Here is a 72,089-nt window from a genome sequence, read left to right as displayed (position 1 = left end):
ATTACGTAACAACAGACAACAGCAAAGGTGCCAATTCCCTCTTCCAAGGCACCTGGTATGCTTTTTTCCTGGGACTGGGTGCAGCGCTCAGACATCACAAGCCATGATGCTCCCTCCCTTCTCCCTGCAAAACCTCACTAAGCTTCCGGAGTCCTCCCGGGGGGGCAGCTCACACCCACTCCTTTGGATGGAGAAACAGCTCCTTGCTGGTTAGTGAGGACAGATGATCACCAAACACCTCTGTGGCAGCAAAGGCTTTTTGCAAATACTGGCTCCTTGGTTCCCTTCCCCTCCCTGGCTGCCAGGGAGGGAAACCAGCTGCATCCCGCAAAACAATTCCACTCAACAAACAATGCAGTGCCCCGACTACTCATAATGAGGTCTGGTTCAAATGTTGGCACACACACAACATATTAATTAAAATAACGTGCATGATAAATAATATTGGGATCCAAAGCACGGAACTCCTCTAAAATCGCAGTTGGTAATTATGCGAGCGCCTGCTAACACACACTCAGAATTCCAGTGTTGCTTACGTGACAAAATTAGTCTCAGAGAGGTGACCTTGAGAGGTGTCTTGTGTGAGTATCCTCCCTCTCATAAACTGCACGATGTTTAAATATCCCTGGAAACAGAGTATCCATCCTAATTTTCAAGCCCTAAAGGAAGAAATTCCTTAAGAGACCTCAATAATTCAATTTAATAATAATTATGTGAGTACCAGCTAGCGTAAGTCTTTCTGCTTAGCCCTGGGGATGGGGTGAGCAGAGCATGATTCAGTTTGGGAGTTTTGTTTGGTTTTGAGTCAGGGTCTTACTCTGTTACCCAGGCTAAGTGCAGAGGGCGTGATTGTGGTTCACATCAGCCTTAAACTCCTGGTCTCAAGCCATCCTCCCACCTCAGCTTCCTGAGTCACCGGGGATTACAGGCATGAGCCATCATGCTCAATATCACATTTTCAAGGAGTAGTAACTGGTTATTGGGTAATATCGGTCCCAGACAGGAAGTCCTTCTATATGCCTCACCTAGATCTTTCATGCTGCAATTAAAAACCCCACCGCCACCTGTTTAGTCTAGGATTCCAGTTCTAACACTTCTAGGGTCTTTATTAGGTATCAGGGCTGGGGGCAGCGGTGACAATAGGCAAGTGTCCTAGAACTTCCCCTCACCACCGAGCTCCTGACCTAAAGGTTCTCACCAATTCCAGCACAGCGAGGCAACTGTGGGCCATCTACTTTATAGAGGCCCTTTAAATGATTACCACATTTAACATTTATATGGCCCAGTTAGTTCAGAAATCTAACTGAGAAAGGAAGAGACCGTATTATCTTGATTCCAAAATCATTTTCTATTTGTGCTTCAGTCAACATTCCAGCATCTGCTTAAATGTATTTAATTTCATTCCCTCAACAATAACCCACGTACCACACCAGTGACCACAACTTTGGTGTCCCAGCTCCTAAATTCTATTAGTGTTCAGAAAGCCTCTTGGTTTCAACATAATGTTCAATCAGTGCAAAGAAATTAATTAAATTAAAATTATTTTTATTGTGATTTAATTAGCTTGATTTAATTACTTTGTTCACTGACTGAGCATTCTGTTGTTACAGCCAGACCCCTGCTCTCATTCGTGGCATGAATGTTCCCACAGAATTACACATTTTCTCTGTTCAGCCATTGGAGCGGGCTGGTGGAGTTTGCCAGAAACTCATGATTTATCACAATCAGCATCATCACAAATTATAGGAAGCATCCAGCAAAATGATAACTTCTAAATGAAGTGTCTGAAAGCAGGTCACACCACCAGCCTCGGCTGTTAATCCATCATATTTCACAGTCAGCCTGACATCTCGCCTGATTCGCTGCGCCTCCTGCTTCCCAGGGTGCCCGCGTGAGGGGTCCCGCTCCCGCACAGGCCTCCATTCTCATGAACGCCAAGCCTGGCCATCCTCAGCCTCCCTGCAGACCTGACCCCATACTCCCGCTGGCCGCTGAAGCTGCTGCTCCTCTGTACTTTCTTCCACTCAGAGGTTCGTGAATTGAAATTCAGCATCTCCTCCAATTATGAATATAGAACAAACCACAGAGCATCAGCAGTCCCCAGCTCTTAGACACCAGAGAACACCAGATATTTGCACAATGACCTTGCAGTTACTGTAACTATCCTGGAACACTGTCTACTATCATCATGCCTGCAAAGCAACAGCCAGTATGAGTCCTCTCCGTAGATGACACGTGATCCCCACATGTCTTCCTGCAGGCCACTCCACACAGTTCAATGTGCTGAGTCAAGCTGAGCAGCAGCCTGTTTTGAAACATGCTGATGTCTTTCACAAATAAAATCATCTTTAACTTGCCTATATGTGAAATGCATCGTCTTGATTCATGTGCTCAAAGCTGCACAAATTTATTTTCTTATGTTCTAGCATCTGTATTTCAATATATTTGGCTTGCGGCATACTCCTATGTATTTTATTGTGTGATTTAAATCCATTGTTCTGAGAAGGAATCCATAGGCTTTGCCAGACGGCTGTCATAGTAGAGATCTAAGCTTTTTATCCCTGTGTTAATTTCCTGTGGCTCCTGCAACATATCGCTCCAACCTTGGTGGCTTCAAACGGAAATATATTCTCTTAAATTCAACATCTAATCACTAGGATGAAATCAAGGGCCTCCTCCATTCACGAGAAGCCATCCCCAGCCTCTTCCAGCTGCTGATATTTCCACATCCCTCCCCCTGTGGCTGTGTCACTCCAGACTCTACCTCTGGACCCACATGGCCACCTCCTCTTCTGTGTGTCCTCTCCCTCTCTCCTATGAGAATGCTCTCGATGGCATTTAGGGCCATCAAAAGGAAACTCTCATCTCAAGGTTCTTAACTTAATCCACATCTACAAAGACCCTTTTTCTTTTTTCTTTTTTTTTTTTTTAGATGCTGTCTCGCTCTGTTACCCAGGCTGGAGTGCAGTGGCGTAATCTCGGCTCACTGCAACCTCTGCCTCCAAAGTTCAAGCGATTTCTCCTGCCTCAGCCTCCCCAGTAGTGGGGATTACAGGCATGCGCTACCATATCAGCAAATTTTTGTATTTTAGGTGGAGACAGGGTTTCACCAGTTGGCCAAACTGGTCTCGAAATTATTTTAACGAGCTTTGGCCAAAGCTCGTTAAAATAATTAGTTAAGGATCAAGGTAATGGTTTAAAAAAAAAGGCAAAGCCTTGTAAGTTTTCACCAAGACCTAGAAGAGGACGCAGGCCTGTTTGTTCGCCTCTAGATGAATAAAATACATGCTTTGCAAACCTGGCCATTGGAACTTGTGCAGTTCTTGAGCCCGGAAGATCTCACAGGGCTTGGGTCAGCAGTTCTACTTCTTCCTCCTCAGCCTCTCATCCTGCCCCAAGGGTGTTGTATTTATGTCTTCTACAAAGTGTTGAATGAGGAACTTATGCCACTGACCAGAAGTGAAAAAGGGCAGAGACCATGTCTTTTTCAATTAAATAGAACAAGAGGAAGTGAGTGTTCACTTCGACCTGATACACTCAAGCTACTGATTAGAACAAAATCCCTACAGTAAGGTGCATTGAATCAGAGTTTATTTTCCAAAAGAGCTCTACGATCACCTCTTCTGGACCTTGTGAAAAGGGTGCATGGGTTGAATCCAATCAGGCTGACAGTGTGACAAGCTCTCCCTAGAAATCAGACCTGCCTTTCCACCCCAGCTACAACTCTTCTTGTGTGATTTCATTCACAAAAGCTGCATTTTTCTAAGCACCATGTCCTCACCTGGTGCTGATGGACCATGTGGGCTCCTTAAATGCAGGACTTGCTCTTTTCTGTGTGCAGATTTGAGCACATTGCCTGGCACACACACCAAAAAACCCTCAATACATAGTTGTTTACTTGAGTTGAATGTCTGCCTTACCTGACTCAAGACTCAAAGCAGATTACCGGGAGGGATGCCTCTAGAGATAATTCTGAAATGCTCAATAAGACAAAAGGTATCAGTATTGCTGCAGATATTGTTGCTCTTGTACTAAGTCATTTCTCAAGGTCCCTTCCAGACATATGATATTTTTGTCTCTGTTAAAATTAGCCTCAGAGACTGCACATCTGTGTTGGAAATGAGTAGAAAGAGGTCTTGGTTACACATGCTTTTCAATTCAGAGGGCAGGCCCCAGCGAGGGGAGCTATGTGCAAACCTTGGTGCTCATCTTCAGGCTGGAAGGGACCTTTGAGACTGTCTAGTTCAACAACGTCCCTTTACGGATAAGAAAACAGAGTTGTTCAATGTCACCTGGCTTGCTAGCACAAATAATTCAGGCAACTAAAACCCAGTCCTACTGGATGCTAATCCAATGCTCTCTCCATTCTATTATGCTCGTTCTTTAACACAAGGTCTACACTTGGCTTTGTAAAACTAGCTCAATGTGCTTGCTACCTCACAGCTAAGTTTTCCAAGTTGTCAAAATCTAGAATATGTAGGTGACTCCTCTCGCACAGGCCAGATTGTGAGAATCCACTAATAAAACCATTAGAAGGTACTCTGAAATAGTGTGAAATGGTTTTAGTTTGCTTGATTTCATAGTGTTGTAGTATACCATTTTTATTCCCTTCTTTCCTTCGCTGTATTTTTTTAGTTATTTCTTAGTGGTTACCCTGGGGATTACAATTAACATCTTAAATATATTACAGCCTAGTTTCAACAAACCAACTTAATTTCAATAATATACAAATACTCTGCTCATATGCGATTCCATTCTTCCTTGTTTACATTGTTATTCTCACAGAATACATCTTTATATATTGCATGCCTGTAAACGTACACTTAAAATCATTGTTTTATGCATTTGCCTATTCAATTATCTAGGAAAAGGAAAGAAGATATATACCAAATCAAAAGCATGATGCTGGATTTTATATCTACATATGTAGTTAGTTACCTTAACTGGTACTCTTTCCTTATGGCTTCAATTTACTATTAATATCTACTGACCTTTCTTTTCAGCCTGAAGGATTCCCTTTAACATTTTTGTACCAGGTCTACTGGTAATGAGTTCCCTCAGCTTTTGTTTTATCTGGAAATATTTAGTTTTTCCTTTATTTTTGAAAGATAGTTTTGCTAGATATACAATTCCTGGTTTCCAGTTTTTTCTTCCAGGACTTTACATAAGGAGTTCTGGTCTCCATGATTCCTGAGGAGCAATTGGCTGTTAATCTTAATGAGAATTCCTTGTACAGAATGAGTTGCTTCTTTCTTGTTGCTTTCAAAGTTCTCTCTTTGTCTTTGGGTTTCAACAATTTTACTATTAAGTGTCTTTGTGTAGATTTCTTTGAGATTATGCCTCTTGGAGCTCATTGAACTTGTTAGACGTATGCATTCATGAATTTCCTCAGATTCTGAAAGTTTTCCAGCCGTTATTTATTTATTTAAATATTTCTTTCTTCTCTTTTCTCTCTTCTCCATCTGGAAATCCTAAATTTGTACATTGGTGTGTTTAATGATATCCAACACATCAGTCATATTCAGTCCATTTTGCTTCATTCTTTTTTCTTTTTTCTCCTTAGACTGGATAGTTTCAATTGTCTCAAGTTCGTTTTGCCTGTTCAAATCTACCATTGAGCACCTCTCATGAGTTTTTCATTTCATTTGTTGCATTTTTCAACTTTTCTATTTTTTTATATATAATTTTTATCTCTTTGTTGATATTCTCATTTTGTTCATACATTATTTTTCTGATTTCCTTTAGTTCCTTTGGCAAGACTTTAACTCATTTCACATATTTAAAACTGTCAATTTACTGTCTTTGACTAATCATTCCTTTGTCCCAGATTCCTCAGGGATGATTTCCATCAAATTATTTTTTCCTGTGAATGAACCATATTTTCCTATTTCTTTGTATATTTTATATTTTTTTGTTAACAACTGGATATTTTAAGTGACATGTTATGATAACTCCAGAGATTTAATTCTCCCACACCTCAGGAATTGCCAAATCTTGATTTTTGAGGACTAGAGCCAACCATTTCAAACTTTTCTAAACGAATTTTACAACTATATATTACTTGTTTTTTGTGGTCAGTGAAGTTTCTGCTCCATTGTCTCTGCAGTCAGCCAATGACTGACAGATATTTCCAGACTGTCTACCTCCCAAAAGTTTCTGAGAGGATGGAGGGGTGATACTAGCAGGTAGGGAATAGATTCTATCTCTTTAAATCCCCTCAGGAGCTGCTTTAGCCCATGGGGATTGAAACAATGGCCAACCTCTGTGCCAGGCCCTACACAATCAAAAGCCATGAGCAGCAATCAAAACACACAACTCCAATTTTTAGAAGATAAAATTTCTATTGACTCCCTGGGCTGCAGAAAGCCACATCAGGAACACATCCACTGCCCCTACGACAAGCAGATGCAGGACCAGGAGATAAGAGTGGTAGCCACTGCTAGACAAAAAACTGAAATTCACTGAAAATGGCTAGCCTCTTTATCAAGCTCTCACCTGAATGCTCAACTGTTCTTTTAGACTTCAGAGTTCTAAAATAGTTGCTTCAGACAGTTCCTAGCTGATGCCCAAGTCCTAAATTCCTAGAGCTTCCTACTCCACCATCTTCCCATGACATTACCCAGTAGTGCTTAATTTTGATTTAGAAACAAGATAGACAACAGGGCTCATAGCAAACACCATAGTCCCAGCTACTCAGGAGACTGAGGCAGGAAAATCACTTGAGCCCGAGAGGTGGAGGCTGCAGTAAGCCATGATTATGCCACTGCACTCCAGCCTGGGCAACAGAGTGAGACCTTGTCTCTAAAAAGAAAAAAGAAAGAAAGAAAAGAAACAAGATAGAGAAAGTAATTATTAATTCAAAATACATGTTTTTCCCAAACATGAAAAAGCATTTCTTCAATGTGGGTCTTGACTTTCTCATAGCCTCTCATCAGGGACTAAACCACCCAGTGACTTTTGTCTGCCATCTTTAAGTCACAGATAGTCTAAAAGATCCCTTTAGAATAGGCAGGAAAAGTATAAAACATGCTGATAACTTGACCTGGAAAAAATTTAAAGCTAGAAGGTCAGAATTGAGAGATCAAAGTGATGTCACTCAGTGAGGTACATCTTCTAGGGAATGAAAAAACTAGTTTGCAAAATTAAGGAAAGTTTGGTCAAGAGAAACACTGGGTCCCAGGGCAGAGAAGCCCCGGCCTCCCTGTACTTACTGTATAAACGCTTCACTTAGCACTTGGCTACCGGTGGCTTGCAGCGTCTCCATCTTGTGGTCCTCCTTTGGCCATGTAATTTGCATATCATTTAAGTTCTGCTGGGGCATGGGTTCTTCACTCCAGCACAACTAACTCTTAAGAACAAGAATAATTTCTTAAATATTACAATTAAAGTGAAAGAGGAGAAAGGCAATGGAGGAAAAGGGGATGGGGAAGGATGTCTTAGTTTTTGAGAGCTGTCATAACAAATTAACACAAACTTGGCAGCTAAAAACAAGAAATTATTTTCTCACAGTTTTGGAAACCAGAAGTCCAAAATTAAGGTGTCAGCAGGGCCACAGTCCCTCTGAAGGCTCCAGATACTTCCTCGCCTCTTCAAGCATCTGGGGGCTCCAGGCACTTTTTGTCTTATGGCAGCATAACTCCAACCTCTGCCTCCATCTTCACGTGACCTGCTCCTCTGTGTGTCTGTGTGTCAGTTTGCCAGTTCCAGTCTCTGATTGATAGGGATATCAGTCAGTGGATTTAGACCCACCCTAAAACGAGGATAATCTCATCTCAAGACCTATACTTAGGTGCAACTACAAAACCCCAGTTTTTAAAAATAATAAACATTTGCTTTCTCAGACATGACATGCAATTTCGTCTTGTATCTGTGCCATCAAGTAGATAACATTATTGCTCTTTTACAAAGAGTGAAATGGGGTTCAAAAAAGTAATACAGGGGGTTATGTAGGCATTCAGTTGTGGAGCTGGGAATCACACACGGGTTCTAAATCCTGTGTTTTTTTTTTCTCTCGTCTATGAGGTCTTCCTTTTCACTCCTGCTATTTCCTTTTCCTACGTTTTCCCCATTCCAAGGGCACTCACAGGATTAGGATATGCACCCATTACCCTATGATCCATGGTTCTCAGCAGTACCAGAATGATCCAGGGAGCTTTTCTCAAAACTGATGACTGGGTTCCAGGCCAGGCCAATCAAATCTTCATCAAAGCTCCTCCAGCTGATCCTCATGTGCAGCCAGGATTGAGAGCTACTGCTGTAGCTGTTTGTCTCTCTTTTAAGCCATAAAAAATAAAGTATTCACTCTTTGAAATATCATCAAATCTATGGAGCAATTCTTAATAAACCAGTTGATTAAAACCAAAAACAAAGTGGCCAATGAGACTTAAGCTGACATGTTTAGTGTTCCTCCCTTCCCAAACTCCACTGAAAGGATCGGAGAGTCATACTAAGTGGGGAGAAAACTCTATCACATCCAGGTAAAGTAAGCATGGTATTAATGGGCTAGAAACTTTAAGGAAGTCAATATTTGTGTAATTTGGTGCCTGTGAAGGGATGGATCAAAGTATTGGCAACCCCTGTTCAATACTCACAAAGAAAGACCCTGTGGGAATCAAATAGGTGATTCCTCCAAGATCTGGGAAGTTCTCAAACTTGAACTGGAAAAGGATGGGACTGTGGAGGGTGGCGAATGAGAGCAGTTTGGCAGCTTCACCAGGGCCTCACAAACAGAGCTGCTGGTCTCCGGGAGGGACTGGTGGAGGCAGGGTACCTGCGGGAGTGCCCCCATCTCGCATCCCCACAGAGGCTTAAAAAAAACTATTTGAAAAAGCAGTGAATTCCTCAGGGAAAACTGTCTTCCAACAACTTCTCCCAGCTGAATAGATCCCTACACAAGGAAAATAAAACTGCCAAATAAATAAAAACATAAAATTTCCCCTTTGGGAGTAAGAGAATAGGAACCAACACAATCACTGACAAAACCATCTCAAGTTTTCAAACTGAACAAATATAGATCTTTTCCAAAGGAAAAAGCAAGTCAAAAGAATAGAAATGAAATCACAGAACGTCTTGTTATGGTGGGCAGCTAGTCAGACATGAACAGGGCAGGAGAGGGCCTCCACACCGCCCTCGCCAGGAGGGTCAGGTGACCATCAGGGGATAGGAAACACCTGAAACTGACCATCAGCAGCTTCCCGGTAAGATCTCAGGAGCTGGCAAGTAAACTTGAGCATGAGCATTATGAGGCAAAAGAGTTTAACTCATATATGACCTTCCGGGGGCATTCCACAGGAAAAGGGATGCAAGACACCAGAAATATGCCAACATATAAAACCCCAAGTCAAAAGGTAAACCCCACACTTGACCTCCAAGATGCCCCCTTGGCCCTCTCCCAAGTGTACTTTACTTTCTTTTCATTCTGCTCTAAAGCTTTTTAATAAATGTTACTCCTGCTTTAAAACCTGCTTCGGTCTCTTCTTCTGCCTTATGACCCTCAGTTGAATTGTGTCTTCTGAGGAGGCAAGAATTGAGGTTGCTGCAGACCCATACAGATTCTCCACTGGCAACTTGGATACCCAGCATCAAATACAATATGGAAAGATTTAGTACAAAAAAAAAATATTGAAAACTCAAAGCAAACATTTGTCTCTGAAATACACTTATTTCCAAAAGCAGAAGACAAGTTTAACACAATCTTCAATTTGGTATAAGGAGAAAAACAATTGATAAATATTTGTACCCAACGAAAATCATGCTCACTATACATTTTTTTAAATCAACTTTATCCTGGGCAGTGTGGCAGATTAAATTTTCTAAAGATGGCCAATCTTTCAACCCACATGCTCATTTGCAATGTGTTCTTTCTCTTCCAACCCAAGGAGGAGTCTCTTTCTTCATATCCTTGAATCTGGATAGGCCCCCATGACTTTGCTAAACCATAGAAGCAACATCGTGCCAGCTCTGGGCATAGCCCTCAATCACCCTGGCACTGGTAGCATTTACCTCCTGCCCACTGGAATTGAGAACCCGATGGGTTCATCTTGCCTGCTGCCTGAACACAGCTGATTTATCAAGATGGGAATTCCAATAGAGAGAGTTTAATACACATAACGCCAGCTAAACGAGAAACTAGAGTTTTATTATTACTCAAATCAGCCTCGATGAATTTTTAGAGGCTGGGGTGTTTCAAAGATAGCTTGATGGGCAAGGGGCTAGGGAAGGGGAAATGCTGATTGGTTGGGGATACAATCATAGTGGTGTGGAAAACGGTCCTCCTGCACTGAGTCTGCTTCTGGGTGGAGACCACAGAGGAGTCGCTGGTCCAGGTAGGGCCATCTGGTCATCAGAAATGCAAAAGCCTGAAAAGACATCTCAAAAGGCCAACCTTAGGTTCTACAATAATAATGTTATTTACAGGAATAATTGGGGAAGTTGCTAATCTCATGACCTCCAGAATAATGGCTGGTAATCACTTAACCACACCTGCATCTTAAGGGAATTCAAGCCACTTTCATCCTCCTAACCTGGTGTCTTTTCATTAGCTTGAAAATTAATAAACATTAATTTTAAGATTTTAAGTTTAGTTTGGGGAAGGGCTATAATTATTTAAACTATAAACTAAATTCTTCCCAGAGTTAGTTTGGCCCATACCCAGGAGTGACCATGGGTACTTTGGAGTTTAAAGGCAAGATGGAGTTGGTTAGGTCAGATCTCCTTCACTGTCATAATTTTTCCACTGTTATAATTTTTGCAAAGGCACTTTTATGACCACATTAAGACTACCATGCTGTGAGAAGCCCAAGCCACACAAAGAGGCCCTAATGGGTGAGACAGCATAGAGAGAAAAAAATAAAAACAGATACAAAGACAGAGACAGAGAGGCTGAGGCACACCAGCCATGAGAATGACAAAGCCAGCATAGAAGTGAACTCTCCACCTCAGCTGCACCGGCTCAGGTCATGTGATCAGACCTACCACCCAGCCAGGATTACCAAATTCCTGACCCTAAGAATCATGAGCATATACAACTGCTTCCAAGCCATAATGTTTTGGGGTAGTTTATTACATAAAAATAGAAAACTGACAGAGGCAGTCAATAGAAGACTGGGGTATCTTAAAGAGAAACAGGGAAGGTGGGGTTGGGGGAGTGATGTATACTTCCTGATTGTTGAAATCCCCAACTGTCTTCTCAGTTCAGCTCTCAGAATGCTGGCAGCCAAAATATTATCCTCTGGGCAAGAGACTGGCAAATTCTCCTCTGGGAAATATGACCAGCTCTAGAAGACTTAAAGCAACTCACTCAGAGATTCCTCGCAGTCACCCTGCTGAGAAGCTCATTTTCACAGGACCCCAGCTATAGGCAGGCAGCCCCCATGCCAATAAACATGGGTGAATAACCCAGGTTTACTCTGCACCAGAGGAAGCCTTTATCATGAAAGAGAGAGACCAAATACACAGAAAAAGAGGGGATTTGGAAGAAACAGACACTATGCAGGCAAAAGAAAAGTTAAACCCAAAGTGATCATTACCGTCCTTGGGGACAAAGATGTAGAAAATACTGCACCCACAAAACAAGAGCAGGATGCTATTAAAAAGGAAAAGTAGGCCGGCACAGTGGCTCACACCTGTAATCCCAGCAGTTCAGAAGGCTGAGGCAGGCGGATGGCTTGAGCCCAGGAGTTCAAACCCAGCCTGGGCAACATGGTAAAACCCCATCTCTACAAAGTATACAGAAAAATTTGCTGGGTATGGTGGTGGGCACATGCCATCCCAGATACTTGCAAGGCTGAGGTGGGGGGATCCCCTGAGCTATGGAGGTCGAAGCTGCAGTAAGCTGTGATTGTGCACTCCAGCCTGGGTGACAGACTCTGTCTCAAAAAAAAAAAAAAAAAAAAAGGAAAAGTCGTCAAAGAACAAAAAAAGTTGTTAGAAATTTAAAATATAATAGTAAACATAAATAACTCAGCAAAAGAGTTGGAAGATAAGTTTAGGAAACCTTTTAGAAAGGAGATTCCTGCTCACAAGTGAATTAAAAAAGAAAAAAATAATAAAAATAAAAATGAAAAAGAAAGGAGAGCAAAGGACTGAGATGGAAAATAAAAAAGATAAGAAAATTAGAAGACCACTGCTAACTAACAATTATCTGTTTCATCTAAATAATAGAGTTCCAAAGAGACAGAACTAAAGAAATAGAGGGGATGAAATCACCAATAAAATAATTTAAGGAAATTCCCAGAATTGAATGTCATGACATACGCCAAGTCACATCATTATGAAAGTCCACAGCATTGGTGAGAAAAAAGAAGCTGCAAATGGGAGTGGAGATTTCAAAAGAAAGATCATGTACAGAGGTTAAGAAATCAAATGACTTAAAACTTCTCAACAGCAATACAAGGAGCTAGAAGACAAGGGTGCAATGGCTTCCAAATTCAGGGAAATTATTTCCATCCCGGACTCACCTACCTAGACAAACTATGCATCAAAGGCATGTGATTTTCAGACAAATTTTCAGACATAGAAGGTTGCAAAAAATTAACCTCCCACATACTTTTCTTAGGAAACTGGAGCGTATGTTTCATAAAACAAAGGAATTAACCAAGGAGGAAGAAATGAGATCCAGGAAACGGACTTCAACACCATAGAACAATAAAGGGAATTCCCAAAACATTCATGAAGAGGCATCTCAGGATGACAGTGGCCAGTCCCAAGGAGAGCTCAGCACAGGGCCCAAGGGCAGACCCCTCAGAAGATGAGGAGACAGAATGGCGGATGTCAATCCACATCTCAAGAAGAGATCTAGATCACAGGCATAAAATCAGAGTTGATAAGTGCATGGAAAACCAAATAAATAAACCAAGAACCGCTCTAATCCAGAGCAGCCCGACCCAGCAGAACCAGAATGTGAGCTCCGTGTTTTAAAAGAGCTCAAATTCATTTTAATAATACAGTTGCTCCTTGGTATCTTGAGGGGGAGATTTGTTCAAGGACCCTCTCAAATACCAATCTCCATGGATGCTCAAGCCCCTTATATAAAATGGTGTAATAATTGCATAGAACCTATGCACAACCTGTTGTATATTTTAAATCATCTCTAGATTACTTACAGTATCTAATGCAATGTAAAGGCTCTATAAATAGTTGTTACACTGTATTGCTTTTTTATTTGTTTTATCTTTTACTTTTTTCCCTAATATTTTTGATCCTAGGTTGGTTAAATTCATGGATGCTCAATCCATGGATAGGGAGGGTGACTGTGTGTTATATTTAACCCAATATATCCAAAATATTACGTCAACATAAAATCAACAAGAATTAAAAAATAAAATCCTAACAGCCCCACTCCCGTCAACTGACTGAACTGACCAAGGGGACCCCAGAGAAACCTTACAAACTGAATTCCTGCTGGGCACAGTGGCTCACGCCTATAATCTCAGCACTTTGGGAGGCTGAGGTGGGTGGATCACAAGGCCAGGAGATCAATATCATCCTGGCCAACATGATGAAACCCCATCTCTATTAGAAAACAAAAAATAAGCCAGGCATGGTAGCCCATGCCTGTAGTCCCAGCTACTTGGGAGCCTGAGGCAGGAGAATCGCTTGAACCCAGGAGGCGGAGGTTGCAGTGAGCTGAGATCGTGCCAATGTACTCCAGCCCGGGCAACAGGAGTGAAACTCTGTCTCAAAAAAAAAAACAAACTGAGTTTCTGGCCATGATGGGATAGGACGTCAAACATGTATATTCCCTTTCTTTTACAATTTAGATGCAACCACTGACCAGCATTAATGTTAAAACAGAGAACATAAGACTGACAGAACGGACTCTTTGTGGCAATAAGATACTGAATTCTAAACAGAATCTAAGGCCATGCTACGCAAGGGTTAAGTCATGCTCCCCTACTCCTCAAGAATATACTATGTCCTAAGGGCTATAGGGTTTTGCTCTTTGTCCAGCAGCCAAGCAGTGGTCCTGAGATAAGCAATACTGAAACAACAGCAGCTTGCCCGCCACCAGACACCGCCTAACTAACCCCCGTGTGCTGTTCCACAGCCATAACTACAGCTTTGATTAGACAAGAGCTTTATTTCAGTAACTTTCTCCTGATAAGAGACCACTGACCATGGACTGGTTCTGGCTGGTTTACAGAGGGTGTTCACTGAATGCCTTGGTGTCCCGAACTTTTGATGTATACAGCCTGATGGTAATACACGTCAACGTTGTCTCCAGCACAAGGTGAATATGGCTCGTATGTAACATACATGTTCGTTCAGTACACATGCATTAGGAGTCCCTTTGTGAACATCCATAGCACCATGCCTGGCCTCCTGATTTTATTTACTTATTTATTTATTTTTGTGAAGCAGGGTCTTTCTGTCACCCAGGCTGGAGTACAGTGGCATGATGGCAGGTCACTGCAGCCTTGACCTGCCAGGTCCAAGTGATTCTCCCACCTCAGCTCCCCAAGTAGCTGTGACAACAGGCACATGCCACCACATCCAGCTAATTTTTGTATTTTTTGTAGAGATGGGGTTTCACTATGTTGCCCAGGCTGATCTCGAACCCCTGGCCTCAAGTGATCTGCCCACCTCAGCCTCCCAAAGTGCTGGGATTACAGGTGTGCACCACTATGCCAGCCCTAGTTTTCTTAACAAACTTAACAATATTGGTTATTGTTAATAATACTGATTAAACTCATACATGTTATGATTCTGATTTTTTAATCTTTCAGCTATGCATGGTGGGTCACACCTATAAGCCCAGCAATTTGGGAGGCCAAGTGATAGGTCACTTGAGCCAAGGAGTTTGAGACCAGCCTAAGCAACATAGTGAAACACCATCCCACAAAAAAATATATAAAAATTCACCAGGAGCATGCCTGCGATCCCAGCAACTTGGGGCACTGAGGTGGCAGAATCGCTTGGGCCCAAGAGTTTGAGGCTGCAGTAAGCAGAGATCACACCACTACACTCCAGCATGCGTGACAGAACAAGACCCTGTCTCTAAATAAATAAATAAAGTTAAATTAAATGATCTCTGGAAGATTAGTCCACAGGTGTGTGGGGAATTTTCTAGAAAATATTACCAGTGTAGGATTGTCGCTTTAAAACGTGACCCCTCCTCATTGGTCCATGGACAGAGCAATGAGGCAAAGAGGGAATAGAAAGCAAAAGGGATGCCGGTGGTGGCAGATGTTTCCTCCTGGCCAAATCCCAAATCCCACCTTCAGCACCTGCACACTGAGCAGTGGGCAGGAGAGGTCTGAAAGCGTTCGTACAAATGGCTCTGAGAAGCCCTGGGGATAAAGGAGCTAGAGGAGGCAACACACGGTTCCCAGAAGCTGAATGCGGTGCAGACGATAGGATAAGTGTACGCTGCACCCTGCTTCACCCACACCTCAAGCCAGCCCCTTCTGCTGGGGTCTGACTGCTGCACTCATGTAGCCCCATGATTTCTGTCTCCATGCAGCTTCCGTTTCCCTTCCCTCTGCCAAGCCAATCCCACCATCCTTCACCACCCAGGGCAGAGCTTTTTCTCCAGTGAATTTTCTCTGGCCACTCCTGTCCTCGGCAACCATCTTTGTTTTAAAATCTCATGAACCTCATTGTGTATGTCTTACAGTTTGGGCATTCATTATACGCTATTTTCAATTGCATGCTCTTGTTTCATACGTACGTTCTAATCTGCATGGTAACAAGGACAATACCCTACACTCTTGCATCAGACCCAGCACAGTACTACATCCGCAGTATAGGTTCAGAGTACTTGATCATTGATTATTGGCAGTGAGATTTCATATGCATTTATGCATTTCTGTGATAGTTTTTATGACAGAAACTATGGTACGTTATAGGTATGTAGATAGATGAGAAAGAGAAAATGAGAATTTCCATTTCCATACATACGAATTCAAGTGCAAAACTGAGGTGTTTCTTCAGTTCATGGCATGTTAATTATCATAGTTGGGCAGTTTAAACCCCCTCTATTCTTTAACTTTATTTGAATTTTTTCTGTCTAAACTTGATCCCCATGACACTCCTCCTTCCTCTCTGCCCACCAATGGATACCTATGTCATGTATTAGAAATTTGTGACTAGAGGACAGGCACAGTGGCTCATGCCTGTAATCCCAGCACTTTGAGAGGCGAGGCAGGTGAATCACGAGGTCAGGAGTTCAAGACCAGCCTGGCCCAGATGGTGAAACCCTGTCTCTACTAAAAATACAAAATTAGCTGGGCATGGTGGCACTTGCCTGTAGTTTCAGGTACTTGGGAGGCTGAGGGAGGAGAATTGCTTGAACCTGTGGGGAGGAGGTTGCAATGAATCAAGATCGTGCCACTGCACTCCAGCCTGGGTGACAGATTCTGTTTCAAAAAAATACCAAGAAATTTGTGCCTGGAAATGTAAAAATACAATATTGTTTGTATATGTATGCTTTTGTTGTTTTTGTTTTTGTTTTTTTTGAGACAGAGCTTTGCTCTTGTTGCCCAGGCTGGAGTGCAATGGTACAACCTCGGTTCACTGCAACCTCCACTTCCCAGCTTCAAGTGATTCTCCTGCTTCAGCCTCCTGAGTAGCTGGGATTACAGACCCCTGCCATCAGGCCCAGCTAATTTTTTGTATTTTTAGTAGAGATGGGGTTTCACCATGTTGGCCAGGCTGGTCTCAAACTCCTGACCTCAGGTGATCCACCCACCTTGGCCTCCCAAAGTGCTGGGATTACAGGCCTGAGCCACAACGCCCAGTTGTTATTGTCCTATTTCTTACATGTTCGTTCAATAATCTTGCTTAAGAATTGCGCTCATTCATTACTTCAGCTGCTGCATAGCATTCCAGAATAAGCTCCCACCACATTTTCTCTATTCCCCAAATGATGAGTACCTAAGTTGCCTTCAACTCCCTGGGACCCAAAAAGAGATGTAAGACATCTTTACTACGTTTATTTCCACGTGAATCTGTGCAAGAGTTTCTCTGGCATATACCGGGATGCTGGGTCACAGCATATGCAAATATATAACTTGGCTATAATTTAAATTGTTCTCCAGAAGCACTTTACCCATCCTGCTTCCACCCCCCACGCATGAGAATTCGCTGCAGTGTAATTCCGAAATAGCAGTAACCAAAGCAGCTCTGGGAAGCACAGCTGAGCACCTCAGAAGATAAGTCCTGGGAGAAGACTCCTCAAAAAGGAGAGGACAAGAAGGCAGAGGCTGCTACTTGAGGTTCCCTTCACCTGGGCCGCATGGCTTCACCCATGCTGACCAACCTCCCTCTTTCGAACTTCGGACTCGCAGCCTCACTGGTTAGGGTACAACTTGCTCAGACAGCTCTTTTCATTCACACTCCGAAGGTCCTCTACCACGGAAGAAGAAAGAAAGAAGGAAAGAGAGATAAAAGGAATTAATTAAGGACATCTGGGGCCGGGCATGGTGGCTCACGCCTGTAATCCCAGCACTTTGGGAGGCCGAGGCAGGCGGATCACCTGAGGTCAAGAGTTGGACACCAGCCTGGCCAACAGGGTAAAACCCCATCTCTACTAAATGTACAAAAATTAGTCAGACATGGTGATGGGCACCTGTAATCTCAGCTACCCTGGAAGGCTGAGGCAGGAGAATTACTTGAACCCGGGAAGTGGAGGTTGCAGCAGTGAGCTGAGATTGCGCCATTGCACTGCAGCCCGGGGTACAAGAGCAAGACTCTGTTTCAAAAATAAAAATAAAAAAAACTGAATCTACAGTTTCATACATGGTAAATAAAAATGCCATGCACCATGAATGAGAAATTACGTGGCTCTGAGGTTGGCATCTCCCTCCCACCAACCAGAGAACGGATGCACCCCTTTGCCAGGGGCAGCAAAGGGAGGTGGCTCTGTGTTCCTGCCTCCTCCTGTGTGGCCCAGTGGCCTGGGGCTCTTCTGTTCACCCGCTCCCTGCCCTCCATCAGGGATTGTCTAATGGGGCTCCTGAGTGCTCTTCCGCCATCATCTATCCCCCTCCATTGTGTCCTGAGCACTCCACGCACTCATGTGTGAGCTTGAAGATCAGACACCGCAGACACTCTTTCCCACTCTGCCGCAGCTGCCAAACCTGAAGGAGAAGGAAGGACAAATCAGACACTGAGACAGAAAAGCAGAATACCTGAGAAAGGCAGAGAGTCATCCCCTGCCTCGGTCCCCAGAGGCCCCTGTGCCCCTCGCTTCCCTCCCCTGATTCCCACCATCTGGGGTCCACCTCTGAATTGACAAACTCTTGCTTGGTCACATCTGGTTCAAGAGAAAGAAATAAGAGTTTGGAAACCTAAACTAATAGGCAGCACTTGGCACGCACAATAGAAGCAGCTGCTGTTTATAGCCCTTTTTAAGGGTGGCCTCAGGCCGGACCTCACACTTCCCTCCCTGTGGGGCATTGTTTTACACAGAGCATCTGCAACCTCACAATCTTGTAACTCAAAAAAAAAAAAAAAAAAATCCATGCATCCCATGAATCTATGAAGCTATAACAAACTCTCTTTCCTGGGAAAACTTCCCAGGCCTGCTCCTATTTCCCTCTTATAGTAAGGCAGGTCCATATGGTTCCCAATGCCCCAGTGCCTCAATTTCTCTATCCATCAAGTGGGAACATAAAATCAGTCAGTCAGCTATCCAGTTAAAATGCTATCCCATGAAGGCTTTTTCTAAATAACAGCCTACGAAGTTTGAAACACTTCCAATTTCTAAACTGGGGGATGGGGGGAAGATCAGCATGCATTCAGGTTGTCTGTCTCAGACTAATATCACACTGCAGAAGAGACAAGTAGCAAGGCCCATCCTGCTCGGTATTGTGATCCACGCCTCTTTTCTGACCCCAGGGTTTTTTCCTCCTGGTCTTGTACCCATAGAAACAAGCATGGAGTTGGCAGGCAGGGGGAATCAGACTCCACCAGCGCCCTTCCAATCCCCATCCTTGATTTCAGACACCTGAGCGGGCTCCATTGGGCAAGGTGGCACCTAATTACCTCCCTTCTGTTTTTTCCCTTCTCTCCTCTCTTGTCTTCTTCCCTCCCCACCCCCTCAGAGGACAGCCTTTCCAAGAAATAGCACACACACGCACACCTGGCACGGTGAGATAGGGAAGCTCACCATGGATACCGGGTTACCATTCCCACTCCGGCGGCAGCTCCTGGGAATAAGTAACTATCTCTAGAATGCTACAAACTCCAGATGTGCACCGACTAGTGCCTTGAGACCCAGCATCCCTGTCTCATTATGCCTATTTTTTTCCACAAGTTTCATATATGCATATCAAGCTTTCAGAAGGGGAAGAAATTGGAAATGGTAATCTTCCTTTTAATATGCTACCACATGCCAGCCCCGAACAGCTGTGCACACACCACACATTGGACTGGACATGAAATATAGCCCAGGACCATTTTTTAAGCATTCATTCCCAGGACTTACAAAACACATTTACTTGGAGGGAGGTCACACAGTCTTCCTTCTGCATAAAAAGGTGGCTTTGAAATAGGTACCGCCATCTGGAAACAGCCTCCTCTGCTATTGATATGTAAAATGCACATATTACACCATCTTGCTCAGGAGCATGCAGCAGGAGGCTGAGACACACACACAGGCCGTAATTGTTTAAATATACAGCCTCTGGGTCTCTGCAGTGCTTACCTTGCTCCGAAAAACCATTTGCTAGCAGCGTAGGTGACTCTGAACAGGCTGGAGAGGTAATTTGCTCACAGGGGTATTCATCTGTGTGCAGGACTGTCCTAGAGCCCAGATTTGGGGGAAATCATTTCAACACTTCACTGCTGTTCCAGGCTTGCTAATAAGAAAGAACGTGTCAGGCGCGTGACTCAAAGTAGATAGCAAACACACCATCAAAATAATGAACCCAGCTCTTATGCTCATTATAGCCAAGCATTTTCCTCTCTCCCCAAGAAGACTAAGATCCCACTCTAAGAACTGGTTTTGTTCCACATTTGCAGACCAGGAGAAACGAATGCTATTTGCTCACTGATCTCTACATAGTCATGGGGATGACTGTCAGTTTACTAACATTTACTCCCTAAAATTAGCAACCTCCCCTTCAAGGGTCTTTTCATTGCCAGAGCTTATCCAAATAAATTCTTTTTTTTTTTTTTTTTTTTTTTTTTGAGATGAGTCTCACTCTGTTGACCAGGCTGGAGTGCAGTGGTGTGATCTCGACTCACTGCAAACTCTGCCTCCTAGGTTCAAGCAATTCTCCTGCCTTAGCCTCCTGAGGAGCTGGGATTGCAGGTGCCTGCCATGATGCTGGGCTAATTTTTGTATTTTTAGTAGAGACGGGTTTTTACTGGGTTGGCCAGGCTGGTCTTGAACTCCTGACCTCAGATATTCCACCTGCCTCAGCCTCCCAAAGTGCTGGGATTACAGGCGCGAGCCACCGTGCCCAGACCCAGATAAATTCTTGACCTCTGGAGCTATTTAATCTTTGTGTTGTTTCTTCCATTTTTGTTTTCTAAGCTTGTTTTTTAATCTTTGCTATTTTTTGAAATATAAATATGTAAGGTAGCTAAATTTAAATACATATATTAGCTAAATCAGCTACCTGAAAATTTAAAATGCCTAACCAAAGGGTACCAAGTTTCAGTAAGACAGGATGACTAAGTTCTGGAGGTCTGTTGGGCAGCATGATGACTATAGTTAATCATATCACATCATATACTTAAAAATTGCTAAGAGGGTAGCTCTTTAGTGTTCTCACCACACACACACACACACACAAACACACACACATGCACACAATGATAATGACATGAGGCAATGGTTATGTTCATTCACTTGACTCTGGTCCTCATTTCACAAGGTATACATATGTTATGCACCATAAATATATACAATTTTAATTGTCAATTATACCTTAATAAAGGTAGGAAAATTTTAATTGTATCCCAAAGAAACCTTAGAATAAATACAGAGCTCTGAAGTAACTCAAAAGGTTAAGCTTTTAAATGCACAAATGGAGCTCTTGTTACACAGAGAGGGATGGGGGGTGGGGAGGGGGAGAGGGAGAGAGAGAAAGGAGGGAAGGAGGGGGAGAGGGAGAGCCTACTAGAAGGAGGAGGCCACTGTAGGTCAGCCTGTCCTTTACATTGTGAAGAGTTTGAAAGAGGCTAATAAACCCAGCAGCCTATGGCAAAGGTAATTTATTTTATATTCCTAGTCATCACATGCAATATTTTTTGGAGGGAGAGAGCAAATATAATTCAAAGAAAGTGATAAACAATAAAAACAGTACCTAGTGATGCTTCAACCCCCATTCTGAGACTGTGTGCCTTCCTTGTCCCTTCTGTGGTGCATTTCACAGTCTGTTTGCATGCCACCATCTTGGAGGTGCCTACCTAACAGGCTGAGAGGGACAGCAACTCTGCCATGCTGGGGGTGAGTAGCCCTTCTTGGAGGCAACACAAATCACATGAGATAACTAACTTCCAGGTGTGGGCACACACATTGCACGGGCATTTCCCAGCCCCATGCCCTGGAAAACACTTCCACTTAGCTCCCACTCAGATCCTGGCTGGGAATAATTACTAAGTGGAGAGCTCTCCATCTGGTGGATTCCCTGAGCCCACGTGGAGGACAGCTTCTCCTGGGCTTGAAGTGAGAGACTGAGCCGGCTCTGCTTCCAGCTTGCACTTGCTACATTCTACGTGGATGAGGTCACTGGACTGCAGATGAGGTAACAGTGCAGCCTGCCCAAGAGCTGTAAGAGGTTACTATATGACGAGTCCTGTAAACACAGCAAGGGCCCCGTGGGGCCTGAGGACAGCTGGACTCTGCAGCTGCCTGCAGAGTGATGGGAGCTGTGGGACTCCAGGAGACTGTCGTCTGCACTCTTAAACGAACCGAATTACTGCCTAACCTCATGTCACACCCACCCAGACATCAGTCTACCAGCCTCAGCTGAGAGCAAGGTTCCTGCAGGAGGAGGACTGGCTGGCCCTGTGGAAGGTGTGGGTGAGGGTGTGGATGAATAAATGACACAGCGCCAGAAAAAAAAAAAAAAAAACTTTTCCAGGCCAAAAGACACTGCACTGAGGCCTGTCCAGCACTCTGCAAGTGCAGTGCTCCACGTCTCTTTACTCACCCAGTGGAGATGGGTCAACCCTTCCAACACGTAGACATACCTCCTAATAGTCTCTAAGTTAGAAACATGCCTGCGAAACAAGCATTTTTAAAAATCAATAAAGAAATTACCTATTAAAGATCTTCTAAACAAACTATAGAATGATAGATGCATTTCCAGAGGTGGAGCAGTCCTGCTCAATAATTCCAGGGTCCTATACTTCTCAAGGTCAGAATGTTCTTTCCAGGGTCAAATCAGATTAACTAAATTCTGCATCTATCTCATATATTCCTTATTCTTTTCTTTTATACTGAGCCGTACCATGTACCAAGCACTGTAGAAAACCCTGGGAATGTTGTAGAAAACAGGAGCTCACATGCTAACAGACAGTCTAGGAATGCATACAACAGACGGGTTCATTTGTCATGGAGGGGAAATGTGGGCGCCACAGAAGCAGAGGGCATGGGGAAGCCACCAGAGAACATCATTAAGTTGAGACCAGATCATGAGAGTCACAGTAAGAGTCATCGCAGCAGTGGAGAGGCTAGCTAACATTCACAAGGGGTTAGGGGGTTCTCAGTGCTGGGTGTTATAGGGCACATCACATGCCTGATAACAATTATGTGAGGTGAGGTCACTGTGATCCCCATTTTACAGATGCTCATGGAGCTTACAAGAAGTTAGTAACTTGCCTGAGGAAGTAGTAGAACCAGGATTTGAACCAAGGAGGTGGGACCCCAGACGCTGTACTCTATAATCACTCTACCCCAATCACTATGAAAGGGACACCAAAACAAGCAGACCCTCATAGCCAAACATGGGGCTGGTGCCCTGCCAGCAACAGAGGCAGCTGGGCAGGCAGGCAGGGAGGGGAGACCCTGGCAGAGGAGAGCTAAATGATGGGGAAGGTATCTGTGTGGGCCCAAGAGTGTGTGTGAGTGTGTGTGTGCGTGCATGAGTGTGCACGCACATGTGTGCATAAGACTGAGAGACAGAGAGATTTTGCAAGCATACCAAAGAATTTGAAATTTCTCCTAAGGGTCCTGGGAAATTGTTTGCTATGGATTGAATGTGTCCCCCAAAGCTCATATGTTGGAAACAATCTCCAGTGTGACAGTGTTGGGAGGTGGAGCCTAAAGGGAGGTGTTTAGGTCATGAATAGATTAATGCCATTATACAAAGGGCTTGTGGGAGTGGGTGCACTCTCTTGTGCTCTTGCCTTTCCACCACGGAATGACACAGCAAGAAGGGCCTCACCAGATGCCAGCACCTTGATCTTAGATTTCTCAGCCTCTAGAATTGCAAGCCAATAAATTTCTGCTCACTATAAATTACCCACTCTCAGATATTCAGTTATAGGAGCACAAAACAAATTAAGACATCATTGAAGGCCTTTAGACACATTAACAAGATGTTCAGATTTGTCTGAAACATGGCTCTGTCTGCCATGTGGAAAATGGGTTGGAGAGCAATTAAGGGAGTGTTTGCAAAAATCCATCTGAGGGATGATGGCCAGGATTGAAAAGGAGTGGTGAGTACAATACCAATGCAGGAAGTCAAGTTCTATGCAGGAGGTAGAATCTGCAGGCCTTAGTCATGGCTAGGACCTGAAATGGTGGTGTGAGGGTGAGAGAAGAAGGAAGGTGGAGGAGGGAGAAAGATGTTTTCTGATGGAGCTTCAGGATGCTGGAGGAAGATCAGGTTTGGAGGTGCCCCATTAGGCACTTAGACATGCAGATCTGAAGCTCAAGCCATTCTTGGGTGCTCAGCTCTCCTGTACTAATTTGGACCAAGTGTTTTCTAAGACTGCTGCACAGCTGTCATCCCAGGGCTCCTTTTCATTGTACTCCTGGGCCAGTCCAACTGTTTTGCAGATTCTCATTTTCCTTTGAGACCTTTTTGTTTCAATTTTGCTATGCCATATCTCAGCCGCACTCACATCCCCTCTGACCCTGACCCCTGAAAATACCAAAAATGTTCCCCATCCCCTCCCCTGCCTCAGATATTTCCATAGCTTGTTCCTTTATATCATTCAAGTCAAGTTTAAAGGTCTCCTCATCCAGCCCTCAATCCATCTAAAACAACAATAAAAAACAAAAACAACCTGTGTGTCATTCCCTATTAAAACAACGTCTTTCATCTTCAACATGACACTCTCATTATCTGATATTTTTCTAATTTTATTCATTTACCATTTATTTATTTTTTTTTTGAGATGGAGTTTCACTTTTCTTGCCCAGGCTGGAGTGCAATGGCACAATCTCAGCTCACTGCAACCTCCACCTCTCGAGTTCAAGCGATTCTCCTGCTCAGCCTCCCAAGTAGCTGGGATTGCATGCATGCACCACCATGCCCAGCTGATTTTGTATTTTTATAGAGACAGGGTTTCTCCATGTTGGTCAGGCTGGTCTCAAACTCCTGACCTCAGGTGATCCACCTGCCTCAGCCTCCCAAAGTGCTGGGATTACAGGCATGAGGCACTGTGCCCAGCCTATTTATTTTGTGTCCCTTTCAATTAAAATACCAAGTCCAAGAGAACAGATTTTTTTGTTGTTGTTTCCACCTGTGACCTCTAGGCCATAGGACAGCCAGAGACACATAGAAGAGGTTCAATGAACGCAACTGAAAAGGCTCTCAGAAGACCACATTCACACACAATACCCTCTTCTACGCATCCTCTGACATAACAGAAGGGAGGTCCGAATCTTAGTATCTCTATTCTGAAATCTTGCTACCCTGAGACCATAAGCTCTCAGAGAAAAGAGTAGCTATCAATTGGTGTGACCGGATGCTAAAGGACTAGGGAGGATGCTTAAAGAAAAACAGATGGTTGTCATTTAGCTAATTGTTAGGTTTTGTTTAGCTAAGAGGGTATGCAAGCCGAAAGGAAGAGAGAAATTGTTGGGTTTTGCTACTAGAACTATTTGTTTTTAAAATCCCTCCCTTGCAAAACACTAAAATGCTGGATAAATTGCAATATTACATGAATTGGTTAACTCTCAAGATAATAAGGGAAATTCCCAGAAACATAAAATAAAGTAAAGCAAAACAAGCCAGGAGTAAAAAAGTAAAAAAAAAGAAAAATCACAAGTCAGGGCTGCTTAGGAAAGAACGCCAATATCAGGATTCTAGAGCGGGGTTGGCAAGCTACAGCATACAGGTCAACCACCTGTTTTTGTAAATAAAGTTTTATTGGCACATAGCCATGCCCATTCATCTATGTATGGTCAGTGACTGCTTATGTGCTGCAACAGCAGAGTTAAGTAGTTGCAACAGAGACCATATGGCCTACAGGCCTAAAATATTTACTGTCTTGCCTGTTCAGAAAACCTTTAATAGTTGTTCAGGGAAATTAGGTCTTTTGGGCCTGTACAGAGAAGGAGAAACCTGAGACTCACATATAGTTTAGATCTTCAAAGGGACACATTGTCTAGGGAAAAAGTAGACTAGAAAAAAAAAAAAACTGTTGGCAAAATAATCCAGAGGGAACTCTATCTTCACCACAGTTTCAGGTGAAAAATATTATTAATGGTAGTAATAGTAATAATACAAACAATAATGACGGTGTCCCCTAAAAAGTTTTAACTATTAGACTGCTAGTTATAATGTTCACATAGATCTCAGGTTCAAATTTTTACTGCCCAGTGAATCTTGAAAACTCTAAACAGAGAAAATAAATATCTGGCAGAGGGAGGTGCAAATCTCCAGAACGTAGCATTCGTTACACAGTTACATGAGGATTCCCAACAGTTTAAGTTCAATCAAATATGTTTTAAATAGAGGAAAATTTCACCAAACCTCAAGACAGCCAATGACAAGTGAGAGCCAACAGAAACAGCCAATGTGATTGAAACTCCAATAACTTCAAATATTAGAATTACCAGATATAGAATATAACTATCTATGATGTGAATGTAATTAATGCCACTGAATTATGCACTTAAGGTGGCTAACATGTTAAATTTTACCTTATGTATTATCTTAGTTCTTTCACTGCCAGTCTAACAAAGTATCATGGACTGGGTAATTTGGTTTTTAAAAAGTTATTTGGCTTATGGTTCTGGGGGTTGGGAACTCTAAGAGCATAGTACTGGCGTTTGTCAAGGGTCATCCCATGTAGAAAGGCAGAAGCAAGCAAGCAAGATAGAGACAGGCCAAATTTCCTTTTAACAGAAACCCACTCCTTCCGTAACTAACCTACTCTCACAGTCATGGCATTAATCCTATTCATGGGAGAGAGCCATCATGACCTAATCACCTCTTAAAGGCCCCACCTCTTAATGCTGTTACAATGGCAATTAAATTTAACCCAAGTTTTGGTGGAGACCTTCAAACTGTAGCATACATATCTTACCATAATAAAAGCACAAATATACTTGTGTTTTCTTCTTACCAATTTTTTCTATCACCTTTTATTTCTTTTGACATTTGTAAATATATAAGTATAAATATAAATATTTATTTTACCATAATTAAAACACAAATATATTTTTACACACAAATATGTATATGTATATATATTTGTGTATATATATTTATGTGTATATGTGTCTACATATTTGTATATATATTTGTGTTTTTATTATGGCTTTATATATATGTGTATATATATAGAGAGAGAGATATTGAAAGAAATAAAAGGTGATAGAAAAAGTTAATAAGAAAAAGAGGACTATCAAAAATCATCAGATTTAACAAAGCACCAAATAGAATTTATAGAAGTAAAACTATAATTAAAATCATATGCATTAAACTACATATACATGTATGTACATGTGCAGATGAAAGACACATGGATGAATGAATGCAAAGATAAATAGACCAATAGATAGGCAAAGCAGCAAAACAAACATGAATGACTAAAGAGTTTGTGAAGTGAAAATAGATCTTAAGAAAACACTCAGAATGTAGCAAAAAAAGATGAGAGAATACAAGGAGTAAGAAAAAGGGAGGAAAGAATGAGAAGTTCTAGCATACACCCGAAGTTCCACAAGAGAGAACAGAAAAAACTGGGGAGACATTCCAAAAAGATAATGGCTAAGGAAATTCTAGAAAATAATGAATGATATGAATCCTCAGACTCAGAAAGTATAATGCAGAATGCATTTGCAAAAAATAGGCCGGGCACCTCAGCCCACACCTGTAATCCCAGCACTTTGGGAGGCTGAAGCAGGAGGATTGTTTGAGTTCAGGAGTTTGAGATCAGCCTGGGCAACATAATGAGATCTCATCTCTACAAAAAATTTTAAAATTAGCCAGGTGTGATGGCATGTGCCTGTGGTCCCAGATACTCAGGGGATTGAGGTGGGAGGATCACTAGAACCTAGGAGGTGAAGGCTGCAGTGAGCCTAGATTGTGACACTGCACTCCAGCCTGAGTGACAGAGTGAGACCCTATCTCAAAAAATGGTAACAATAGTAATTATTATCACACACACTAGGCACATCATGTGAAACTGTAAAACACCAAAGCACAAGAGAAAATGGTTTCAGTCACATGAAGTGAAAGGTAGATCATCTACTGCAAAGTGACTATAGTCTGACAGCAGACCTCTGTTAGAAATAATAAAGCCCAAAGACTGTGGAATCATGTCATCAAAGGCTGAAAAAAATGACTGTCAATCTAGAGCAGTGTCCCCAGAAATATTACCTTTCAAGAATGATAGCAAAATGAAAACATTTTGGTGAAACAATAACCAAGACAGTTTACCACTCAGCCTCTTATGAAAAAAACATCTAAAGGATGAATATGTGGAAGAAGGAACATGATCCTTGCAGAATGCTGTTGTTAGAACAAGAAACACTGAGCTAAATTTTTCAGAGAATAGAGAGGATTTTGAACCAAGAAAAGAGAGGGAGATAAGAAAGCTGGAAAAGAAAAATGCTTTTTAGAAATCAAGAGATAGGTGTAATGAGAGTGTTTCATTATATTTTTGCAGTGTGGAATGCATTGTGGATTCTTCCTGTTGGTGTTCACAATATCTTCAGTAAAATATACTGTATTAGTCTGTTTGCACACTGCTAATAAAAGCATACCTAAGACTGGGTAATTTATAAAGAAAAAGAGGTTTAATGGACTCACAGTTCCACATGGCTGGAGAGGTCTCACAATCATGGCAAAAGGCGAAAGGCACATCTCACATGGCAGCAGGAAGACAGAATGAGGACCAAGCAAAAGGGGAAACGCCTCATAAAATCATCAGATCTCACGAGACTTATTCACTACCACAAGAACAATATGGGGGAACCGCCTCCATGATTCAATAATCTCCCACTAGGTCCCTCCCACAACACACGGGAATTATGGGAGGTACAATTCAAGATGAGATTTGGATGAGGACACAGCCAGACCATATCATATACCTTTCTCTTAAGTATTTTGTGGTGCTGAGTCTTTTTCTTGAGATGACATCAAGAGCCAGATAAACGTTCAATGTGTATATAAAGCATGAGCAGGGTTAACTATACATTGGATACTGGCAAATCCTACATGTTGGGTACTGGTAAAGAAAGGGGGCATTTTCTAGATGTGTCCCCTAACTCTAATAGGCACAGCCTAAGAGATTTCTGGTGGGAACTACTGGCATTATTTCCACAGTGCACTTTCATGTTTTTCTCTCCATACCACTCACCATCAGCAGACGGGATTACTCACTAGGTTGGATTACGGAGCAATCTTGTTACTCACCAGGATGACTAGGATCGGACTATGTTTTAGAAGAAAAGTTAAATGCCACCTCCATTTCCACCAAGATCAGGCCTCAGCATTGCTGATGGCAGATTCCAAGCACAACTTTAGGAGAAAGGGAAGTGAAAACTCATATGATCAGGCACCACGCACCACTGTTTCCTGTGTTACATCATTTAGCCCTCACATATAAGGTACATAGACCTACGAGGTAGGTATACCCATCACATAGTGGGAAGGAGGCATGCGAAAGAGAGACAACAAAGTCTAACACACCCTACAAATTTGGAAATAAGTTTGTTCCTAACAATTATATTTAAAATCAACACATCCTTGATGAGATTGATGATCTAAGAAGTTTTCTAGCTAGAGGCAACCTGACTATTGCCTAACTCAAGGGTCAGCAAACTACAGTCTGTGGTCAAACCCAGCCTACCACCTATTTTTGTACAGTTGTGAGTTAAGATTGGTTTTTCTATTTTTATAATGGTTGAAAAAAAATCACAATAATAATATTGTGTGACAAGTGAAAATGATACAAAATTCAAATTTAAGTACCTGCTATGGTCTGATGTTTGTTTCCCTGAAAATTCACATGTTGAAAACCTAATCACCTCTGTGTTGGTATTAAGAGGGAGGGCCTTTGGGAGATGATTAGGTCATGAGAGTGGAGCCCTCATGAATGAGATTAGTGCCCTTATAAAAGAAGGCCCAAGCCAGGTGAGGTGGTGCACATCTGCAGGCCCAGCTACTCAGGAGGCTGAGGAGGGAAAATCGCTTGAGCCCAGAAGTTCGAGGGCACAGTGAGTGACGATCCACTGTGCTCCAGCCTGGGTGAAAGAACAAGACTCTATCTCTAAAAAAGAAAACCAACAAAATGAATAAATAAAAGAGGCCCCAGAGAGCTGCCACATGCAAACAAACATCCCAGACACCCAGACTTGCTGCATATGCCCCAGCGCTCACCTCCTGCTTCTGTTGCTCTGTCTTCCTCATCTCTCTCCCTAGTTCTGAGGCAGGAAATGCTCCCATGACTTCCCCATATTTCACATGCCTGCTAGAAGGCCTTGACCACAAAGCTACATATTTGCCTCGACCATGGCCACAGGCCCAGTGTGGCTCCCACTGATGCAGCTGACTCAACCTCGGTCTGGATGGCCTGTCTGCAGAAGGCACTTGGTTTGGCCACAACATGAGTCATTCTGGATAATTATAAGAGCTGATAAACTGCAGGTACCAAATTCTGCTCTCCCATGAACTAAGGCTTGCTGTCCCGGCCAAGGTGGATAATGGAAGGTTATGGTCACCTTTTAAGCTCCCCAGAGCTCTGCAGCAACTCTAGCCACCTGCTTCCTTCAGGAGGCCACAAATACGCCCACCCCAAATTTGCACTCCAGCATGCCTTTCTCTCCTGATATAGCACAGTCAATGCATTAAGACGAACCTGGTTTAAATCCTAGCTCCCTGACTAGGCTGTGTAACCTTGGAGAAGCCGCCTCACTTCTCTGAACCACAGTGTCCTCACCTGCAAAATGATGATGGCAAGCCCCCTCTCTAGACTGTTGAAGCTGGCATTAGCAGGCAAGTCTTCCTGGTATGACACCTCCGCCCCACCTCCCCACATCATCCCACCCCTCCCACTCCCCACCCCGCTGGAACTGCTCCTGTGCCTCTGCCTTGCTTCCTTGCTTCGGTCACTCCCCGTCTTGTTTGCATTTCTCTCTGCTTTTCCTGCCTTCTGTCCTTTCAGTTCTGCTTCCCTAGAAAGTTTCCAACACCTAGGATTTCCTGAGTGACATTTCCCTGTGCTGGGTGGCCACCCTGCTTGCCCATCTCATAGCCCTCACTCCAATGCTTCAAAATTATTTCCACACCTCCCTGCCTGCCTCATGGGGTCCTCCAAGGTGGGAAACTTGATTCTTTGTTTGCCTTTTTCAAACTCACTGCCTGGCACATTGGACTCTAATGAAGGAGGAGGGGGATGGAATAGGAGGTGTTCAAGTCACAGCATTCTTCAATTCTGGAAATCGAGACAATTTGTCCCTTTCACTGTCTATAATTCTGCAAAATCTGACCTCTTTGAACTGAAAACTGCCCTTTAAGGGCACTGTGACACAAGCCATGGCAACTGGGCAGGGAGCCTTGTGTGCGCCCCACCTGCAGGCACTGGCTCTGCAGCTCCAGGTTCCAAAGGCTGAGAATCTGGGGGCTGAGTGTCTGTCCTAGAGCCCCGGTCATGTGTGCGCGCAATCGGCAGCCTCTCCAATACAAACAACCCAGGAAAGACAATACCAGTACGTTCCAAAGAGAGAGGAATTCTAAGCAGCTGCTACTTCCTGGATGACTGAATATCCTCTACCCCGACAACATGGACAGTCTGAACTAAATTTATTCAAAACAGCTTTCCCCCCCAGTTTCAAATTAAGAGGTGCAATGTTACCTCTGACCAGTTTGCAATAGTGGTATTGGAAACAGGGAGGCTAGCAGGGGATATTTCAGTACTGCCACCTCCATGAAGTATGCAAATTCAAGTGTAAAAACCAGAAATGAGAGTGCAGGGATGAATGCCAACTGCATGCTCACTGTTTTCTGGGAGACCTGTAGGTATAATTTCTACCTCTGATCGGTCTCGTTGTGCAAATGATTTTGCATGTACTATACAGACACTTATTTTTTTAGCTTGAATATCAGGCTAAGGAGGAAAACACTATGGCCTTTTATAAGGGAAAGTGTCTCCCTAAGGAAATAATTGAAGGCCACAATTGCTCGAGTCTTTCCAAAGACACTGTACAAAGCACCCCTGAAAACACTGCGGGGGAATAATTCCATGTTAACTGGGGAATTGGCTAGATGATCTAATAGGTCTTTGCCCTCACTCTAATTTTGATGATTCATGTGTGACTTATTTAATTGTTATCATCTATTGCAGATATATAAAAGAATGCTTTTATTCTTTTTTAAGAATCTAAATTCAAATCATCTTTAATATCACCAAGTTTCTACTCCCATCACCCTTCAGAACATTGACATGTTAACTTTTTGACCTACCCCAAACCCTCCTGCTACTTCCCAGGATACAAAAAGCACATCTGCTGCACAGCTGGGTGCCACAAAAAGCCCCCATGCAACAGAGCATTGAAAACAGGTTTGGGAGAACTAAGGGTTAAGTGAAGTCCCCCAGGAGTTCCAATCTGTTGCAGGCTGCTAATTCAGAAGCTGCCTGGGGCCTAGGTGTAACCACAGCTAGGAAAACAACGCCTAACTGCCTTATCCTCAGCAGCATTTAGCATTTATCATGGTCAGAAAACCACCTGTTACTTGGGAGAGATTCAAAAGAATCCTGAGCCATAATTAAAGCAATAATGAATAAAAACATATTGTGAATTGCTACCCAAACCCCAGGCAGATGTGTTATTTAACTGTGGGCTTGATCTGCACTATTAATTTGGAATAAAAATAACAGACAACAAAACGTATACGGAATCAAGACCCTGCCTGCCCCGGGGTTTTGTTTCTTTTCAAGTCCTTGGCAGTTGTGGTTAGTAACCCAAATGCAAGCAGAGCTGACTTTCTTGCAAACTGGAGTGGTGTCTGACAATACATTAGAACGGAGCTGGTAGCCAATCAGTCAAATGAACCACTGGATCCCTGTGCAGATCCGTAAGTGACAGTTGAAGGAGGTGGGCTAGTGGCATGTGCCAGTCATGTTTTCATCCTCCCCCTTCTGAGGCCTTTTGACCCTGCGGAAGCCAGGAGCAGAACTTGTCCCCCATGGGAATACACACCTGAGTACTCGGATCTGGCCAGGAGATACTTCTGGGTGTTTCACTGGAAAACATCTGAAAACATATTTCTCTGACTATCAGCAGGACTGCAATTAAACACAGAAACGACCAGGCGTGCTGGCTCACCCCTGTAATCCTAGCATTTTGGGAGGCCGAGGCCGGCAGATCGCTTGAGCCCAGGAGTTCAAGACCAGTCTGGGCAACATGGTCAAACCCTGTGTCTACAAAAAATACAAAAATTAGCCAGTCATGGTGGCACGCGCCTGTAGTACCAGTTACTCTGGAGTCTAAGGTGGGAGGATGGCTTGAGCCCGGGAGGTCAAGGCTGCAGTGAGTCACAATCGCACCACTACATTCCAGCCTGAGCAAGCAAGACTCTGTCTCAAAAAAAAAAAAAAAAAACCCTAACAGGCAAGGAACAGTGGCAGGGAGAGGTCATCCTCTACTTGAAAGTTCTGTTCTGTTTAGCAGTGACTAGTTTGTTATTAAGGCTCTGACTCCATCTCTTTAAGCTCTTTCGAGATCTTCTGAGAGAGACATGCTTGAGAGGGTGAGGGGAAGGGCATGGGGCTGTGAACTGAGGAAGAGAGGGGCAAAGCAATTTTGTGGTACGCGGGTGTTCATGACTTTGTACTACACATTACTCTTAAAACAATTCAGATTCAGTTGACAGATCTATGCAAATGTATGAAAAGTGGAAAAAGACAAGCTAGCATTTGTTTCAGAGGTTGAAAGCATCACTTTGATTTGCAATGATTTCCAATCTACCTCTTTTTCCACAAGGAAACACTGTAAAGACAAGATCCCTAAATGTCACGAGATAAAGCCTGCCAATGCTCTGTTGGCATATAGTTTAATTCTTGAACAATTACCCTGCCATATATATTTATTCTTAAATTTTATATATTGTCACATTAAATTTTGAAACTGAAAGAGAAAATGACACATGTAAATACCCTCAAACTCAGAACTGACTTTAAAATTTAATTTCTTACTATGTATGCATGAGTGTGCGTGTACTACATCTATAACAAGTACAAGTTGCTGGTTTATTGCCATTGACTTAATATCACTCTTAGAGTGTACATTCTCATGCCCTGAAAGTTTTGAGTAGATCTCTTCTGGGACAGGCTATCATATATATTTAAGACATGATCTTTATAATAGTAAAAGTACGTTGCCCTAATATGAATTCCTAGCTGAGAGTGGCCTTTACGTGGCTGCAGGCATACTACCGCCCTGCAATGGCTCCCCATTGCCATTCACATTCATTGCAGACTGTCCTTCAAGACTGCCCAAGAATGACCTCAAGCACATTTTCTGGATTCACCTTCCTTTACTCAACAAACTTTAGACCAGCAATAGTGGACTCCTGGATGCTTTAGAAAGCTTGCCTTTTTCATCTTTACGTTCTTACTCACTAGATTTTTCTCCTCTTGAAATGACCTTCCAAACTATCCACATCCCAGCTGAAGCCTGATCCCAAAGACCATTTCCTGAGTGCCATGACTATGCCTTATTCATGGCTATATTCCCAGCAGCCAGCACAATGTCTGGCAAGGGGTAGTCACTCAATATGCATTGAATGAATGCGTTTTCACAGCCTTTTCCAAAATTAGCTTTTCAATTAAGTCATTTCTGATCCCTTCCTCTACAGGACTCCAGAGCATGGTGTTGGGATTCTTTGGTGGGACCTTCCATGTTCAATCTGGTATTATAGTTACATATCTACACCTTCTCCTAGCCCCTCCCCCACCATGCCCATCCTAGCCCCCTCGACTTGCTATCTGCCAAAGCTATTAATTCATCTACCTTACACATGTACCTTACACACATAACAACAGTAATACTGTCTATCATTTGAGTAATGCAGAAACATTTACAAAGCACTTCGCGTTCATCATCTCATATCATTCCTACCATAAGTATATCAAATAGAAAGGGCCACTATTTGATAGCTAATAACAATAGGTAACATTTAAGGAGGGCTTATTACCTGCGTTAAATACACAACCTTGTTTAACCCTCACAATTCCATGAGGATAGCTGTTTTTGTCCTCCTTTTACGGAGGAAGAATCTGTGGCTCAATGGGCTAAGTAAAAGACCAAGGGCACCCAGCTGGTAAGGGACAGGGTGGAGGCAGGTGGGCGAGTTGGGTCTGGCTCCAGAGTCTATGCACCTAGTCATTGCACTCCACTGAAGCTTAGAAAGCCTGTCTCAAAATCTCAGTGCTAGAGACAGCAGAGTCAAAGCAGGAAGTCAGTTCTTTCTGCTACATGCTACTCTTCTTCCTCTCTGGAAAGACTCCTGAACAAAGAACTGAATTTAGTTTGAGAGCTGAATCTCAGTGGGTAGGAAGCACAGTGGGAAGAGCACTGATTTTGGAACCAGATTTCCCGGCTTCAAAGTCCAGCTCTACCAATTACTGGCAGGGTGGCATTGTGCAAGCTGGTTAATTTCTCTACCTGATAACTTCCCCTGTGGAGGCAATAATAGTCTCTACCACATAAGGGTGTTGTAAGCACTAGCTGACAATATATGAAAAGCACAGAGAGGCTGCATGGTAGCTCATGCCTATAATCCTAGCACTTTGGGAGGCTGAGGCAGCAAATCACTTGAGGTCAACAGTTTGAGACCAGCCTGGCCAACATGTTGAAACTCCATCTCTACTGAAAAAACAAAGATTAGCTGGGTGTGGTGGTGCATGCCTGTAATCCCAGCTACTTGGGAGGCTGACGCAGGAGAATCACTTGAACCCAGGAGGCAGAGGTTGCAGTGAGCCAAGACCGCACCACTGCCCTCCAGCCTGTGTGACAGAGCAAGACTCTGTCTCAAAAAAGGGAAAAAAAAAAAAAGAAAAGCGCACAGAACAGTGTGTGCTTTATGCACATTGGAGCCTTGCCTCATCTAAAGGAGGTTCAGAAGCCAATGAACACACACACACACACACACACACACACAAACCTTGTCTTGGCCTTTGTTTGGGCATCCAGAGTCTCTGTATGCTAGGATCAACCCTAAACATTCCAGAGAATGATTTCACTCCCTGCAGAACTGGCTCTCACATCTGAGGCCATCCTGGCCCCAGTATGATGACTTGGTGGTCTCATCTACTCAGCTTCATACATGCACACAAGAGCTGACTGGGGTGGAGAATAACACTTCCTGCCATGGACACACAGGTCTCCCAGTTTAATCCCACCCTAGCCCAACTCCCTCCCGGAATTCACTCCTGGCCCATTAGGAATACACTAATGACCGTATAGATGCTCATTTTGTCATTATTTCACACATGGTCCTCCAGATGGGACTGACATTCTACACTATCTCATTTTCCATTTGTGTGCACTTAACCCAACTAAAAGGCCACCACTGGTGCCTGTCTGCACCAGCTCCGAAGCCCTCTTATCTCTCCATCTCTCCACTCCCAGCTCTCTGCTTCTCTCTTTGTTTCCTTCTGTTTCTCTACCTCTCCCTTTCTCTCTGAGTCTCTCTCTCCATCTCTTTCTCTGTTTTTCTACATCTGAGGTTTCCTCTCCCTTTTTTCTCTCTCTCCCTTTCTCTCTTACTCTTTGACACACACACACACACACACACACACACACACTCCCCAACATGACATGCTAATTGGGCTCCCAAGTGAGTCTGCCTCACCCCTACAGGCAGAAGTAAGTCGAGATGGGTTAGAGAGGACACACTTCACACCTGTCAATTAAGCTCAATTGCTTATTGTGTGAAACCAGACCCAAACCCAGGACAGGCCGACCTGGCTGGATGGGGCCAAGCCTCAGCTGTCCCTGCGAAGTGGGCTGAGGGAACAAATGCTCTCTCTGTTCTCAGTGGATGAGAGCATCTCTTGGAATGTCCGGGGAGCAGCTGTGGGCCCCTCCATAGGGTGGACAGAGGGGACTGTTCCCAGCGAGTTTATAGAACTATATGTACTACAGTTGGTCAGCTATTTTTACAAAATTCCAGTTACACAGCAGAAGGACAAACACTGCATAAGGAGAAAATAGATGATGTCCCAGCTCTGATGTCGCTGGTGTATATCAGTAGCAAGTAAAGGACTTGAGCCTGGACTGGCCATAATAGGAAGGAAATATTACCCAAAACAAAGGTGCCTCTATTAATATATTATTTTCTACTTAAAAAGATCTGCCAACTGGAACAGAGCCCATCAAGAGTGAACCCTGGATGTTGCTGCAAGGCAAGGGTGGGAATATTTTTAAGGGTGGGCTGAGATCCAAGGCTTCATCTGTCATTTTCTTCACTTGACAATTATTTACAGGCTTACAGTATTGAAAGTGTGGGGCTAGCCACAGGGGGTGTCCCCCAGCCTCACAGAGCCTACCGTTTAGAGGAGAATAAGGACAAGTGAACAAGAGGTGATCACTTTGTGTGCTAGGTGTGGGGGACATGGAAGTCCAGGGTGCTGAGCGTGGGGGGCAGGGGTGGCTAATGTAGGCATGCAGTCAGGAAGGGCCTCCTGAAGGAAACAGCATGGAAGCTGAGGCCTGACTCATGGGTGGGGGCAGCTCACAGAACTCAGGGAAACACAAGCAAAGGGAAGCAAACAACAAGCAAAGGGAGGGAAAGAGTGTTCCAGGTAGAAGGAACAGAATATGCAAAGGCCAGCATGAGAGAGGTTGGCGAGGAGAGGGAAGCCCCACGACAAAGGATCTCATGGGTAGCATTAAGGAGTTTGAGCCAAATCCCAAGATCAATGGAAAATTATCACAGAATTTTAAGTAGAATGTAAGGGTACAGTGTAATCAGAATTGCATTTCAGCAATATGTCCCTGACTGCTGTAGAAAGAAAAGAATGAAGGCAAGCGGGTAGCTGCTGCAGTAACCACAGTGGAGAGAATGAAGGAATCGAGAAGCATTTAGGAGCCAAATCATTAGGGCTTCATGGTTCATTGTGTGAAGGGCTGGCTAGAAGAAGGAATTGGAAACTGGGCACGATGGCTCACACCTATAATCCCAGCACTTTAGGAGGTCGAGGCAGGTGGATCACCTGAGGTCAGTAGTTCGAGACCAGCCTGGCCAACATGAGGAAACCTTGTCTCTACTAAAAATACAAAAATTAGCTAGGCATGGTGGCACATGCCTGTAATACCAGCTACATGGGAGGATGAGGCAGAATCGCTAGAACCCAGGAGGTGGAGGTTGCAGTGAGCCAAGATCAAAGCCTGGATGACAAAGACACTGTTTCAAAAAAAAAAAAAAACAGAATCGGGGATGACCTCTTTCTTGGCCTTTGGTTTGAATGGTGATGCCATTCCCTCCTGCAGGGACTCTTGGAAGAAGAACAGAATGGTCAGGAGGTGATGAGTGTCACTTGGGGCATGTTGATGATGGACATCTGTGTTACTCAGACTCTAGGGTGGCCCCATGTTCCATCCTCCTGGTGTTCACCCCCTTGTATAATCCCTTTTCCTTCAGTGTAGGCAGCACTTGTGATTTCTTTACAACCAATAGAATGTAACTCCTATAATTATATTAAGTTATAGAAGACTTTGTCTTAGCCTGCTGAAACTAGAATCTCTACTAAGAGCTTTATGAAGCAAGAGCTGTATTGGGAAAGGCCACATGGCAAGAGGCTGTGAGTAGCCTCTAGAACCCAGCTGACAGCTAGCAAAAAACTGAGATCCTCAGTCATATAGCTGCAAGGAAATCAATCCTGCCAACAACCTGAGTGAACTTGGAAGCAGATTCTTCCCCAGTCAAGCCTCCAGATGAGCACACAGCCCAATTGACAACTCAATTACACCCTTGTGAACAGAGGTAGAGGACCCAGTCAAGCCGTGTCTGGACTCCTGGCCCATGGACACAATAAGATAATAGATATGTGTTGGTTTAAAATAATACAGCATTTAATTGGAGATAACCAACAACCAATTTGTATTGGGTCTGGACCTCAAGACAGAGGTCAGTCTTGGGGTTTATGGGCAATTATTAGCACACAGATAGTAGCCAAAAACATGGGAGAGCATGCAGTGACAGGAAGGTCTACGATAGAAACTAGAAAACTCACCAGCATTAGTAGACAAGAAGCCTCAAAAGATTCTGAGAGAGAATGCCCAGAGAAACAGGAGGAAAACTAGAAATACAGTTGTATTTATAATAGCCAACATTTACTTAAAATATTCCATGTAACAAGTACTGTTCTAAATGGATAAGAGGTGTTAATTCATTTAATCCTTACAGCCCCTCTTTGAGGTAAGTACTACTATCCTTTCATTACAGATTAGTATCCTTTCATTACAGATAAGGCAACTGAGGCACAGGGAGGATAAGTAACTTACCCAGGGCCTGGCAGCTAGTAAATGGCAACCCAGGTGGCTGCCTCCAAGCCCACATTCTTACCCAATTATGCAAAATTGACTCCTTCCGTTATAGGAGCAGAAGCCCAATGCAAACTGACTTAACCATAAGAGGGAATTTACTAGTTCACCATAACTAAAAAGATGAGGGGTGGTATGTACAAAATATAATATTTCAGGCACACTTGGAGAAATCAGTGCAATGCCATCCTTTCCCCTGTCCTTCCCATCTTCACCCCTGCCTCTCTCCATTTCTCAGATCAGCTTTCCTAGTGTTGCCTTTATTCTCAGACAAACTCTATGACAAAGACAGCTCCTGGCACATCTAGCCTGATGTTATCTTCAAAAGAGAAGCCTTACCCATTGCTAACTTACCTTACACCAATCCTAGGCGTCAGGGAGATGAGTTCCTTTTGTTTGTGTGTCCTCCAAATTTGTACGTTGAAACCTAATCTCTAATATAATGGTATTGGGAGGTGGGGTCTTTGGGAGGTGATTAGGTCACAAGGGTGGAACCTTTATGAATGGGATTAGTGCCCTTATAAAAGAGACTCCAAAGAGCCACCTTGTCCCTTCTGCCATGTGAGAACACAGTTAGAAATGCTGTTTATGTACCAGGAAGTGGGCCTTTGCCAGATGCCAAATCTGCCAGCAGTTCGTCTTGGATGTCCCAGCATCCCTAACTGTGTGAAATAAATTCCTATTGTTTATAAGCCACCCAATCTACAGTACTCTGTTATAGCAGCCTAAAAAATCTGGGACAACTCTCCCCAACCCCAAATTTGGAATCAATTGAGAGACAGGTGTAGAAGGCAGGCAGAGTTCACAGAGTCCACATGTCAGATTTAAAGGTAATAGGGAGGGGAGCTATAGTGGAGACATGACTTAGGTGTTTGGCAAAAAATTAGGTTTCTAATATTGCACCTAAGAATAAAAGTTACCCAAGTCATAGGCAACACTGGACAACTGGTAGCTGTCCCAGCAGGAGCACAGCCTGGGAACACAGGCTGCCCCACTAAGCTGGCCTCATGGCATCCTAATGTACTTTCTCATCATAATGCACCCTCTCTTCAGGCAGAATAGGGGGAGAATGAATTTGAGCCACACGTGCCTCCTCTCAGACTTACCTACCTCTTTACCTTCCTTCCCACCCACTCCCCACCATCCCCTGGGGAATAATGGAGATGTGGGGAATCCCAGATATACTTCTGTTAGAATGGCTTAAAATTTAAAACCTGACAATACCAAGTGCTGATGAGGACATGGAGCAACTAAAAGTCTTATCCATTGCTGAGAACACAAAATAGTAAAGTCACATCGAAAAACTGTTCTTATGATGTTAAATGCACTTTACCATATAACCCAGCAATCCCATTCCTAAGTATTTACCACAAAGATCTGTAAGTGAACATTTATAAAAGTTGTATTCAAGCCAGGTGCGGTGGCTCACACCTAAAATTCCAGCACTTTTGGAGGCCGAGGCAGGTGGATCATGAGGTCAGGAGTTCAATACCAGCCTGGTCAAGATCATGAAACCCCATCTCTACTAAAAATACAATAATTAGCTGGGTGTGGTGGCAGACGCCTGTGATCTCAGCTACTCGGGTGGCTGAGGCAGGAGAATTGTTTGAACCTGGGAGGCAGAGGTTGCAGTGAGCCGAGAACATGCCACTGAACTCCAGCCTGGGTAACAGAGTGAGACTCCATCTCAAAACAAAACAAAACAAAAAGTTGTATTCATAGTCACCAAAAACGGAAAACCATCCAATGTTCCATCAACAGGTGAATGATTAAACAAACTCTAGTATCCACACAACAAAATACTACTCAGCAATAAAAAGAAACATATTACAGACACACGCAACAACGTGGATGAATCTCAAAAGCATGGTGCTAAGTGAAAGAAGCTAGTCTCAAAGGGCTACATGCTGGATGGTTGCATCTGTATGACATTCTGGAAATGCCAAAATTATAAAAACAAAACTCAGATCACTGGTTGCCAGGGGCTGAGAGTGGAAGGAGAGATTAAATACAAGGGGGGATGAAGGGACTTTCTTGGGTGATAGAAGTATTAGATAGCTCACTAATAATAGCAATTACATGACTGTATGCATTTATTAAAATTTATAGAAGTGTACATCTTAAAAGGGTGAACATTACGATTTATAAGTTAAACTTCAATAAACCTAAAACAAAACAAAAACGAAATAGGTATGTTATGCTGGTGCAGTGGTTCTCAAACTTTAATGTGCATCAGAGTCACCTGAAGAGCTTGGTAAAACAGACTGCTGAGCCTGACTGGGGATTGTTCTGATTCAGTGAGTTGGGGTGAGTCCTAAGAACATTCATTTCCAGCACATTCCCAAGGAATGCTGACACCACTGGTACAGGGACCATGCTTTGGAAACCAGTGTTCTAGTGAAATCCCTCCACATGGAAACAATTAGCAGGAAACAAAGAACAAGAAACAAGCATTCCTCCCTAACCAGGTATTTGAGCCAGTCCAGGGCAAGTGGTGGATTGGTGAGGGAGATCGGCACTTTCATGAACGGCCCCGCCAGTAAGACAGGTGAGTTTCCAAAAGGAAAAGGGGCTCATTTTCCAAAGGAGGAAGATCAGAAGAGAAGTAGCTGTATTAGACTGGGTTCTCAGAGAAATAGAAACAATAGGATAGATACAGATGTAGATAGAGATATAGAGATATAGAGAGAAACAGAGATTTACTATAAGGAATGGGCTCATGTGATTATGGAAGCTGAGAAGTCCAAGATCTGAAGTCAGCAAGCTGGAGACCCAACAGAGTCAATATTGAAATTCCAGACAAGGTCTGAGTCTGAAGGCAGAAGACAGATGTCCCAGCTTAAAGACAGACACAGAGAGTGAGTTCTCCCTTACATGGCCTTTTATTCTGTGAAGGCCCTCAATGGATTGGAGGAGCCTCACTCACACTGAAGAGGACATCCTGCTTTACTCAGTCCACTGATTCCAATGCTACTCTTATCCAAAAACACTCTCACAGACACACCCAGAAATAATGTTTAACCAAATGTCTGGGCGCCCCCTGGCCCAGTCAGATCGACACATAAAATTAACCATCACCATAGTATACTGTAAAGAGGTCTTGATCCAGACCCCAAGAGAGGGTTCTTGGATCTCATGTAAGAAGGAATTCAAGGCAAGTCCATAGAGTAAAGTCAAAGCGAGCTCATTAAGAAAGTAAAGGAATTAAAGAATGGCTTACTTCATAGGCAAAGCAGTGGCCTGGGCGGCTCAACTGAGCTTACTTGTGGTTATTTCTTGGTTATATGCTAAACCAGGGGTGGATTGTTCATGAGTTTTCTTGAAAAGCCATGGGAAATTCCCACAACTGAGGGTTCTTGCTCTTTTTAGACCCTATACAGTAACTTCCTGACATTGCCATGGCATTTGTAAACTCTCAGGACGCAGGTGGGAGTGTTTTCTTGTCGTGCTAATGAATTATAATTAGTAGTGAGGTTGACCAGAGGCTACTTTCTTCCACCATCTTGATTTTGGTGGGTTTTGGCTGGCTTCTTTACCACAATCTGTTTTATCAGCAAGGTGTTTGTGACCTGGCTCATCCTGTGACTTAGACTGCCTAACCTCCTGGGAATGCAGCCCAGTAGCCTTAGCCTCATTTACCCAGCCCCTGTTCAAGATGGAGTCACTCTGGTTCAAATGCCTCTGACAGTAGCCCAAAACAATGCTGACTTTGGAGGAGCACCAGAGAAGCCAAAGGAAGTGCATCTATAAAAAATGAGTGGGAATGCTTTCGGATGCTTAGTTAGACCAAGGAGATAAGGACTCAGGTGTATTCACTAAATCTAGGAGCAAGGAGTCTACTGTGACCTTAGAAAGACCGGGTTTAAAGGGGTGGCAGTGGTGGAACCAGACTGCTGAGGGGTGGGTGATGCAAGGTGGGAAGACGAATCCAGGAATTAACACGACCCATTCAGTAAGTGTAGAAGACACATGTGGGGAGGTAGCCACAGGGGTTTTCTTTTTCAATATGAGAGATGCTTAATTGGGGAAAACAGTTAGTAGATAACAAGAAATTGTAGGAGAAAAAGTATGGTCATGGAGTGAGGTCCCTGAGAAGGCAGGCAAGGGGCGCAAAGAAGGAAGATGTGGTGCAGATGTAGGTAAATTTGTAAGTTTAGTGGAGGGAAATTGAGTGTGCTCTCATCTGCAGGCTTCTGTTTGTTCTGGGGAAGACGTCCCAGGTCAGTCAAGGAAGGCACTGAAGCCCTGGATTGCAAAGTTAGTCTCCGGAGTCAGAGCTCAAATTTGCTGCGTAACAGTGGACTAGTTTCTCCAGTGCTTGATCAATGTCTACAAAATGGGAATGTTATAAGACCTTTCCAAACATAAACGTTTTTCCAGTTGTGCCTGAAACATAGCAAATGCTCAGTGTTTGCTCACTGCCAGTGAAGAGTTTAAGGAGTGAAGAGAATATCTGAAGTACAGACTGTTAACCATAGAACTTCAAATAGGTCACAGCTATCAGAGATGAACTTTACCAAAGGAAAGAGAATCTTTGTTAATCTAGTCAGCTGAGAGTCCATGCAATCTGGGGAATATTGCTAGCTACCCTCTTCAAACTCTAACAAGATAGTTAAACTTGTTTATAAAATTATGGAAGACAGTGCGTACGCTAAGGAAGGATTAGAAAGTCCCAGATTCTACTACCCTCTGAGTTACCACCAGCTATGGGAACGTGAGTGATTTGGAGGCAAGACCATTATTAAGGTCACCTCTAAAGTTATGTCAAAACCCAACAAGTTGGTGTCTCAGAGGTTCAGAAATTAGTCACTTGCTTACAACTGACACCATCAGATGGATTGATCGTGTAAGATACTCTGGACAAGAAGAGTGGGGGTAGTGGGACCTTAGCTAACCTGGAGAGACTGAAGGGGACTCCCCACGCCCTAGCGCAGTTCACCAGCCACCAGCCAAGGCTGCTGAGTGAAGGATGCTGCTTCCATTCTGTAACGTAAGCAAAAAGATAACAGAACTTTTTCCCTTTTAAAACATCCCATCTTCCATTCTGTGTGCCAGGCTGAGCTTGCATTTCCAAAGATTTTTTCCCTTTGAATTCTTTGGACAGGAGTAGATAAAAGTGCTGGCCCAGATGTGGTCCCAATTTAACACAGGAAAAGCAGAACTGCTCCAGTTCCTTTGCCCCTTTTCCAAAATGTGAGGCAGTTTCCAAGCTTCTGTTTTTCCCTTTATGACTTTTTCCTTAGAAAGTCACCGAATGGCAATTACCATATTTCGTCAGTTCTAAGGTGCATGTATTCTTCACCTTTCAACATCCCGGGTATGGAGGTGCATTTTATAGTCCATGGCACCTCAGCATTGTGTGATAGCTAAGTTGGCCCATCTTATAATTAATGTCTTTGTTTTGACGGGCTATGGAAATTGTCCTTTAGCAAATGCTTTGGTACGGGGACTTTTTGTTTTTCCTAACTCCACTCACAGCTCCATGCATTTGGTACGATATCCTCTATTATGGCAGAACGTAAGGATTAGATAGATGTAGTGACTCACTGAAGGCCACATGGTTAGTAAATAGCAAAGTGGGATGGTGCAAAGTCATGCTACCTCCTGAAATATTTTAGTTGGATCAGCATCATCAACCAATGATTGAACCATCAACCTCCATGAAAAGCAGAGAGGAGATGAACAAGATTCGCAGGAGGATTAGAGCTTAAACTAAATATCATGGTAATTTCCATCAAAATTTCAAAACCAGCTATGGGATGAAGTAACTATAGAACTGTTATGTTTTCTGGGCTTCAGCATGCTCGTCTGCAAATGCGGTCACAGAAACAACAATGGCTCCCAATTCCTGTAACAGGAACCAAGCCAAGCATTTTACCACATTGTCTTATTTAATTATCATGATAGCTTTAAAAAGTAGATACCATTTTTCTCATTGGAAATGGTTGCTTAGAATGTTTAGGTAACTCACCCAAGATTACAGATTAGAAGCAGGGGAGCTGCCTTTCTGGCACTAAGGAGCAACTAGCTCTTGGCTTACTCAGCCCCATCAACAGAGGTGAACCTGATCGCTTCTGATGTCCTATCTCTAAGAGGAAATGGTCCTGCTTTAACACATAAGTACACAATGCCCCTATGCCTGGGGACCATGCCCTGTGATGAGGTGTTTAAATCTAATCTGGTTTTGTAAGATCTTCACAAGTTAAACATGAAATTACCACATGATCCAGCATTTCAACTGCTAAGTATATACCCCAAAGAATTAACTGCAAGGACTCAAACAGATATTTGTATACTAATGTTAATAGCAGCATTGTACATAGCCAAAAGATAGAAACAATATCATTGATAGAAATGTCCATCAACAGATAAATGCATAAACGTATAGACATACAATGGAATGATATTCAGACTTAAAAAGGAATAAAATGGACATATGATATACTATGGATAAACCTTAAAAGCATTATGCTAAGGGAAATAAGCCAGTCACAAAAGGACAAATATTTATGATTCCATTTGTATGAGGTAACTAGACTAAGCAAAGTCATATGTACAGAAAGTAGAATAGAATCTCGTAAGGACTAGGGACGGGAGAATGAGGAGTTCATGTCTAACAGGCAGAGTTTCCATCTGGGATGATGGAAAATGTGTAGAGATGGATGGTGGTGATGGTTGCACAACACTGTGAATGTCCTTAATGCTACTAAAATGTACACTGAAAACTGGCTAAAATGGGCCAGGCATGGTAGCTCACACCAGGAATCCCAGCAGTTTAGAAGGCTGAGGCATGGAGGATCACTTGAGCATAGGAGCTCAAGACCAGCCTGGGCAACATGGTGAAATCTCATTTCTACAGAAAATTTTAAAAATTCACCAGGCATGATGGTGTGTACCTGTAGTTCCAGCTACTCAGGTGGCTGAGGTGGGAGGGTGGCTTGAGCCCAAGGGATCGGGGCTACAATGAGCTGTGATCACACCACTGCACTTTAGCCGGGGTGAGAAAGCAAGACCCGTCTCAAGGAAAAAAGAGTGGTGAGAGGGCATCCTTGTCTTGTTCTGGTTCTGAAGAGAAATGCTTCCATGTTTTGCTCATCCAGTATGACGTTGGCTGTGGGTTTGTCATGGATGGCTCTTATTTTGAGGTATATTCCTTCAATGCTTAGTTTGTTGAGAGTTTTTAACATGAAGGGATGTTGAATTTTATCAAAAGCCTTTTCTGCATCTATTGAGATGATCGTGTGTTTTTTGGTTTTAGTTCTGTTTATCTGATGAATCACATGTATTGATTTGTGTATGTTGAACCAACTCTGCGTCCAGGGGATGAAGCCTACTTGATCATGGTAGATTAGCTTTTCGATGTGCTGCTGGATTTGGTTTGCTAGTATTTTGTTGAGGATTTTTGCATCTATGTTTAGCAAGGATATTGACCTGAAGTTTTCTTTTTTTATTGTATCTCTATCAGGTTTTGGTATCAGGATGATGTTGGCCTCATAGAATGAGTTGGGAAGGAGTCCCCCTTCTCAATTTTTTGGAATCTTTTGAGTAAGAATAGTACCAGCTCTTCCTTATACATCTGGTAGAATTCAGTTGTGAATCCATCTCGTCCTGGACTTTTTCAGATTGGTTTGCTTTTTTTTTTTTTTTTTTTTTTTTTGAGAGGGAGCTTCACCCTGTCACCCAAGCTGGCACGATCTCAGCTCACTACAACCTCCACCTCCCAGGTTCAAGCAATTCTCCTGCCTCAGTCTCCTGAGTAGCTGGGATTACAGACGTGCACCATTGCAATCAGCTAATTTTTGTATTTTTAGTAGAGACAAAGTTTCACCATGTTGACCAGGCTGGTCTTGAACTCCCAACCTCAGGTGATCACCAGCCTCAGCCTCCCAAAGAGATGGGATTACAGGCGTGAGCCACCAAGCCTGGCCTGGTAGGATTTTTATTACTGATTCAATTTCAGAACACATTATTGGCCTGTTCAGGGATTCAATTTCTTGCTACATGTTCTCACTTGTAAGTGAGAGCTAAATATTGAGTCCACGTGGACACAAAGAAGGCAACAACAGACACCAGGCCCTACTCGAGGGTAGAGGATGGGAGGAGGGTGAGGATCAAAAAAGTACCTGTCATGTACTATGCTGGGTGATGAAATAATCTGCAATCTGCACACCAAACCCCTGTGACACGCAATGTTCCTATGTTACAAACCTGCACATGTGCCCCTGAAGCTAAAAGTTTAAAAAATCATCAATGAATTAATTAATTAAAATCCAATTTTAAAAATTAAAAAAAGAAAATAGGTTTTATGGACACAAAGATGGAAACGATAGACACGGAAAACTACTTGAGGGTGGTGGGTGGGAGGGGGTATGTGTGGGAAGCCTACGTACCTGGTACTAGGCTCATTACCTTGGTGGTGGGATCATTTGTACACCAAGCCTCATAATTTACCCACATAACAAACCTGCAGATGTACCTTATGAACTAAAATAGGCCAGGCACAGTGGCTCACGCCTATAATCCCAACAAGGTAGGTGAATCACCTGAGGTCAGGAGTTCAAGACCAGCCTGGCCAACAGGGTGAAACACTATCTCTACAAAAAATGCTAAAATTAGCCAGGTGCGGCGGCACTTGCATGTAATCACAGCTACTTGAGAGGCTGAGGCAGGAGAATCACTTGAACTCAGGGGGTGGAGACTGCAGTGAGCCAAGGTCATGCCACTGCAATCTAGCCTGGGTGACAAAGTGAGACTCTGTCTCAAAAAAAAAAAAAAAAAAAAAAGAACCTAAAATAAAAGAAAAAATGGTATAAAAACAGTTAAAATAGTTTTTACTTTTATGTTACATACATTTTACTTTTATGTTATGTACATTTTACCACAATTTTTTTAAATTGCTCCAGAAAAGTATTTGGGATGAATTGTGCTATCCCAAATCAAGAAAAAGAAAAACTTTGAGACTTGCATAAAGGTAGAAATAAGGAGTGTGTTCTGGAGAATCAGGTAAGAGCAAGACGGGGGAAGTTGCATATTCCAAGAAGCGGGAAGAGACAGAAAAGGCGGAGGACGTGAGTTCTGCTAGACAATCCCGGGCACAGACCCAGAGTGTCTCTGAGCAGATGGCAAGTTTGGTCTTGACAGCAAGGAACGGCTGAGGGATTCCATGTCATTGAGAAATAAACCATCTAGCTCAGGACTCAGGGGAATTACTTTAAAAACACACACACACACACACACACACTAGCCCTTTCACATATCAAACAATACCGTATCCTTCCTCAGACTTATAAACAAACATCTGTGCATCCTAATGGTAATCGCAGTAAGGAAGCAGTTGACTTAGGAAGTCACTACTTGGCCTTCAGGAGACATTCATGCAACCTACGATATTTATTCCCATCAGACTCCAGATAGAGAGGGTTGTGCTGCTCATGATAAATGCGCGCTGACGGGCAGTTCCTGTGTTGCAGGAAGTGTTTCCCAGGAGGGCTTTGGTGGAACAGTGGGAAGCCATGAAAGACCAGCTCACACCATGCCTGCCTCCTGTTGAAACAAGCAGCACACTGATATGGTGCTTTCACATTGTTTTTACAGAGAAAGGAATAAACTACTATGTTCAGAGAATCAGGAAGGACTCTAGTACTCAACCTGTCTCAACTCTTGTTTGTGTGGGCGTTGTGGGCAGAGATGAGAAGGAAGATGAGGCAATGCATGTCTCACCTGGGTATTGTGGAGGCTGCGGAAGAGTCTGCACTGGTTTCAAGATTTATCAGAAAAACAAACAAAGGAAAGTGTTCTCTGAAACAGTAGCAAAAGTCCCAACTCCAGATCAGAGGACGAGCATCTCATGTAATAACTCCAGTCTATTTCCGTCAGCCTGTGTGAGTCTAAGAACCAACCCAACTACAATCCGTGTAGTCAAGGGCTTTCATTTGCCCAGTGTGGGCAGCTGGGGGCCAGGGTGGGTGGGGCCTGGTCATGGCCTTGGCAGCTCACTCTCTTTCTGTGTCTCAGCTTCTTACCCTAAAATGAAGAGGTAGAAACAAGTAGTTTCATTTTCTTTTTTTTTTAGATGGAGTCTCTGGTCTCTGTTGCCCAGACTGGAGTGCAGTGGTGCAATCTCAACTCACTGCAACCTCTGCCTCCCAGGTTCAAGAGATCCTCCCACCTCAGCCTCCCCAGTAGCTGGAATTACAGGTGCCCACCACCATGCCCAGCTAATTTTTTTTTTTTTTTTGTATTTTTAATAGAGATGGGGTTTTGCCATGTTGGCCAGGCTGGTCTGAAACTCCTGACCTTAGGTGATCCACCTACCTCAGCCTCCCAAAGTGCTGGGATTACAGGCGTGAGCCACTGTGACTGGCTAGAAATAAGTAGTTTCTAATGTGCAATGTCTCTATTCACTCTGCATTAACAATATTTAATGATAAGAGTGATGTAACACATACCAATAAAATTCATAACAAATTTAATGACCCTAATTCTACACCCTAACATAAATACTTTAGTTTTATATTTACCTTTCTTTATTCTGTGGGATAAACACAGCATAACTGGTTCTGAAAAGTACTAAAATATTTTTACTGTTTTTTCTTTCTTCTTTTTTTTTTTTTTTCTTTCCTGAGACAGGGTCTCACCCTATCACCCAGGCTAGAGTGCAGGCTCCAGCACCTTTTCTTTTCAGAAAAAAAAATTCTTATTAATACATTTTATTCTAGAAGGTATAGGGTTAAGCTCCTGTACCTTCTAAACTCCAAGGAACTATTTCACACCATGATGACTCTTGTGTGGTATGGGCAGAATTGTGTTCCCCCAAAATTTATATGCTAATGTCTTAACCCCAGTACCTCAAAATGTAACTACATTTGGCAATAACGTTTTTAAAAGAGGTGACTAAGTTAATTGTATTAATGGGACCATTATAGTAGGCTGTAATCCAATACGACTGATGTCCCTAAGGAAAGAGGAGATTGGGACACAGACAGATGCGTACACAGGAAGACCATGTCAGGACACAGGGAGAAGACAGTCACGTACAAGCCAAGGAGAGAGGCCCTGGAGAAGCCAATCCTGCTGACACCTCCATCTCAGACTTCCAGCCTCCAGCACTGTGAGAAAGTAACTTTCTGTTGTTCAAGCCATCTAGTCTGTGCTTCTTTGTCTTGGCAGCCCTAGCAAACTAACGCAGTAAGATATGATTGTCTTTCTGGTAAACTATACTGATGACACTAACAGTCACTGGGCACAGAAGTGCACTGTGACCAAGACCTTCCATATCAAACCAAGGCAAACACCTACACACCTACACACAGACACACATACAAGCTGAGCTGTTTTAGTAGGTACACACCTATTAAATTGTAACATAAATGTGTTTTGCAATCATTTTTTTTGATCCTGTAACAGAACTAGGGTCTTGCAAAGTAACCACATCCTCTACCTTCAGCTGCTTCTCCCTTCCTGCCAGCCAGTCACATGCACTAGATACTTTGAGAGGAGCCTGGGACAAGGGGTTAAGTGGACTGTGTCCTTCCAGCCCAGTCCAGCTCACCTCTTCAATTCTCTCTGAGAAGCTCTGGCCAACAGTCTATCTACTTTTCTAAAATGGAGACCAGAAACGCCCTTCATATTTTCTTCAGAGAGGGTGTAAGCATCTCCAGGGATCAGATGGCTCATTTCTACAGCTCTAAGACGACAAACGCTCCAGGGATTCATCAGCAGTAGCCAGAGCGGCCCCTTCACCTTCCAGGAATGGAGAGGAGGGCTTCCCAGCAGCACTAGGGCTTGCATTCGGATTCAAAGCACCAGCTTCCCCAGTGGAGACCTGGGTATAGAGGGTGGCAGCTGCACAGAGACTCGTCTATGTCGTGACCAGTACAGCTTTTAACTGGGACAAATAGAAGAGGGAGAGCCAGACAGTCTTACTTTAGGGAAACAGGTCACGAGGCTCTTCAATTTTGAGTTGGTGTAACTAGGAACCCCCAAGAGTTGAGAAGGTAAACAATGCACCTTCCCCTCCTTTCCTACATCATTGTGAAGAGACCGTGGAGGCTGAAAGGAGCATGGCCCTTGATGCTTGTTTTAGCTGCAGCCCAGCACCAAGGATGACCTCCAAAAGGTGGGCAGTACGAAGAGGCACTGGACCACGGCAGGCTGAGAAGCACCTGCTGCCCAACAGGACGGGGCATGAACACCCCTGAGGATTTCTGGTCTACTGAACAACCAGCAACAGCAGCTAGGACGATTGCTAAAAGGCACAGCAACTGTAATGAATATCAACAACTGGCTGCTGCTGCGGTTACCACTTAGTTTCAGCATTTGCCTCAGCCAGATAATTCATCCTCTTTCTCACGGGGAACTCTCCCCTGACCACTGTTACCTCCTGTCATTAAAAATCAGCCTCTGCATTATCACTTCCTTTGCACTGTCACTGAGGTCACAAAAATGTAAGGGAGAGAGTGACACCCACCTAGCCCTGCCCGTGGGTATTTTGTTCTACCTCCTAAGTGACATCATGTTTTTGCAGAGTTAGGGAAGAATGAGCCAGGCTTCCCACCGAGGCTCACCTCCAAGCCAGGGCTGACCTAAAGAAGTGTGCCACAGGAAAAAGGTCTGCCAAAGCCACCAGAGGAATGCTATCCTTGTATTTGTTCAGAGAAGATTTTAGCAACCACAACTTCAGTAGAAGGCATTGACAAGACAAAGGCAAGTGGCCCTATCTCTATGTGCAGCTTTCCACACACATCTTCCCACTTACTCAAAAGTATGTGAAATATTAATACCCCCATTCAACAGAGGAGGTCCTTTCCATCAGGCCTTTGCCCTATGTCAACTTCTCAGGGAAGCTTGCTCTGGTTATGCTATCTAAAATAGCAACACTGGCCAAATGCAGTGGCTCATGCCCATAGTCCCAATGCTTTGGGAGGCCAAAGCGGGAGGATTGCTTGAGCCCAGGAGTTCAAGACCAATGTGGGCAATAGACAGAAACCTTATCTTTACAAAAAAAAAAAAAATATATATATATATATATCTATGTAATAGCTGAACGCAGTGGTACGTGCCGTAGTCCCAGTTTCTCAGAGGGCTGAGGAAGGAAGATCACTTGTGCCTGGGAGGTTGAGGCTGCAGTGAGCTATGATCCCACTACTGTTCTCTAGCCTGAGTGACAGAGTGAGACCCTGTCTCAAAACAAAAACAGAAACAAAATATCAGTACCAACCGCTACTTAAACACATCTGACCTTGTATATCACCTTAGCATTTTATCACTCTTTTTTTTTTTGGAGATGGACTTTCACTCTTGTTGCCCAGGCTGGAGTGCAATGACACTATCTCGACTCACGGCAACCTCCGCCTCCTGGGTTCAAGCTATTCTCCTGCCTCAGCCTCCTGAGCAGCTGGGATTACAGGCATGCACCACCACTCCCAGCTAATTTTGTATTTTTAGTAGAGATGGGGTTTTTCCATGTTGTTCAAGCTGGTCTCGAACTCCCGATTTCAGGTGATCCACCCCCCTCGGCCTCCCAAAGTGCTGGGATTATAGGTGTGAGCCACCGCACCCGGCCATTATCACTTCCTAATATGCCATTTTACTTCCCTCATTGTCTGTCTCTCAGGCTAAAATATACAATGTTTATAATTATATATTGTAAAAGTTCCATGAAGACAGGACAATGTCTGTTTTGCTCACTGCTATGTCCCCAGCAGCTGGAAGAGCGCCTAGCATGTAGTAAAGGCTCATACAGATGTGTCGCATGAATGAATAGGGGGACCGAGGCTCCTAAGGTTGAATCTAGCAATGCAAGCTGTAAAAGGCAGAACTTGTACTGCACGCAAATTTACCGATGCAAAATTTTCCCCGGGCACTGGTGGAAGTGGAGAAACTGCTACATTCACTGGCATCATGGGAGACAGAGAGACCATCAAGCAAAAGTAGGTACAATAGGACCCAAGGGGCACAAGCACAAGCTGTTTGCATTTCTTTGAGAAAGGCTAGAAAAGCAAAGGCAAGTGGTAGGACTCAAGAGAAAATACAAAAGTGACAGCTGATTCCAGTCTGGTGAAAGAAGAAAAACATAGGAAGATGAGGCAATATGAAAATAGGAACAGAGCTCTGGGGGGGAGGAACCTACTCCATCCCCAGGGCTTTCTTTAACAGCAGATGGAAAAATGAAGAATTCATATAGTATGCTTCACGAAGAGTCAGGAACAGGAACGGAACAACAGTTTAAGAGTCTAGGTCAGGCATATTGGCTCACGCCTGTAATCCCAGCACTTCTGGGACCAGGGCAGGTGGATTGCCTGAGCTCAAGAGTTCGAGACTAGCCTGGGCAACATGGCAAAACCCTGTCTTTACCAAAAATAAAAACAAAACAAAGCAAAAATTAACCGGTGTGTGTGGCACATGCCTAGTCCCAGCTGCCTGAGGGTCTGAGGTGGGAGGATCACTTGAGTCTGGGAGGTTGAGGCTGCAGAGAGCGGAGTTCACACCACTGCACTCCAGCCTGCGTAACAAGTAAGTGAGACCCCATCTCTAACAATTAGAAAAAAAAATCTATACTTTGTAACAGCCCAAGAGACCTCGAGGGTTAACTTGGGGGTAGAACCGGGGTGGGGGCTGGGATGAGGAAGTCATAGAAGGAGCAGATGGTATCCTAAATCAAGATGGGGAGGGGAGGGAAAGAAGGGAAGCTTGTTTCAGAGTGGCCCAAAGGAGAGATGAGGAGACTGGGTAGCGGCTGCGCACTTAGGCCTAGCCAGGTGGAGTCTAAGGGAGCACTCAGCACCTCTCTGGAACGGAGGCAACACACATAGCCAGGCTGCACTAGGGCCTGACAATCAAGGGAGGTTGTGACAGATGTCAGTGATGGCCATTCCCAGAAGCTATGCCTGAAATGGCCCCGTTTGCAATCAGGAATTATAAGGAAGGACAAGTAGCCCAGAGAAGCTTCCCTTGGAGTGTGAGTCCTGGACCTAACTGATGCAAGGAATCCTATGGGCTTGCACTGTTGTGGGTGCCAGCCCGTCACTGGGCATTCAGAACTCTGTCCTAGGGGAAGATGCCTTGTTAGGAAAATTCTTCAGGGGAAGCAATGGTCATGGGAGTACATTATGACAGATTAGGGATAATGGCCTGAAAATGAACGATGGGGACCAGGTGGTGCCCTGGCCAGGCCAGGCCAGCTTGCCAGCAGATCCAGTGGCGGTGTTTGGGCACCTGACAAGCTCTGCTGGAAAGGAACTCCTGCAGGGTGGTCTCAGAACCAAGATGTAGACACGGCTTTCCCAGAGAGAGGTTCCAGACTGCACCCCACTGAGAAATGACCAGAAGGGAGCCTGAACTTCCTGGAAGCATAGAAGAGGCTTTTCTAGGGCCTCCCCAGCCTACAGTCCTCTCGGCTTAAGTAACCACCGAACCAAAAATCATCCATATCAGTGAAATGGCAGGAGGTGGCTGGGACTTGTTTTATAATTCTCAGCAAACCAAACAAATTGTGGGAGGGGACAGAAGGAGCAGAGTGGGGATGTGCTGTACAAATTGTAGGTGGGAGAGGGTACGGGAGACTTCTTGGACCAGTGGGTGGCAAAGTGTCCTTTCCAAACCACAAGCACCACCCCCTGGGGGCTCTAACAAGTTGCAAATTCTCAGGAGGGAGCTGACCCCAGATTTACTAAAAAATACAGAACAGAAAACTCCAGGGCCAGGGCCCAGCAATCTGTGTTTTAACAAGCCCTCCCAGAGGATTTCGCTCACCGGTTCTGACGCTTGCTCAAATTTGAGACCCACTGCACTAAACCATTCTCTCTCCTTTCGTGCGTGTGCGATGATTTCCATAATAAAGGCTCTAAAAAACCATCCCTATGGGCATTTTTGTTGTCGAGTTGTTTATTTCTTACATCACTTGTCTTCAATTGCTTTTTAACTATTGTTTTGATCTCTTCCTGGAGCCAGAACAGAAAAGCCAGAAAGCCGAAGCCACCGCGTCTCTCTCCCTTCCCCTCTCTCTCCCGCACCCCTCCACACACACACACCTCCACCCCCCTCCCCCACCCCCTCAGTTTGCAAATGTAAACTTCCTGTAAGAGACGCCCCCGGCCGGCGCACAAGCCACTCACACCTGAAGGCTGTATCAAAAGGGACCCGGGAACGACTCCCAGGGCGAGGTGCAGGCCGAATATCGGGGCTGCCCGCTTTCCCCGGCCTTCACCGGGTGCTCTCCGCGCACGCCGGGTCCCGGCCCCAGGCGCGCCCGCCTCGCGCAGTCCCAGAGTCCAGGCCCCGGTGGCACTGCCACGCGTCGATCCTGCGAGGGCACCTGGAGCTCGCGAGAGACGACCCCTCTAGGACTGACTTTCAGAACTGCAGCTCACGAGATACGGGTCCCCTGATCTTTTCCGTTCTCCCTTTCAGAAGTTCTTTAAAAAGAAGACAGGGAAGGGGGCGAGGGGAGTTGGAGGTCGAGTCACAGGCCGAGGCCCTCCGCGCACGGTCGCCTCCTCCCCGCAGTTTCGGGTCCTGGGTGAGGGTGCGGGGCTCCGAGGACCTGGCGGTCGCAGGAGGTAAATGGTTAAGAAGCAGGGGGCCACCTCCCTCTCCGCGCATCCACTGCCCCTTCCTCCTCCCCTCCTGTTCCTCCCCCCACCCTCCTTGTGTGCTGTAAAACAATCTCTTTGTTTCCTCTTTAAGACATTAGCCTCAGGGGCCATTATAGGAAAGAAAGGTAGCCAGGCCCTTTTATCTGCAAGAATCCATTAAGCGTGGCCTCTGTGCAGCAGGCCGCTAGGTTAGGGGCTGCTCCGCGAGGGTTCCCGAAGTGGGAGAGCCCCTCCCAAGCGGAGACCCAGACACACCTGTATCCCATCTCACTCCCTCCCCCTCGGGAACTGGAGTCGGGCGGGGAATGGAAAGCCAGCAGTTCCCAAACGAGAGTGAATGAAGAGCCACGGTGGGTCTCTGGCAAAACCCAGTTTCACACCTTCCTGCCCTCGCGCCATCTGTTCCCGCACACCCGGGAAAAGGGATAAATTTTCGACGGCAAGATGGGGCGTTTCCTCTGCGGGTCTCCGTGCGGGGCCGCCACCGGGCGCGGGAGAGGGGACACCAGCAGCTGCTAGTCCGGGCGACCAGACGCGCACGTGTCAGTCCGTCCGCGTGTGGGCGGTTCGAGGGTACCTGAGGACGCCTCTGTCCCGGAGCCCCGCGCGCATTTGATGGTGGTACTGAGCCACAGCTGCGAATTTGGTCACTGGGGCACCGAAAGAGGGCCTTTTACCTTTCGTAGGAAGCTGTGATGTAAAATGCCTGCTGAAAGCACTAAAGCACTGGAGGTTTCATGTGTCTCATCAGAAAGTAATCTAACACCGAGTCATTATATCTTCCCCCAAGAACCAGTCGCCCGAAGTGCCCGATCCAACCCACCTAGACGCCCAGTCACGACAACAAACACCGCCGGCAGGACGGGCTCAGGGACTGCGGCTCCGCAGTCTGGTTTTGGGGGCCAGGCGCAGAGGGAGGGGAGAAGGCGTGGCAGCCTGGCCCGGGCCCCGGGAAAGGCCAGTGTGTGACACTTTCATCAAGTTTAGGGGGAGGAATATTTTCTTTTTTTAATTGCCAATAATTCAGATTGTTGGGAGTGACGGTGGCAGGAAAGCAACAAAAGAAAACTCTTTCTTTAAATTCTCTGTTGTATCCAGGTCAAAGACACAATATCAAGTCAGTGTCTCTTGAAATCTCTGTGGAATGACCTTCTTTGGATCTTCTCCTGCTCTTTCACCATGAATATAAATATTTTCTCCACTTACCATATGTTACCCACGCACTTCCACAGACCCCACCGCCACCGCCCTGCTGGGCTCCTTGCAAAATGAAAGTCCGCCCTGCTCTCTCCTCTCAGCCAGGAGGGCAGGGGGAGGAGGGAGCAGTGTTGTTCAAGGGACAATGTCACTTTCCTCTTCATCAAGATTCTTTGTCAATTGCTGGGGAAATAATTGACCTCAAGCTACTTCAGTCACAACCAATAAGAAAAATGGAACGGTGATGTGTCCAGCTGTTATGGGGGAGGCAGGCTGGAAAACAAAGATGGCAAGGAAGGGGGCTGATGTGAAAAATACGTAAAGCTTCATGTGCAAATTCTTGGGAAACAGTGGAATTTCACTTTAAAATAAAACACAACACCAGAATTGGGTTCTTTTGTCACATCTCCAAGGTTGCAGTTCTTGATTTGTGCCTTCGGGTAGCTTAAAAGGAGAATCCCAGCACAGAAGCTCTTTAACACATCTGCTGTCTTTTTGATTTTCTGACCCTTTCCTTAACTTACACAATGGCACTTTTTCCCAACACCCTGCACTCAGTTAGCAGCCAGAATGATTCAGCTCCCTCTGATTCAGGGGCCCAGGGAATCATTTGGTAGTTCTGTGAGTATTCTTTGGCATTTGTTGCTTTTTGTTTAGTTTTGGGTTTTTGTTGGTTTGTTTTACTTGTTGGTTTTGTAAGCAGCAGATGAAAGCAGCCTGAAAGAGAACAGGAAAACTAGGAGTGAGAGGGATCACCAGAGAGAGCCAAGAAGAAATTCAGCAATTGGCTTTCCTTGCTTCCCTTAAAGAGAAGATGGTCAGGAGCGGTTTGTTAAAACAAATCTCATGTTTCAGCCCACAAGATGTCCCATTTATGAAGCTGATCCTGTTCCAGGTTGGACCAATCAGGCGAAAATCAATAAGGACATTCGATGCCACCAATGCGGTAACAAGCAAGAACAATATCAAACAGCAACTCAGCAAGGCCTCAAACACGAGCTCTTAGCCTGAACGGTGTCCTCTCCAAAGAGGAGAAAAGAGGACTTGGGGTAATGGGGGGGTGGGGGGAGTGGGAATCCAGATACTACAAAAACAGCCCGAAAGCTTCCGTGGTACACATGGACCTTCTAGTGTGCAACTAAACCAGTGTCGTGAATGTGTGAGTGCTGAGGAACAGCCGCCGTGAAGAGCCAAGATCCCTGCCTTCCCCAGGCCCAGCACTGAAACACAAAAGGTGAAGAAGAGTAATATTAATATAGCACAAACCCCTGTCACCTGGGTAAAGGAGCTCATCAGACTGACAAATATATTTCTGACAGCTTATATCGCCTCTGTGGAGTTGCAGGGAGTGGGGACTGAGTGGTCAGGCCATGCTTAAAAGCAAGCACATCAGTGCACAGAAAGTAAATGCTATCAGTGCAGTTGCTCAGTGACAAATATTTGGTATAATTGCAGAAATTTCCCCAAGAGGCTGATGCATTTTTCTCCAATGAAATTTTTAAAATTTGTGTCTGCTCTAAGATGTCCCCAGTAAACACCATAATGGGTTCTATGGTTGGAATGTTTGTGTCCTCCCCAAATTCTTCTGTGAAAATCTTATACTCCAAAGCCATTGTAGTAGCAGGTGGGACCTTTGAGAGGCAGTTAGGTCATGAGATTAGGGCCCTTTCTAAAAGCAGCCTGAAAGAGACTCCTCACCCCTTCCATGCGGTGATGCAGCTAGAAGACACCATCTATGAAGCAGGAAGCAGGGCCTCACCAGACGTTGAACTGCCTGCACCTTGATCTTGGAGTTCCCAGCCTCCAGGACTGTAAGCAATAAATGTATGTTGTTGATAAGCCCCTCCGTCTATGGGATTGGGTTATAGCAGGCTGACTGGACTGAGATGGTCAGCATATTTCCAAATTTCTCCAACCTCTCACAGGTGCTTTCCAGATCTTCTCCAAGGCTTATTAATGACATAGAACAATCAGCAGCTATAATTTACTTCTCTCAAAATTACTAACTCCAACCAGTTGAGTGGTATTTATTTAAGGAAAGACATTACTGCTTAAGGAAGTCTCTAGTGTTCACTGTTTAGAGCTGCTTAACCCTGTTTCATTTGACGCTAGAGAGATTTTTACATCTAACTTCCTTGAAAAGAGCTGGTTCTGGACTAGCTGTATCTAGAACTTCACCTAATGGTTCACCTAATGGAACTTCACCTAATAGAAGTTCATCTAATGGTTCGAAGATGAGGCTGTTGAGTGTCTAGTAATGGTATGAATTTGCATTGCACTCTCTGTGTTCCCTTTCTGTCTTCTTTATGACCCCTGGCACTCATTTGCAAGGTGGGAAAGCAGGATTGGGGTAAAATCTGTGGATATAGTAGTTAGTAAGGCTAATTGGTTCCTGTGAAAATGAAACCTATGGCTTGGCCTCATTAGCCTCGCATTAAATCTAACATCTCGAAGTGCAGTTGAATGGACATAGCTCTTACCTGGAACATATTTGTAATTTGGTAGAATCCAACATGGTGCTCACCAAATATTGCCCCATCCTGAGATGTTCTGGGTGAAACAGGGGAAATTAAAATAAGATGTCAATCAGTATTCTAGATTTATGAACATCAAATGTGTTCGAAGTATATGGCTTTCATTCTGCAAATAATTTAGGTTTAAACATCTTAGGCTGGGCACGGTGGCTCACGCCTGTAATCCCAGCACTTTGGGAAGCCGAGGTGGGCAAATCACAAAATCAGGAATTCAAGACCAGCCTGGCCAACATGTTGAAACCTCAACTCTACTAAAGATACAAAAAGTTACCCGGATGTAGTGGATAATTACCCAGCTCCTGTAATCCTAGCTACTTGGGAGGCTGAGGCAGGAGAATCACTTGAACTCAGGCAGCAGAGGTTGCAGTGAGCCAAGATCCCACCATTGCACTCCAGGCTGGGCAACAGGGCAAGACTCCATCTCCAAAAAAAAAAAAAAAAAGTCTTAAAACACATTTTTATTATGTGTAAATTATGATTCTATTATGTAAAAATAAAAAAATGCCTAGAAGAAAAGCTAAAAAGAAATAAATAAAATCATTTATGTTTTCATTTAGATGGCAGCATTATGAGTAAATGATTTTTTTCTCATCTCAATTTTCCAAGATGCTATTGAGTGGTTACAATTACTTGCTTGCTAATGGAATAAAATATATGATTGTTCCATAAATATTTGTTAATGCTCATGCATAGGAATCACTCTAAAAATGTGACTTGACAAGTACAATTTCTGTTTTCTGAAAAAACAGTGACTTGAACAAGCATAAGAAGAAGTAACAGGAGGAAAGGAGCAGTCATGAGTGCTTCCTACCATCTGTCGGGCATGTCACAGCGTTATCTCATTTAATTCCCTCTGCTGGTAAAGGAGACACTGATTTTACAGAGTAGGGAATTGAAGCTCTAAGAATACGTGTAAATTGCCCAAGATCTCACTGGTAAAGGGGTCATTCACACTCAGTGTTTTATGCTTTCCTCTTGCTAGGTGAAAGATGTAGTAGCAGCAGAATCAACATTTAATAAGTTAGACAAATAAATAAGTGTAACATCCTGTCCTACCAAAAATTACTCTATAGAACAACTGGTCTGATTGCACCCCTTTCACAGAATTCCCCTCCCCAATAAACACACACACTACTGTCACTGATTGGATCAGAATGGTCACCTGACCCAAAGCTGCTGAGCTATGGAATTCTAAGTGACCAATCAGATCCTCTCTTCTCAAGAATTTGCATAAAGAGATGTATAAATTGTGGTAAAGTCTACAGTAAGCTTTTCAATTCAGATCTTAGGTCAGTTGGGAGACTAGAAAGGAGTCGGTTCTGTAGAGAGCAAAGATAACAGTGGATGGAGGCCGCATGGATAAGCAGAGAAGACAGGCCTACACAGCAGGGAGGGAAGCAGAAATGGAGAAACAAGAGGCCACCTGGTCCTCCTGTGTAGTTCAGAAGAGCTGTTCCCATTCTTACAGCTCCCCTGTGAGCAATGTTTCCCATGGAGCCTGTGTAGTTGAACAATATCACATTTTATTTGAACCAGCTTGAGTGAATTTCTTTTCTTGCAATCAAAATATCTCAAACTACATGCCTGTAATCCCAGCACTTTGGGAGGTCAAGCTGGGAGGATGGCTTGAGCCCGGAAGTTTGAGACCAGCCTGGGTAACATAGTGGGAATCCTGTGTCTACAAAATTTTTTAAAAAACATTAGCTGAATGTGGTGGTGTGTGCCTGTAGTCCCAGCTACTTGGGAGACTTGAAGTGGGAAGACAGTTTGAGCCTGGGAAGTCAAGTCTGCAGTGAGCTGTGATTGTGCCACTGCACTCCAGCCTGAACGACAGAGTGAGACCAAAGAAATAAACAAAGAGAAAGAAAGAAAGAGAAAGAAGGAAAGAAAGAAAGAAGAAAGAAAGAAAAGAAAGAAGAAAGAAAGAAGGAAGAAAGGAAGGAAGGAGGGAAAGAAAGAAGAAAGAAAGAAAGAAAAAGAAAGAAAGAACGATCTCAAACTGTAGAAGCAATAAACACCCGCTTTCTCAGAATCTCAAGTCTTAAGCAAGTCTCTGCCTGGCTTTGCCAATGATGACCAGTGCTCCCAAATATATATCCATGTGGATGTTTCTCAGGAGCTTGAGACTCAATATTCACTAAGTGAATCCATTTCCCTCCACATGCTCCCAGTGTTTCCAAACTCAATGAATGTCACTAATATCCTCTAAGGTTTCTGACCTGTGAGTTCCCCTCAACCCTCCATTCTTAGCTTTCCAGATACAACCTATCTCAAATCCTCTCAAATACTGTCCCCATCCTTCTGCTTCTCTGCCCCACCCTAGTGCAGGTTTCACCACCTCCCATACTGTGGGCAACAACCTTGCCTTGGTCTTGCTCCTTTCCAATAGCCAATACTCAAGTCTGGTCAGTGTACACACACACACACACACACACACACACACACACACAGAGCAACAGCAGCAGCAGCATTTAAAACCCTCCCATGGCTTTCCTTTTAGGGTAAAATCAAACCTCATGTGCATGGTCTCCAGGGCCCTGTTCATTGTAACCTCTCCAGTCCTGTGTCTCAGCATCCTGCCCACACTCTGCCCAGGCTGAACTGCTTTCAGTTCCTCAAACATGTCATGCTTCTCTGCCTGAAGGACTTTTGTGTACCCTGTGCCTCTCAGTGTGGAATTCCTCCCCTACCTAGCTGCTCTTACTCTTCTCCCGTGCCTCAGCTTACATTTCATGTCCTCCACAAAGTCTTCTCTAATCTTCTGAACTTAAGGTTAAGTATCCCTAGTATGTGGCCCTGTGACCTTCTGTGCTTGACCACCCAGAGCACTTGTCGATCTTCATTGTCACTGCTTGTTTGTATTGTCTTCCTGGTTTGACTGTAAACTCCCTGCAGGCAGGGCATTGCTCTGTTATATCTCCAATGCTGAGCCCATCCTGTGATCAGAGAGGAGCACAGATCCTGGGGGCCTGGCTACATAGCAACTAGAGCATCATAGCCATGAGGTGTTCAGGATCTAGGCATGTTTGAAAGTCTTGGAAAAGAAACAGCTGTAAGAAGGAGACAGCATGAGAAAAGAAACTTTGGACCAGAGTCTCAGTAGATGAGGACAGTGGTAGAGAAGAAGAGTATTCAAAAGAAGATGGAACAAGTATGGCTCCAAGACATTTGGAAGTTGAGAGAGTATTTGTGGTTTAGCAGGAAGATGATGATTTGCTTTTAAGAGAGTAGGATTGGGTTTGGTGATGGCACAAGAAGTCCAAGTGAAACTTAAAGTTGCAGGACACCAGCTGCAGAGAGGCAAAGGCCAGAGATGACTTGTCTAGAGGTGATGGTAGAATGAATGAAGGAGCTTCTACAGTGTGAGCCAAATATAGGGCCAACAGGAACCTTCCAGTTAAGTCAAGAAGAGCAGAGAGGAAGATGGAAGGAGACCTTCAAGGAATAAGTGAGAAAGCAGAGATCAGAGTCCATCCCAAGAGCATAATAATAAGTTACGAAGGTCAAGAGAGGAGAGCGATTAAGGAGGAGCTAGCTTGCAAGATTCAGTGCTGATTGTTGTAATGGCAAGCATGTATTTGAGCCCTTTGCATGAGCGAGGTGTTTTGAGGAACTCTTCATCAATGACCTTGTTTAATTCTCACAGCAAGTCTATGAGATGGGTGGCACTATTATTCTCACTTTACAAATGAGTTAACTGAGGCTCCAAGAAAGCCTATAGCTTATGAAGGTCATATGCCCAGTAAGCAGCAGAGCTAGGACTCAGACCCACTGTCTTGGAACTTAGAGCTGGAACTTGGGAGATCAAGGAAAAGCTGGAATTGAGGGGGTAGGGGAAAGGAGAATATCAGTTTTCTGTGACTCTAGACAGCTTGACGAAACAAAGCAGAAGTCTGTATTGTGGAAGAAAATTGAAAGTGAAAAAGATAGGAAGCCTAGCTTCTCTTCTGATGAGTGGGGCCAGGAGAGGGTGACAGTCAGAGGGCAGGAGAAAAGGAGGCCCAGGCCTCTAGACCCATGTCCCTGCCTCTGCCCGGCAGCTGCCTCTGCCCAAAAGAGGTGTCTTCTCCAGAGCCTCCTCCACTTCCTGACTGTAAACAGCCCCAGGGTTGCTATTCTGGGCCCTTTTCAACATGCCAAGGCGCCTTTGAGAGCTGGCAGTGCAGAGATGGAGAACAGCTAGCTCCCAATCAACTTCCCAGGGCCCCTGTGTAAAGCTCCCTGCAGCCCTGCCAGGAGGCAGAGGCCCTGAGAGGAACAGGAGGTGGGCAGACCAACCCATTTAGAGACCCCACCAGGGGACCCGCCTGAGGCAAACAGCTGGGGTGTCCACAGCACCCCATTTTAAAAGAGGCCAGAAAGAGTCAATCTTGGTTCGTGAGTTTACTTACAACTGACAATTCTTTCCCCAATATGGAGGGCTGGGGATGAAGGCAGAAGAGTCCTCCCACCCCCGCCTCAGCCCCCAGTTCCTCTTCTTCCTGCTGCCTCATATACTCTTCCTTTATTTCTTCCTCTCCCTCCCTTTTCTTCCCAAGGACTGGAAAACCTTCCGTCAAGAACCTAAGTTTAAGAAAAAGAGAAGCAGGGACCAGGCACGTTGGCTTACGCCTGTAATCCGAGCACTTTGGGAGGCTGAGGCAGGCAGATCATTTAAAGTCAGGAGTTCCAGACCAGTGTGGCCAACATGGTGAAACACCGTCTCTACTAAAAATGCAAAAAAATTAGCCAGGTGTGGTGGGGCGTGCCTGTAATCCCATCTACTTGGGAGGCTGAGGTAGGAGAATCGCTTCAACCCAGGAGGCGGGGGTTGCATTAAGCCAAGATTGCGCCACTGCCCTTCAGCCTGGGCGACAGAGCGAGACTCCATCTAAAAAAAAAAAAAAAAGCATAAAGGGAGGAGACAGAACCTCTTTTCCCAGGAACTCCACGGAGAGAAGAATCAAATCTATGGACTCACTCCCCAGGCCAGGGAGTGTGATTGAAGAGTTGCAGGCCTCCAGGTAGATATTTGGGGCAAATCTGGGGACTGAACGTCGGGCCCCTTGGGGCACATACGCACAAGGAGAATCAAAGGAAGAAAAGAAAGGAAGCCATGCCCACATCAGAGTGGACTGCTTCCGGTGGGCACAAAACTCACCTGAGAGGAATTTTGGTCCTGCATTGGATGGGTCATGGATCTCTCACCTCAAACCTTTGCAACCCCAGCCCCTCCCACCAGTCTGCCAGCTCCCTCCCGCACATCAGACCCCATTTAGACACAGGCCTTTCCACCTCCCTCGAGCACATCAGACCCCATTTATTTTCCTTTGCTCTGTTGCTTCTGCTGCTTTCAGTAAATATGGCTGGCTTTAAAGTCAAGGCAAAGGAGATTTGCAGATAAAAGAGAAGGGATCTGAACTCTCAGTTGTGTTACTGGCTTGCAAGTGGACCTGAATCAAGTAGATGCTGAATACAGGCAGGCCACAGTAATAACAGCACCCCTGGGGGGTGTGCAAATCACCAACTCTGGTAAGCACAGAGGAGTCTGTGGGTGAAGGGACCCTGAGCCCCTTCTCCACTCTATTTCTCCCCAACCCGGTGACAGGGGCCTCCACGTGGCTCATCTTGGCCTCAGGTCTTTGTGCTATCTCTACCTGGACCATTTCTTTCAACGGGCACCATGGCTGGCTCAAATATCAACTCCTCAGAGAAACCTCTCTATTATATTTTATTATCTTCAAGACACTTATCCCTATCCAATTTTTTGTTGTTGTTGTTGTTGTTGTTTGTTTGTTTGTTTGTTTTTTTGAGACAGAGTCTCACTCTGTTGCCAGGCTGGAGTGCAGTGGCGTGATCTCGGCTCACTGCAACCTCCACCTCCCGGGTTCAAGTGATTCTCCTGCCTCAGCCTCCCGAGTAACTGCGATTACAGGTGTGCACCACCACGCCCAGCTAATTTTTGTATTTTTAGTAGAGATGGGGTTTCAGCATGTTGGCCAGGATGATCTCGGTCTCTTGACCTCGTGATTCACCTGCCTCGGCCTCCCAAAGTGCTGGAATTATAGGCATGAGCCACCAAGCCTGGCCCCCAAAAGTTATTTTTAAAATTAATTCCTAGACCCCACTGCCACCCCATAAAAGCTCCATGAGAGCATGGCCTTGAGGCACCCTGTTCTTGCCTGCCTCGGGGCACATAGAAGAGTACCCAGCTTTTATCAAGGCTGCGATGTAAAAGTGTATCAAATTGAATTCATTGAAATGGAAGCTTCAACCCACAAAAAGCAGCCAAATGTGTAAAACGATTGTTTATCGGCAAGTAAAATTTAGTTTCAAATCATTATTTTTACCCATCTCTCAAAACAATAGTCCATCTTCTCCCTAATCGGTTGCCTCTTTCCTTTCATCTGGCCAGATCTTACATTTGGAATGTCGAGAATATCTGTAGACTCCCGACATTTAAAGGAAACCTATGGCTTTTAAAAGACGGTCATCACTGAAGATTGCATTAAACACACTGTAAAAGGAAAATCTCCAAAGGAGATAAAGGGCCTTGGGGGTGGGTGGTGCCTGCCCAGCTGCCCCACCCCTGCAGGGAAACCTGCCCGCGGCCTCCTTAACCCTTCTGTGGCCCGCACCTCAGGAAGATGCTGGGAAAGATCAGAAGAATCCAAGCACTACTTGCTGACTGGAAGAAAACAGCAAAAAAGGAAAAAAAAAAAAAAAAAAAAGACCGATTCCAGTGTTGCTCCCCACCCCCATCCTTTCTTCTTCCAAAGAGCCTTCTGTTCAGAGAAATTAAAGGACTCTGATAGCAGATCACAAATTCAGGACAGAAAAGCTCCACTATGTAGCCAGAGACTGTATTGTGGGTGACCAGACGTTGGGCACTTTTTTTGCTTATGAACTTTTGGACACCATTCGAATAAAAGACTATTTGTTCCTGGACAAACACCAGCAAAGAAGCTTTTAAGAGGAGGGAATATTTTTGTTTTGCATTTCCTTTTCGTGAAAAAAAAAATGAGAGAGTGAAAGAGATAGAGAGATAGAGATACTTGCTCTACTTTGCACATAAAAGAACTTCTTAGACTAATTTGTTTACTATTGCTGGAGATTCATGTTTACAAGTTCCTGCAGCATTGTGGTAAAAGAAATGCTATTTTTAAAAAGTAAAAACCCACACAAGCCTCCATATTCAGGGTTCTTCCCCTTCCTGCCTTCCTCACTCCCCACTTTCATTTCACAGATGGCCACAAACGCTGAGCCAACTCGAAGCTCAGGAGGCCCTTGTCTTTCTCTCTCAGACCCCTTTCTGACTTTCTTCCGAAAGGCTCATACCTGAATTTGGAAGGCAATCTCTAGTCCAAGTTCAGTGGACTTCTACTTGCCACAAAAGTCACACCCCACCTGTGCTCCTTTTCAGCAAACCAAACTCCTGGCAGACCTGAATACACAGCCTAGGTTTCAATCCCCCGCCCCTGGCAGTTTTCATTTTCCTTATATACAGGGACAGTTTCTGAAATCAAGCTAGCAAGATGTTGAGTAATGTCCTTTTTAAAAGAGGGTGTGTCGTAACTGGGTCACTAACTGTGTGACTAATCACGGGTGCCTGTAACCACAGCGACTGTGGCTTCAACCTGACTTGGTCATTTGTAAACCACAAAATGACCCAGCCATCTGCAGGGGCTGCTGGCTCGGGAGCTCCCGGTTCTTCCCAGGCCTGTCCCCTCCTCACCCGTGGGAGCAATGGGAGCAGCCTGGGACCACCATCCCCTTGCCCCTGCACTGGCGGCATCTGGGAAAGAGCGCCTCACTTCAAACCTCTTCTTACTCAAGTCTTTACAGGCTTGTGTTGCAGAGACAACCGCAGTAGGCATTGGCAACAGCTGCTCTCCGGCCTGAGTTCCATTTAGCAACACCAAACCCAAAGGAGAAAAGGAGGGGGACTAGAATAAGTTTCTTTTCAAGAAAAAAACAAAACATACCTGGAAAGGTGGCCTGAGAAAAAACTTCCCCCAGCTAGTTTAGGGCTCTTTGCTATGCCTAACACTTATTCATTGCACTAAAACTTGATAAAATCCATGAAGTTTTCCCCAGTCACTAACGCAACTTAAGGAACTTTCAAGACAGGAGTATCCTTTGCCCCAGGGTCCGCAAATGTATCCTAAGTTAGGAGCACTAAGGCTACAGTGCCTCAAGGCGGGTCCCTCCCAAAGATGGCCCAGATTGGAAGCAATGCAAGGTGGAACAATTAACAGATTACTTTCTGGAGACCCAAGTTCATTTTGGTGGGTCCTGCAGCGCTGTAAGAAAAATCTTAGGGCCCAAGGCCTTATTTGCTTGCAATTGAGGAGGAGGATGGGTGTTAGTGGCAAGGAAGATCTGCTCTTGCTACCTCTCAGCAGAAACCCTCCACCCCTTCTCTCCGAGAACGGCCACTTTTTTCTTCATGGTCTGGGTAAAATTGGTCGAAGGTACACAAAGGACTAAGCAACCTTTCTTTCAGCCCCACCCCCTTACCTGTGTTCCCCTCATTTCCTTCACCATCAATCCCACTTTTTTTTTTCTTATCACATTAATTCAGGAGGGCAACTGCTTCTTCTATCCTGGGAGGGAAAAAGTTTTCTCCAAAAGGACAGACGGAAGCAACAAATGGGAAGGAAACTGACAACGCTTGTGAAATCCCAAACCGGATTGGTAAGAACAACATTATAAATTATGGATCCCTCGAGCCGCCTCCGGCCTGTCACTACGTGGTCTGTCTCCACGGCCCTGCCCGGCGCGGGCGACACTTGTCCATGAGCGCGGGTCTCTGGGGCCTCAGATGTCTCCGCCCGGCCTGGCCACAGAGCCGGGCGAGGTGGCCCAGACTAGGGCGGCGGGGGCCGCTGGGCGCTCAGCCGGTAGGGACACGCCAGCTGCGGGGACGACGCCCCCCCGCTTCAGCCGGCAGAGCACAGGCTCACCATTGTTCCCGGAGACCCCCGTGGGAACACCCCGAGCTGGCCTGGGCCCTCCGGTCCGAGGAGCCAGGGATGAAGAAGGGAATGCGAAGGGCGCCGGGGCGGGAGGGCGGAGAGGGTGCGGGGTGTGCCCTCCACCCCCGGGCGCGCAGGGCCCCGCTGCCTTGGTGGGCGGCGTGGCAGGACCCCGGGCAGCGTGCGACATCTGCGCGAGAGCGCGGGGGCGGGAGGGGACGTCGTCACACTCAGGACGCCCATCTGGACCGGCTTTCCTCCCGTGCCAGAAGCGAGGAGGGAGAAGTCAAGGTTAAACGCTGCGGTGGGGCTGCGGGCGGGCACTGGCGGGGGCGCACAAAGCTGCCGGCCCCTCCGCCCGCGCCCAGCTCGGCGCACGCTGCCCCCGGCCCTCCGAGAGCCCCGCGCAGGCTCCTGTGGCCCCACCTTGCCCTTTGTCTTTCCTCCCGAGCAGATGTGCTGTGACCCCTGCACCATTCGGGCTGTCAAGATTAAAGGAGCCTCCACTCTGTTCCGAAACTGCAACTCTTGTCCCCCAGACCACCCCAACCCCACCTCTTGTTTTGTTTTTGTTTTGTGTTTTTGGCCACAAGTCAACCACTCATCATAAGGTGGGCAAACCCCTCGGTCCACATTTAAATTTGTTTGTGTGACAAATTGGCCTGCCGTTCTGCCCTCTTAGCGACTGTAACCAGCACCAGAGAAACAATGAATTACGAGATTAAAGTTACGGAAAAACGACTCATCCTGCAGATGTCTGCTGAAGGCTGCTCTATGGACAAATATGTAAAGGGTCTTTGTGTGTTAGTGTGTGTGTGCGTGTGCCTGTGTGTGTGTGTGTGAAAAGCCAACAGCCTCACATTTGTTCTTTGGTAATTTGTCTTCAGTATGCCTCCCCCCACCCCGCCACCCCCATGATGAAAGGTCAATTATCAGACTCAAAAATAAGCAACCTTATCTGGCAAGCCTGTACTCCCAGAAACGAATGGGAGAACTGGGGTTTCTCATGGGGCAGAGAAAAGGGAACTCCAAATCAAGCTGAATTGTGTGTGAGTCAGGCTCTGGAGAAAATCGTGGGTAAAGGAAATGTGGGGGGCGGTTTCCTGGATTTCTGTTGCAGGAAGAAACCACCGAAGGGAGGGAGGGCTGCTGGGGGAAGCAGTGAGGGAGGGGCGGAGGAGGAGAGCGTGGGCCGGGAAGGGAGGGAGAAGGGCCTCCTTAAGGCCGAGGGAGAGGGGCGGGGTGGATCAGTAGGAAGGCCGGGGTTTCTTTGTTTAGTTGGTGTGAGCTGGGGCTGGGCGAAGTGAATGCGCCTAAGTGTGCACCGCGCGGTCAGCTGCCCGGCGAGGTAACAGCTGGCACCTGTGCACGAAATGCAGCCTGCATTAGCAGCATCATTATTCAGCATTAGAGCATTACAAAGATAATTACTGCGAGTTAGAAAAGCAGAGGACAGAAGGAATTGAAACCCCAGACCCCTTGGCTTATCAAACTCCCAGGTTACAAGTGTAATTTCAAGCAGCTTTGGGAAAGCCACCTCTCAGAGAGCTGTGAGTCTGCCACGTTAAAGAGGACACTCGGAAGACGCGACAGCTGGAGCCAGTGGCACAAGGGCTCTATTCCAGGTTTCATCCTGGCCCAAGGATCAAATGAGGGTCATAGCCAGGGTGTCGAAGGTCATCACACTAACATTTTCTGATCTCCAAAGCAGTTCTCCTTAGACTATCAGAACCATCCTTCTTTTATCTAGAATTAAACAGGCCAAATGGAGTAGAGCAGGTACTTTCGTCTTTGAGTAACATTGATAGCCACAACAATTAACAACTGTCCAGCTCTTTTTGTGTCAGACCCAATGGAAAGACTTTTGTGAATTCTCTCCCTCAGTCCTCACAGCAACCTTAAAATGAGGGCATGATTATTACGGCCATTTGGTAGATGAGAAAACTGAGACTTTGAGAAGAGTCAGCAAAGTTCTTCAGCATTTTGCTCCCACATTTACTCTGTAGGTCTAGAGCAGCGATCCCCAACCTTTTCAGCACCAAGGACCATTTTGTGGAAAACAAATATTCCACAGATGTCGGGGGATGGTTTTGGGATGATTCAAGCGCATTACATTTGTTGTGCACTTTGTATCTGTTATTATCACATGGTAATATACAATGAAATGATTATAAAACTCTTCGTAATGTAGAATCAGCAGGATCCCTAAGTTTGTTTTCCTGCAACTAAATGGTCTCATGTGGGGGTGACGGGAGATAGTGACAGATCTTCGGGCATTCAATTATTTCTTTCTTTTTCTTTTTTCCTTTTTCTCTCTTTCTCTTTCATTCTTTCCCTTCTTTCCTTCCTTCCTTTTTCTTCTCTTTCTCTCTCTCTCTCTCTCTCTGTCTCTCTCCCACCCCTTTTTTTTGATGGAGTTCACTCTTGTTGCCCAGACTGGAAAGCAATGGTGCAACCTAGGCTCACATCAACCTCCACCTCCCAGGTTCAAGTAATTCTCCCACCTCAGCCTCCTGAATAGGTGGGATTATAGGCGCATGCTACCACGCCCAGCTAATTTTGTATTTTTAGTAGAGACGGGGTTTCTCCATGTTGGCCAGTCTGATCTCGAACTCCCCACCTCAGGTGATCCACCTGCCTCGGCCTACCAAAGTGCTGGGAATACAGGAATGAGCCACTGCACCTGGCCAGGCATTAGATTCTCATCAGAAGCATGCAACCCAGATCCCTCACGTGTACAGCTCACACGTGTACAGCTCACAATAGGGTTTGCACTCCTCTGAGAATCTGGTGCCAACACTGATCTGACAGGAGGTGGGGCTCAGGTGGTAATGGGAGTGATGGGGAGTGGCTGCTAATTGGCAATCCTGGTTCATGGCCCAGGGATTGGGGACCCCTAGTCTAGAGAAGACTCAGGCCTGCTATACCTCCGATTTCCCATTGGTCAGACAGGAATACAGTCCTGCCCTACTGCCTAGAGGTTGAGAAGCACATGCCTTTGGTTTTGGATAGCCAGTAAATCTCGTTCCCAAAGCTTGACATGTACACACATTCTCTCTGCGTGCATCCTTGTTTGGGTATGAAGTAAATCTCACAAAAGTAAGTATTGTGATTTCTAAAAAAAACAAAACAAAACAGTATTTTTAAGAAGTGGCTTCTTTTATGGATTGGTATACTAATCTAATTAGTGAAAAGTGTTTCACAAACTGGCTCAGCAAAAAGTTTGCACTTAGCACATGTGGTTAACTATGTGGGCAATAACAAGGTGAAGAACTTGGGAATCAAAATTAACTTGAGTTTCATCTAAGCCAATAAACTCACTTCCCATCTTCTGACTCAGGCATGGTAGGCCTGAGTCTTCTCTAGACCAGGGGCTTCCCAACCCCCAGGCCACAGACTGGGAAATTTTTCTAACAATTTTGTTTTTTGAAATTGCAGTGACTGAAATCAGAGAGGACATTTAATTTCTGGTATACACGTTGAGTTTATACCATCGGATTATGATACCAAGGAAGTACTATTATTAATATAGGTCATAATTATTAATAAAAATGATGAGCATGAACTGGGAAATGATGATGGGTCAGGTATGACACCGAATGATACACATTCATTATCTCATTTAATCCTTACAGTGAAAGCCCTGGCTTCTACTCCTTCCCTAGTCCCCTCTCCACACGCTAGCTAGGGAGCTCTTTTTTTTTTCAGGGACACGTGTACTTTACTGAATGCCATTGCAGAAAAGTGTGTGAGGATAAAGGGCTGATACAGGATGAGGAATGGAAGATGGAGTGCATGGAAGACAGGTTATGGGCAGAGCTCCTGGCCTGGGTGCTGCCTCCTATTCTTCGGATAGACTTGGAAGATCAACACTGCAATGATGATGAACAGAATGGTCATA

The 72,089-nt window shown here is 44.7% G+C and overlaps 2 long non-coding RNA genes across 3 annotated transcripts; one reads left to right on the top strand and one right to left on the bottom strand.

Moving 5' to 3' along the window:
- Positions 1-56,491: 56,491 nt before the first annotated feature.
- Positions 56,492-66,672, bottom strand: LOC105724811 (uncharacterized). Its single transcript, XR_001109112.3, has 4 exons — positions 66,549-66,672; positions 59,178-59,247; positions 58,396-58,506; positions 56,492-57,414 (listed from the first exon to the last, which is right to left on the bottom strand). It is a non-coding gene; the product is annotated as an uncharacterized LOC105724811 (long non-coding RNA).
- A 929-nt stretch (positions 66,673-67,601) lies between these two features.
- LOC135277954 (uncharacterized) lies at positions 67,602-68,940 on the top strand. Of its 2 annotated transcripts, none has more exons than XR_010345488.1 (3): positions 67,602-67,684; positions 67,798-67,907; positions 68,643-68,940. It is a non-coding gene; the product is annotated as an uncharacterized LOC135277954 (long non-coding RNA). The 2 variants fall into 2 exon arrangements; XR_010345487.1 differs by having other exon boundaries at positions 67,795-67,907.
- Positions 68,941-72,089: the final 3,149 nt, after the last annotated feature.

The sequence above is a fragment of the Aotus nancymaae genome, unplaced genomic scaffold (assembly GCF_030222135.1).
Source record: "Aotus nancymaae isolate 86718 unplaced genomic scaffold, 86718_ANA_hifiasm-v0.15.2.pri h1tg000036l, whole genome shotgun sequence".
Lineage (NCBI taxonomy): Eukaryota > Metazoa > Chordata > Mammalia > Primates > Aotidae > Aotus > Aotus nancymaae.
This window is presented reverse-complemented; position numbering and strand designations above follow the sequence as displayed.